General features: G+C 37.3%; 2 protein-coding genes across 3 annotated transcripts in view; one reads left to right on the top strand and one right to left on the bottom strand.

The window, feature by feature from the left end:
- Positions 1 to 5,645: 5,645 nt before the first annotated feature.
- LOC133663358 (CLIP-associating protein 1-like) lies at positions 5,646 to 52,730 on the bottom strand. Its single transcript, XM_062067774.1, has 20 exons — positions 50,539 to 52,730; positions 48,425 to 48,528; positions 48,229 to 48,252; positions 44,743 to 44,987; positions 43,299 to 43,362; positions 42,920 to 43,083; positions 42,767 to 42,845; positions 42,562 to 42,705; positions 41,299 to 41,394; positions 33,749 to 33,898; positions 33,538 to 33,644; positions 32,157 to 32,282; positions 24,882 to 25,029; positions 23,630 to 23,876; positions 20,764 to 20,805; positions 20,125 to 20,315; positions 19,811 to 19,939; positions 19,474 to 19,680; positions 16,848 to 16,964; positions 5,646 to 8,331 (listed from the first exon to the last, which is right to left on the bottom strand). Exons 2-20 carry the CDS (start codon positions 48,476 to 48,478, stop codon positions 8,245 to 8,247), a joined length of 2,421 nt encoding a protein of 806 aa, XP_061923758.1. The 5' UTR covers positions 48,479 to 48,528; positions 50,539 to 52,730; the 3' UTR covers positions 5,646 to 8,244.
- Positions 52,731 to 71,833: 19,103 nt separating this feature from the next.
- LOC133663359 (uncharacterized) overlaps positions 71,834 to 72,089 on the top strand; it is a 2,344-nt gene continuing 2,088 nt past the window's right edge. Inside the window, exon 1 of one of the 2 annotated variants that reach the window (XM_062067777.1) lies at positions 71,834 to 72,089. This exon is cut by the window's right edge and continues 343 nt beyond it. In XM_062067777.1, the coding sequence (XP_061923761.1) occupies positions 72,066 to 72,089 (24 nt within the window). In that variant the 5' untranslated portion in view covers positions 71,834 to 72,065. The other variant, XM_062067775.1, reaches the window with a different exon arrangement.

A 72,089-nucleotide genomic window follows, 5' to 3' on the forward strand; every position in this document is an offset into this window, starting at 1 on the left:
AGTGAACTTTAAGTCGTGCCAACCTGTCTAACTGAATGTGTTGACTGTCTAAAAGATTCGAGTTGTTATGGAACAGATAGGGAAAACAAAACAAGACATTGACGCACTAACAAGAGAGATAAGAAAGGGATAAAGCCAAACGAAGAGAGTGTTTTGGGCACCATCTTCTTTTTCATGGTGACGGGCGCGCCCGGGGGGGAAACTTTCTGTGTGCTAGACAACTCAACCCAACCATTGTACCATTTGATTATGAGTAAAATAAAACTCTTGTGTTAAATCTACTTTGATTCTCATTGACAACCTGGACTTTCCACTACAGAAGTCCTCCTTTTTCTCTTTTTCTTGGAGTTTTAAGTCTCTCTTTCTCAATTGAGATAATTGCCACGAAATGCAAGCTCCTGTTTCCCCAAAAAGCAAGTGGTGTTCATCAGCTCTTTTAATATCTCACGATGTTCCTTTACATTGCCTTTGTGGATGCTGGTATTTAGTCTCATTTAGGGCCAGATCAATATGTGATATTCCAAATGTTTTTAAAGAAATCTGACCTTGAATGTGGGCAGATGAGCTTTCATGTTTTTCGAGGGTGCTTGGCAGGTTTTTCCAGATCCATCCCATCCATTTTCTACCGCTTGTCCCTCCCGGGTTTGCGGGGGGTGCTGCAGCCTATGTCAGCTGCATTCGGGCAGAAGGCAGAGTACACCCTGGACAAGTCGCCCTCTCAGTATATCCCATTTGGGTCCAAACACGGTCACTCTTTGAGAATAGGCAGGGAAAGCAATAAAGAAGTTTTTTGTAGCACAGCCAGAAAGCCTTTCTTTTCCAGTATACCAATCCTTTTGAAATGAACAAGTTATTTTCTGTCCTCGGACCACACACCTTTGAATCAAATCTGGCAGCTCTGGCGTTGGTCTCCCAGTATTAATGACTTCTTGCTTTGATTGAAAGTCCAGTCTTGAAAAATTCCTTATTTTAGAAACCAAATCCTTAGGGCGAAAAAGCATCACAGTTTGCGGGAAGTCTAGTAGTTGTTGTCTGTTGTTTTGTTCTTCTACTTCTTAAGAGTTCGTGAACTTTTGAAGTGCAAGTTGACAATATATTGCCCCCTACGTTGCGGCAAAGGTACTTGCTGCCTCATGGCCTGCTTTTTCCCGGTGGCAACAATCACGTGCTCCCTCGCACGCACACGCTCAATACACTTTGCGTGTAGACGTGGAGGCACCACCTTTGTCTGCCTCACTTCTCGTTATTTTCAGCAGGAAACACGGAATTTCTGTGATTTTGACCATGAAAATTATCAAAATATACAGGCCACACCAAAATCACATAGAAAGCATAGACCAAAAGAGAAATATTAAAACTTATTTTATTACTTCGTTTTTGAACATCTCATGGTTAAATGGATGGATGGAACCCCCAATTCCAACCCTTGAAGCTGAGTGCCAAGCAGGGAGGTAATGGGTCCCATTCTAATAGTCTTTGGTATGACTCGGCCGGGGTTTGAACTCACGACCTACCAATCTCAGGGCGGACACTCTAATCTAACCAACTGAGCAGGTTAGTTTTGAATAACCAAACCAAGCTAATAATAATAATTATTATTTTTAATTATTAGAGCAAACATTTTTTGCTCGTGACCTATTAGTTTTCTTATCAGTGTGAATTTAATCATCCTAAATAATGGTTTAATCCAGACTATGTTTTTTTATTTTTTATTATGCTGCAGGTCATGTAATATTTCCCAGTCTTTAGCGGCCTCCTGTGGATGAAGGAGGAATAGCACCTTATTGATCAATGTAATGTTTTTATTTTGAACACGCTTAACAAAAATACATTAAAGTGCATTAAAAAAAATTGGCATTATAGCCCACAACGATCATCAAAAAAAAAAAAAAAAAGACAGCAAAATCCTGGAAGGGCTGATTATTGCGTTATAGGAATGTAACAATATGAAAATGTCATATCACGGTCATCATTGTTCTTTTTTTCAAAGTTATTTTTTATTGATTTTCACAAAAATATAACAAACACAAACATGAATGTCACTCAGCAATGTTCATAAAGAGCATCAAAAGAGTATCAATTCTGATTTTCCTACCAGGTTAACACAGAAACGTTTTCTGCCATCGTACTGAGAAAAAATATAAATATATAAAAACATGAAATTTATTTTTGGATTTTTTTTAGGGAACTGAGGAAGGACGTTTCGAATTTGCAAATACCTAAAGTGATGTAATCTGAGGATGTTAAATTTTTACAGTTGCAAATATATTGTTTATACAAAAAAAAAAGGTTGTTGGAACTCTTAAAAGTGAAACATCATTCTAAAGCAGGCGATGCCAGGAGACCAGAGAATGCTTCCATCTTTACTCCGGTGATCACGTGACCAGTATGCCACGCAGTTTAGGTCAGCTGTACAATTCAGAGTTAGGCTGTTTTGCTCATTCCAAAAAGTCCTCATGTAGGCCGAGTTGTTTATTCATCCAAATGTAAAATGATATTGTCAAGTATTCTTTTTTAATATGCACCAAGGATGAAGATGGGTAAGCATTACTAGGGATGTTCCGATCAGGGTTTTATGCTGTCAACTCCAATACTGGTCACCCAAGAGTGAGGTTGGCCGATACCAATACTGGTCACATGTGTTAACGGTATATTTTCAACGTATTTATTAGGGCTGTGAATCTTTGGGCACCACACGATTCAATTTGAAATCGACTCTCGATTCAAAATCAATACTTTTTTTTTAATAACATTTGATGCCAGTTCTATGATGAATTAAATTTCTTCATAAAATTACCAACTCTAATAAATGCCTATTACTTAAAAGAAAATTGGTTTTCTTTAAAAAATGCTTCCCAAACATTTCATAAAGTCAAATACAACAAGATAAGTATCCAACATGTCTCTCTTGTAAAGTACAGTAGATATAGATCATCTACATCAACAATATGATTTGCCTCAGTGGCTGTACAGAAGAAAAAAATTATGAAAAAAAAAAAAATTGATTTTTTAAATTGTTTTAAATAGATTAAAATAGTTACAAATAAGAATCGCGATTAATCTGAAAATCTTTTTTTTTTTTTTTAAACCTCTAGTATTGGTGAGTGCTAATGAAATTATTTTCTGGACCATAAGGCGCACCGGATTATAAGGCGCACTGCTGATGAATGGTCTATTTTTTATCTTTTTTCATATAAAAGGCGCACCGGATTATAGGGCGCATTAAAGGAGTCATATTGTTGTTTTTTTTCTAAATTGAAAACACTTCCTTGTGGTCTACATAACATGTAATGGTGGTTCTTTAGTCAAAATGTTGCATAGGTTATATTTTTCAGACCATCTTCAAGCCGCTTTCTGACAGTCGCGTCCGGATGCGCCGTTTTGTGGGCGGTCTTATATTCGTGGCTCACCTTCGACAGCGTCTTCTCCCCGTCATCTTTGTTGTAGCGGTGTAGCGTGCAACAGTGCTGGCCCAAGCCTCCATGGGGCCCTAAGCAAAATTTGATTATGGGGCCCTCTATTTTTGCCAATAATATTGATCGTTGATCATTCACACACCTACTATAAACTCATTGCGGCTCTGGCAGTGTTGTTTACATTATCCTATTGTCAGCCTGGCATGTCTTTACAAATGACATGTCATTTATAAAGATATGGGGGTGGCCCATTTAAGAACATAAATAATACCAATGAATGAACGAATGATGTCCAGAGTGCCACATATGGTTTCTAATCTTAAAATGTAGAAAACATTCAGCTACAAGAGTGGCCTGGGGTTGAACAGTCCAAGTGATAAAGCTTTGTATTTACAGTAAAAGTGTCATCTTGTCTCATCTGTCTTGTACATTTTAGTCTTTAATTACTAGTTTATATTTTTAGTTAATTGTTCATATTTAATGTTTACTTTGTACAAAGAGAGCGCAGTCTACTGAAGTTAAATTCCATGTGTGTTAAACATAACTGGACAATAAAGCTGATTCTGATTCACTTTATTATTTTTGGTAACAAAAACCTGAAACAGCAATGTGCAAAAATAATTCGTAGTGCAAGAAAAACAATAAAGTGCAACAATAAAATCACTTAAATATATATAAAAAGGAACAAATTCAATTGTACAAAAAACAACATAATTAAATTAAATATCAAGCAAATACTTAAATAATATTAATGAACCGAGTTACCAGAAACAAGGTAACATAACGGTTTATAAACAAATATAAAGTTACTACATATTAAAACTATGTAAATGTACGTAACGATGTGCAAAATTTTTTTGGGGAAAAAATCAAAATAAACTACCTTAAATTAAGGTCCTTAATTCACACATTTGACCATCACATCTTCACCACCCACACCACTCCACCCACTCCTTAAAACCTGTGCTTCCTGGCTTTTCTGGAGGCAAAGTCATTTATGATATCACTGTAAGAAATCTGATGGCCGACTTTGTTATTAATACTAATCACTGCCATGTACGAGTCTGACTCAGACACGTACATGCAAAAAAATAAAAAATAAGAATTTTTGTTAATTGCTTTTGGGGGCCCCCTGGTGGCCGCGGGGCCCTAAGCAAGCGCTTAGTACGCTTATGCCTTGGGGTGCAAGGACGGGAGTGGAAGAAGTGTCAAAAGATGGAGCTAACTGTTTTAATGACGTTCAGACATTACTTAAATCCATAACGGAGCAGCATCTCCTCGTACGGAAACAACAAGGCCTGTGTCTCGTGAAAAACTGTCCGACCGGAACTCTTTAATAACTAAAGTGCCTTGGGTGAATAATATAAACTCACTACACCGGTATGTTTTAGCGCTTTCATGGCGAGTTTACTGACAGATATAAGTAAGAACTTTACACTACTTTATATTAGAAATGGCAACAGCGGAGGATGAATGTCACATAACAAGAATATAGAGAAAAAGAAGAAGCTTATCTACTATGTCGTCGGTACGGACTACAAAGACAGACGAGCGCAATTTTTCAGGGTTTACGCAAATCCCAAATACAGATCAGCAGGTACCAGAAGGTAGGAAAAGTTGCTTTTGCATAATATTGCGAAACAAAACGCCAGATAATGTATTACCTTATACACACACCATAATAATACTCGTATGTTTAATGCGCCGACAATCCATCAAGCAATGCGGCTTTATAGCTTACCAAAGTCGTACTAAAACATGTTGATAGACTTTTGAGCGCCGTGTAATGTTCTATATTTTCAATGGAACATATAAAATGTTGGTGTTGTTTACTTGAGTGATATTGCCATCATACCTCTTACCACATATCTCTTATGTTTGACTGCCATCTACTGGTCATACATATCATTACACCATGTGCCAAATAAAATTGCTTCGAGGTCGGTGGGCAAAACCAGAATTATTCCGTACATTAGGCACACCGGGTTATTAGGCGCACTGTCGAGTTTTGAGGGGGAAAAAATGATTTTAAGTGCGCCTCATAGTCCGGAAGATACGGTACTGAAATTCTGAGTACAAACATATTTCCTGTGTTGGATATCTGGAATCAATTGGAAAAGTTGGATTAAAAATGGTTTGGCTTTGTTGTGATAATAATGTAAATGGATGTTTTTATTGTGCAGAAGAACAAGCATCAACATGTAAGAAACAAGCAGGGATAAACCGTCAGTCTGTTTATTACTGAAACATTTTATTTCCATTGTTGCAAGTCCAGCAGTGATGTCATCATCATGCACATATTAGCATGACTCATCAAATAAATACAAATATTGAAATGTCAGAAATACGAAAAGATATCCAAAGAGCTGGCATGTACATTAAGAAGGCGTCCATGTTGCATGTGATCCAACATGCGATGGAGGAAAGTAAGAAAACATTCATTGATTAGAAAATCAAAAACCTTTCAACTAAAAGTTCTTCTTTTGATGAAGATTGTTGCTCAAAGGCACCAAAGTAACCATTATTTTGAATAATGCTGACTTCAACGTTTTACACTTTTTCATACATTTTGACATACATCGTAAGTCAGTATGGGGAAAAACATGTCTTTTTATGAAACCAAAAAATGTTCTAACAAACAAAAAGTTTTGCTTGCCTTGTATTGTTTAGCGGCGACCCAGACAAAAATAAAAAATAAATAAAAATTAAAAAAGTTTGCAACTAAAAATAAAACAGTTTGTAACCACAAACATGATTTGTAACCAAAATTTTGGGTTTGGAAATATTTTGTTTTAATTTCAAATCTATTTTTTGTTTGCAAATATTTTTTGGGTTGTATAAAAAGACACATTCATCTCCATAAATCAGGGGTGTCCAAACTTTTTCCACCAACAGCCACATACTGAAAAGTCAAAGCATGGGGCCATTTTCAAAAAAACTAAAATGTCTGCTAAAAACAAACATTTATAGTTAAATACAAACAGGTGTGTCAGCTTTGTGTTATAAGTGACAAAGCGTAATAATACTTATTAATAATATTATTACAATTATTAATTATCAAACATTCTGCTTTTCTGCATTAAATTATGTCTTTTTTATTAAATTTATTTTCAACAATATGTGCGGGCCAACAAAACTTGAGCTGCCAGCCACACTTTGGACACTCCTGCTTTAAGTCAAACGTGTCCAAAATCTGGTACAAAAGTCGTACCAAATTTACCAGCGTGTAATCTGCAGGGGGGATGGGACAGTTTTAAGTGCCAAAATAGAAATGTGGCGTCAACAGCAGACCAGGCTAAAGTGATTTTTTTTTCATTTAAGATGGAAAAAAACAAAAAAAAAACAGTCTGCATTAGACCGTAATCAAGAACTCAATAAAAAGGAAAATATTCACACGTTATGAGAAAAAGTTGTTTGCTATGTAAAAATTCAAAAAATGGGTATGTATGTATAATCTAAATAATATATTTTCTACATTTTTTCAAACTTATTGTCTTATGTGATATTTATCAAATCTGGAAATACATTAATTTATTAAATCTTTATAATTGTGTATAATCTCAAATCAAAAAAACTATTTGATTTGAGGTTATTCAAAATTATAAATACATTTGACCAAAAAAAAAAATAATAATAATAATAATAATATATTGGCTTATTTAATATTTATGTAAGAAGGAAACATAAAAATGTATTAAAGTTTTAGATAGGGATTTTTCTTATTTATTTAGACAAAATGTATTGGGTTCTATTTTTATGTATGTACCTAGTGAAAAGACAATATTAGATTTAAGATCATCATATACAATTATAAAGGCCTTTTATATACTGTATGGATTTGGAGAATGTATTCATTCATTAAAGTTTCAGATGGGTAAAATAAATAGGAAGGCATTTTATTTTGTATGCACCTACAAAATATTTAAATAAAATATATTAGATGTGAGAAAAAAAAATACAATTAAAGGCCTTTAAATAAAAATAATAATAAAAAAAACTAAATCTCATGAGCTAGGAATTATTTAAATTTTTAAAAATAAAAATAACTTACAAAATAAATTTACCCCGCTCCCCCACACACACAAACATTGAAAATTAAATAAATACATTTTAGATGAAGGAAATAATAAATAAAAAATGTATTTAGAATGTTAAGTATATTTAACTGCTTGACTTACATTGTATTTGTTTTTTGTGTATTTTATCTAGGTTTTAGTCATTTTTATTGGCTGTAAAAAGTTTGGACAGTTTTATCTTAAATTGATGCTGGATTAAAAAAAAAACTTTTTCAAGAGTTTTTCTTTTTTTTTGTCCACAAAAATGGAAATATTTTACGCCAAATAAAGGTAGAAATGATTGACATCAGCAAGCCACACGTTGCCAAGCAGAATCCTACACGCGTATTTACAAAGTACTACTTAATTATTGGTGGTACACACAGGAGAATACTGCGTTTGCATCGTCACAATTAATTCACAGTTTTTAGTAAGCTAATACTTTGTACATGCCAGTCAACGTGTGTGAGTGTGTGTGTGTGTGTGTGTGTGTGTGTGTGTGTGCGTGTCTGTGTGTGTGTGTGTGTGTGTGTACTTGTGGTCTCGCCCAACTCTTAAGAAGAAAAAAAAGCTCCAAAATGTGTAAGCCATTGTTCCATTACAAAATAAGAATACAATAGTGTTTTGTTTCTTAATTAACTTAAAACTACTTCAAATAAACTACAAGAGTGATGCTTTTTTGTACATATATTTTCTAATGAAGTAATTGATTTGTACATTTGGTTGACGGGGTATGAACGTGTTCTATGTGACGTTGAAGATGAGCAAAGTTGTTAACTGTGGGAAGAAACATCAGAAGAACTGCTGCTGTTGCTGTTTGTCGTCTGAGCTCTCTTGATGTACAAATTTAATAATTTCATCTGCAAACAAACACAACACTTTCATATTTTTACTCCATCATTTCAATTCTTTTCTTCTTGTCTTTTCTAATGATTCATATTTTCTATCTGAACAAGGGAGATAAGTATTTGATCCCCTAATCAAACCCAAACATGGTGAACTATAAAAATACCTATACCTTTAAGAAAGTACTCCTACTATACACGCATTATGTGTTCAGTGGTTCACAAATGTTTTTTATGAAGTACTACCTCAGAAAACACTTGGCTCTCTAAGTACCAACATTAAAACACAGTAGCGTAATAGGCCTAAGTATTTATTAAAAACAAGGCAGAGGTTTTATTTAATAAGTATATTCTATATTTCTGGCCACTGTGACATTCACAGAGTTTAAACAGTAACACTGTGTTTGAATATAAATGGAGTGATAATGTGTATGTGTGTGTGTATGTGGTATGTGTACCACTAGTGGTACACATACCACAGTTTGAGAATCACTGATCCATACCATCATGGACTAGGCCAAAGATCTGACCTCAGGGATATGATTGTAGACCTGCACAAGACTGGAATGGAGTACAAGTTTGACAGTCAACACCTCAATGACTCACACAAGACCACAATGTGATGTGGTCACATGACAACAAAACACATCCTACAACAAACTACAAGTACTACTACAATACATGACTACAATTACTAATACTGCATAAAACTACTTGTAGACTACTGCAAGTACTACAACAACAACAATACTGCTAAAAGTACTGCAATAAACTACATGTTACGTCTTCGACGCATGGCTGCGATTGTTGTGTTCCCCTCCAACGCAGGAAACAAGCAGGAGTAGGTAAGATTAAAGTTTCTTTTTAATAAATTAAAGGCAGGACAAAAAATACAAAACTGAGGACGCTAGCAAGCGTGGAGCTAAACAAAACCAAAATGTCACCAAGGGTGAAAAAACGAGGAAAGCTAGACTGTACAAAATCACTACAGCGAGGAGAAAAAACAGGAGAACGTAACTGTTGCCTACAGCAAACATTGACCCAGCAACTACTGCTGGGTGACAGGAAACCATAAAGGGGAGTGATTAACCAAAACACCTGGTGGGAACACTAATTGCCAAACTAAGACAGGTGAGGAGAATCAGTACCCATGGAAACCAACAGTAAACAGGGAAAGAGGGTGCACCCAGGAAACAGACTAACACAGAAACATTACCTAAAAATACATCATGCCATGACCCGGGTAACGGATCATGACACTACAAGGACACAACTATAAGTACAACTACAAGAAACTAAAATACACTACTTAAGTACTAAAGTACCAAAATGTACAAGAACACTAGGACAAGTGCTACAAGGACCCTACTACAGACCACTACAATTCACTACTACAAGTACTACAACTACGAGTACACTACTACAAGAAAGTACAGCACTAAAGTACAAAAAACTAAAAGCACACTACTACTAACTACTACTACTACTCAGAGTACAATAACACTACTACTACTAGGAGTACACCACTACAAGAAACTACAATATACTACTACAAGTAATACAGTACAAAAAACTACAAGCACACTACTCCTACTAGGAGTACACCACTACAAGTATTACAACTGCAAGTACACCACTACAATAACTACAACTGCAAGGACACTACGACAAGTGCAACTACTACAAGCCACTACAATTCACAACTACACATACTACAACTACAAGTAAACTACTACAAGAAACAACAAGTACACTGATAGAAGTATTGAAGTACAAAAAACGAAAAACACACGACTACTACTACTACTAGGAGTATACTACTACAAGTACAGTACTACAACTACAAGAATGTACAATACACTACTACAAGTAATAAAACACAAGAAAGTTAGGGCACTATCCTCTTGTTCCCCTCTAGTGGTTTTTTACATGCTTGAAATTACGCATGTTTCTCATATTCGTATTTTCCCATCCATTCTGCGGACACGCCCACCTTCCGTACGTCAGACAAAAATGAAGGTGGGCTCATTAGTAATGAGGCGGACTTTGCCTTGATGCCTTTTTTTCAAGGTTGTGTTAAAATGATGGAACATGCAGTTTTACAAACGCTTGTGAATGCCATTGGTATCCATGGAAAAAGATACTACTTTAAATCTGAAAAGGATGTATTTATCCAGGCAGTGCTTGTCATGCGAACAAGTGCCGCCGTGGTGATGTAGTGTGTGTATGCACGCTACAACAGTTTTTTCTTCCTGGGTGTGAATAATAATCTGTAGATGAAGTTTCTTTACTTGTTATCATAACCACACTGATGCTATTTGTGATGTTAAGAGTTCTTGGAAGAGAGATGCTTAAAACGGAAAGCAGTTTGTCGCATGCGACAGGAACGGCCATAGTAGTAGTAAGAGTTCTGTTTCGTACAAATGTTTGTCAAGCTTTGACGCGTAAGAGGGGCTTAATAGGACAGCATGTGTGCGTGAGCTTCCGCAGATGAGCAAGACATTTTACTGTTAACAGTCAAAAAATCAATTGATAGACGCTACATTAAATATGTATTTCATATTAAATAGTCACATAGTTCAAAGATCACGGTACAGATGCATTAAACATCCATACAAATGCGGCCGATATATGTACGAGCCGGTTTCGCTGTGGTCACACTAACAAGACAACAATGTGGATTTTGATTTTTGATATTTAATTCAGAGTGGCATTAAGGTCCTTTTATCCTAGTCTCAATGGACCTTTCGAGGTGTCTCAATTGAAGCAATTAGAATAGATTTGATAGTTTTCTAGAAGTTTAATTTATCATTTCTTATGTGTGGTGTACACTGCATCCAAACTTCAAGTGCAATACAATATTTTCCCCTTCCAGGGGCGCTGGACTTATTACAGCCTCAGAGGCAGTAAAAACAAAAGTCCTTAAACCAATGGAAAAATACCTGAAAGGCCAAATCTGACAGGAAATTCCCAAATTTAAGTGTTGCTTAACCCAGAGTGCGCATCTTGTATTAAGGCGCGCACTGTCAGACCTAAGTCGGGTTTGAGAATGCTGCACAGCCAGAATCCACGCAGTTGAGCACCTTTGTTCACTTTAGCACATGGGAGAATAGGCCCCTGAATGCTGTCACTACTACTACTACTACTACTACTACTACTACTACTACAAGAAATGACAAAAACACTATATAAGCAATACTACTACATGAAACTGCAAGTATACTAGTAAAAGCACAACAGCTACAAGAAAATACAATACACTATTACAAGTACGACAACTGCAATACACTACAAGAAGTACTACAACTACACTACTAAATTACTGAAACAACAAGAAACTACCACTACAAGAAATTGCAAGTACATTACTAGAAGTACTACAGGTACAATACTACAAACACTATGACTACAATACACTACTACAAATACTACAACTACCAGTACACCAAAACAATAAACTACATCTACAAAGAACTATAAGTACACTACTACAAATACTACAGCTACAAGTGCACTACTACAAGTACTGCAACTACAAGAAACTACAAGTACACTACTACATGTAATACAGCTACAAGAAAATGTAAGTACAAGAAACCACAATTATACAAGTACAAGTAATACAACTACAAATACTATAACTTCAAGAAAACTATAAGAAACTATAACACTACTACACATACTGAAACTACAAGTACGCTACGAAAATCAGAATCTGATTCTGATTCTGAAAAGTAATCTAACTACAAGAAAATACATCTGCAAGGAACTTGTAAACTGCTACAAGTAGTACAACAACAAGAAACTGAAAGTACACTACTACAAGTAATACAAATACAAAAACTAAATTTACAAGGAACTACCAGTAGATTACTAGTACTACAAATACAATTACTAAAACTACAAGAAACATCTACAATGAGCTATAAGTAAACTACTACAAGTACTTCAACTACTGAAACTACAAGAAACTGCAAGTACACTACTACAAGTAATACAACTACAAAAAACTACAAGTATACTACTACAACTAAAAGTACTACAACAAGAAACTACGGTAAGTATTGCAAGTAAATTACTACAATACACTACAAGTACAGTACACAACTACAAGTACTACAAGTAATACAACTACAATAAACTTAATCTTCAAGAAACTAGAATTATACTACAACAAGTACTACGACAAGAAACAAAGTATTACAAGTACCGTATTTTTCGGATTATAAATCACAGCTTTTTTCATAGTTTGGCCGGGGTTGCGACATATACTCCGGAGCGATTTATGTGTGAAAATATTAACACATTACCGTAAAATATCAAATTATATTATTTATCTCATTCGCGTAAGAGACGAAGCAAATGTCAGCAATCGTCACACACACGTCAACCAATAAGAATTCGGCGGGGGCGGGTCATGGCAGAAGTGCATTGTGCGTCATGCCAGAAGTGCATTGTGCGTCATGGCAGAAGTGCATTGTGGGTCATGGAATGCTAACTGCTACTGCTACACAGCACACTGCTACAACATTGGCGGTAACTTATAAAAACTGAGAAGGGCTGAACAAAAATGGCACCGAAAAGGAAATCATATACTGCAGATGACAAGCCGGATGTAGTGACATATGCAGCAGAAAACGGTGATCAAGCAGCAGAAAGAAAGGGAGCGGCGCATACCAGGAGCGACAACGAGGAAGAAGATTTCATCGGATTTAGCGATCAGGAGTGACAGATTGTTTGGTAAACGTATAGCATGTTCTATATGTTATAGTTATTTGAATGACTCTTGCCATGATGTGTTGCGTTAACATACCAGGCACGTTCTCAGTTGGTTATTTGTGCATCATATGGCGTACACTTATTCAGTCTGTTGTTCACTATTCTTTATTTATTTTAAATTGCCTTTCAAATGTCTATTCTTGGTGTTGGCTTTTATCAAATACATTTCCCCCAAAAATGCGACTATACTCGAGTGCGACGTATATATGTTTTTTTCCTTTTTTATTATGCATTTTCGGCCGATGCGACGTATACTCCGGAGCGACTTATAATCTGAAAAATACGGTAAATTACTACAATACACTACAATAACAGTACACTACTACAAGTAATACAACTGCAACACACTACATCTACAAGAAACTACAAGTAAACTACTACAAGTACTACAACTACACTATTACAAGTACTGAAACTACAAGAAACTAAAAGTAAACGACTACTACTCCATTAAGTATCAAGTCACTTTTTGTATCGGGATCAAATACTTACTTTAATGAAATACTAATGAATGTAAAGTATTATCTTTCATTTTATGAATATGTGTATATTCTGTCAGTTACAGTAAATCTAGGATCAAATGTTTCATAAAATCATCAATTGGTTATTTTAAGAACAAAGTAAGACACATATGTTTTTCAGTTTGATACAAGAAGTGAAGAACATAGAAGAAAGTACAAGAAAGTGACCTGTGTAAAGTTGGCCCCCATTATCATTGCAAATATTAAAATAACACTGCAATTTGTTTGTGATGGTTAGCCGCTTAATGTTTCGTTTGTGCCGCTAAGGTTTTAAGTTATTCTAAAATAAATGTTCTGCCTAGTAATGTCATCCAGCGCCCCAAACTTGTCCCCAATTTTTTTGCTGAAAAAATATACAGTATGTCTAACTATTATAGTTTTGATGTTATTAACATCTGCGATGAGGTGGCGACTTGTCCAGGGTGTACCCCGCCTTCCGACCGATTGTAGCTGAGATAGGCTCCAGCGCCCCCCGCGACCCCGAAGGGAATAATCGGTAGAAAATGGATGGATGGATGGATTCATAGGTAGCCCCCCATCATGTCCCAATTGTTTGTGCGGAAAAAAATATCTGGCTGACTATTATAGTTTTAATGTTACAACAGTTAATTTTGTATCGTTATTCACCTCCATAGTGATGTGCGGATGGATGTTGACCTACAATATCTATCAATACCTCTAATACCAAAGCAAACTTTATGCTGGAAAATGTATTCTCAAATCAAGATATGCATACTTTGATAAATCAGTAATTTGAGGTCATGTATTTCATTTAACACAATAAATGCCTGTGAGAAAAAACTATTTTGGTCAAAATGTTTTTTCTCACAAGTGATGCTCTTTGTGGAACAGTCTACCTACCACAGTAAGGGAATCCTCCAGCTTTACTACATTCAAAAGTCAATTAAAGGCCTGGTTCAAAAGTAAACAGATAATGATGAAAGGCAATTTAATCAATGTCATAATATGAGCACTTAAACATCATTTACAGATCGGTATTTTTACATTTGACATTTTATTCACGCTGCGTGCAATTCACTATGGCACTTTATTCGGGCTGTATATGCAACACAGTATATCATGGCACTTTATTCGGACTATGTACAATGCAATCCATATACATTCCTTCTTTTTATTTTATTGTTTTGTTATTTTTAAAGTAATTACCTGTTTTTTTTTTTGGGTGGGGGGTGGGGTTGGGGCTTAACTCTCTCCTTTAAATTACCTGAATGTTACTGAGTCTGTGGTGATGATCCTGACTTTTCTCTGTTTTATGTGAATATTATTGTTGTTTGTATGTAAACACCAACCTTTCTGGGGACTACAGGCACAAATTACCCTTTGGCTAAAACCTGACATATTTACATAATTCATTAATATGTGCTGTCTCTATTTTAAATAAAGTATTCAATTTGAATAACAGGAACAAAGTGGAAAATAACAAAATCATTGAGAGCTTGTGTAAATGATATGCAGTTGGTGAAATTACTTTTTCCTCCGCCTGGGTATGCGTGTAATGCGTAAACACAAAAGACGATCTCTTAGTCAGTCTGTAGAGTAGGGATGTCATGGTATGAACATTTTTTAGCATGGTTATTGTGACCAAAATTATCACGTTATTGTTATAATCGCGGTAATTCTAAATGTGCTTAAAACTTTCAATAATTGCTGAAATCTTTTAACCAATTTTTATTTCAAAAACACAAACAACACATTCAAAATGTATATATGTACCTCAAGTAGAGAGTTGAATGTGCATATGAAAGCAACACAAGCATTACAAACGAAGTAATATGGTAGAAACAAAATAATAATAACATAGATAAATAAAAAACAATGTGAAAATTAAAAAGATGGCACCTTATTGACATAAGACATAACTGCACTTTTTGTCCAAATAGATAAAAATAGTGTTCATATATGAGGTCTAGTCTTACACATAGAACTGCACGATTATGGGCAAAATAATAATAATATATATATATATATATATATATATATATATATATATATATATATATATATATATATATATATATATATATATATATATATATATATATATATTTTTTTTTTAATCAATATTGAAATCACAATTATTAATTATGTTTGGTAAAACAGTGTTGGGGTGTGAATGCGATGCCATCATGTAATTTGTAATATCTAAAAAAAAATGCTCTAGATAAACGTTATCTATATATTTAAAGACAAATATTTGTGTTTTTGATCATTAATAGTTTTAGCGTATCAGCTTTTTTATTACATGCTGCCTTTATCTCTATTTTGACATTTTCATAGAGAGAGGCATTTTTGAAGTTATGTACACACATTTACATGTACTAATGTGTGTACATGTACATGCTATATCGGAACAGATCCATTAAGAGTTTGAGCAGAAATTTGTTGTATAAGTATCAATTATACACCATAAAACATTAACAAAATGCTATGTCACATGAATGGTTATTAAAGTAATTACTTTGTGGAATGAAAAAAACAAGTAATGTAAAAAAGATGGTGTCTACTTTGTGATATCAATATAAAACACAAAGCAGTTTGGCTAATGAAGATAAAGACAAATAAACAAGCTTTGTTTTTTTCCAACAACCATGTACATGTGCAACAGTTTGGCCAACAAAAATAAACAGGAGTGATCCAATACACAATCTTAGTGCCTCACCGACAACTCAGCCTGTGTTCAATTCGATAAAATGACAAAATATTTTAGTGAGTATTGACGTTATTGGAACACTGACAAATTTAGCAATTAAACAAACTAAAGACTTTATGAACCAGTTGTGGCAATGTTTTCGATATATCACCTGCTGTATGGTAGTCCTCAGTTACAGCAGCTGACGGAAGCAAGCTAGTTGCACGTTTAAAATTAAACCGCAAAATCAAATATTTTTCTCCTCCAACAACTTTGCGCTCTTAAACGCACACCGAGACTCCACGGAAGTAGAAGCGACTCAGAGGGAACATTTTCATTACATTAGTTTGTGATTGATACTCTTGTTGCGTTTCTCGACCTTAAACGTCCAGCAAATTTTCCTCAGAGTTGTGTTTTGCATTGTCTGCAAACAGCGGACCTCTCCCTCTCTACCCCCAATTAAACAAACGGGGCAAACATTATGGCAGTGTTATTTGAATATTTGCATTAATATGAGGGGCTATTTTCACACAGGTCCAGAGATGTGATAATGATGATGATAAAAAAACATGATTCAGTACCTTGCTGCCTGTCAGCTGTGCCAGGTGAGGTTTGAGGTCCTCACCAATTACAGAGTAGATCGCCACCAGACAAAACACACTGGCCTTGCGGACGCTGCTTTCTGTGTTGTCGTAGCCCTGCAAGTAGACAAAGTATTGATACTGTACAGTAGTATTGTCAGTATTAAGTAACAAAAACTATGCAGTATTACTTTCAGTGTTGACATAAGTATCGATACTGTGCAGGATTACTGTCACTATTGATACAAAACCTAAAACCAGTGAAGTTGGCACGTTGTGTAAATCGTAAGTAAAAACAGAATACAATGATTTGCAAAACCTTTTCAACTTATATTCAATTGGATACACTGCAATACAAGATACTTAACGTTGGAACTGGTAAACTTTTTTATTTTTTGCAAATATTAGCTTATTTAGAATTTGATGCCTCCAATATGTATCAAAAAAGCTGGCACAAGTGGCAAAAAGACTGAGAAAGTTAAGGAATGCTCATCAAACACTTATTTGTAACATCCCACAGGTGAACAGGCTAATTAGGAACAGGTGGGTGCCATGATTGGGTATAAATGCAGCTTCCATGAAATGCTCAGTCATTCAAAAACAAGGATGGGGCGAGGGTCACCACTTTGTGAACATATGCATGAGCATATTGTCGAACAGTTTAAGAACAACATATCTCAACAAGCTATTGCAAGGAATTTAGGGATTTCACCGTCTACGGTCCGTAATATCATTAAAAGTTTCAGAGAATCTGGAGAAATCACTGCACGTAAGGTCGAAAACCAACATTGAATGCCCGTAACCTTCGATCCCTCAGGCGGTACTGCATCAAAAAGCGACATCAGTGTGTAAAGGATATCACCACATGGGCTCAGGAACACTTCAGAAAACCACTGTCAGTAACTACAGTTCGTCGCTACATCTGTACGTGCAAGTTAAAACTCTACTATGCAAAGCGAAAGCCATTTATCAACAACATCTAGAAACGCTGCCGACTTTGCTGAGCCTGAGCTCATCTAAGATGGACTGATGCAAAGTACAAAACTGTTCTGTGGTCTGACGAGTCCACATTTCAAATTGTTTTTGGAAACTGTGGACGTTGTGTCCTACGGACCAAAGAGGAAAAGAACCATCCGGACTGTTATAGGTGCAAAGTTCAAAAGCCATCATCTGTGATGGTATGGGTGTATTAGTGCCCAAGGCATGGGTAACTTACACATCTGTGAAGGCACCATTAATGCTGAAAGGTACATACAGGTTTTGGAGCAACATATGTTGCCATCCAAGCAACGTCTTTTTCAAAGAGCTTTCAGCAAGACAATGCCAATCCACGTGTTACAACAGTGTTGTATTGGGTACTAAACTGGCCTGCCTGTAGTCCAGACCTGTCTCCCATTGAAAATGTGTGGCGCATTATGAAGAGTAAAATACGACAACGGAGACCCCGGACTGTTGAACAACTTAAGCTGTACATCAAGCAAGAGTGGGAAATAATTCCTCCTGAAAAGCTTCAAAAACTTGGTCTACTCAGTTCCCAAACGTTTACTGAGTGTTGTTAAAAGGAAAGGCCATGTCGCACGGTGGTAAAAATGCACGTGCCAACTTTTTTGCAATGTGTTGCCGCCAATAAATTCTAAGTTAATGATTATTTGCAAAAAAAAAACAAGTTTCTCAGTTCAGAATAGAATATGGCGACTTGTCCAGGGTGTATCCCGCCTTCTGCCCGAATACAGCTGAGATAGGCTCCAAAACCCCCCGCGACCCCAAAGGGGACAAGCGGTAGAGAATGGATGGATGGAGTTCAGAATAGAATAGATCTTTATTGTCATTGCACATTGTACAACAAAATTGCAAGTAAACTCATTTAGTGCAAATTCATAATGACACATAAAAAAACATAAGAACATGGTACTAAGATAAATAGATAAAAATAATACATAAACAACGAAAAATACCAAGCACACAGCTCACATGCACAGTCATTCTTTTTTATGCCTTGTGTTCAGCGACACTATTGCTCTCGAGTAGAAAGTGTTCTTGAAACTGTTTGTCTGGCATTTTGTTGTCCTGTATCTCCTGCCCGAGGGCAGCAGTTCAAAAAGTTTATGTCCGGGGTGAGATGGGTCCGTTATGATATTTTGGGCCTTTTTGAGCCCAAAATATTAAATATCTTGTCTTTGCAGTCTATTCAATTGAATATAAATTGAAAAGGATTTGCAAATCATTGTATTGTGTTTTTATTTACGAATTACACAACGTGCCAACTTCACTGGTTTTGTGTTTTGTACAAGTATCAATTCTGTGCAGGATTATCGTCAGTATTGTGTAAAAGTACATAGTTAAATGTAATTTATTATTCTGTAAATGTACAAAGCTGAATGTATTTTATTATGTTAAAGTACATTGTTAAATGTATTGTAGTTCTAATAATGTAAACATACATTATTATATGTATTAACAGTGTAAAAGTACATAGTTAAATGTAGTATAATAGTGTGATAGTATTAAATGTATTGTTATTATTGTGAAAAGTATTAATTGTATTATTAATTGTACAAAAGTACATATTACATGTATTATTAGTAAATGTAATAAATGTATTATTAATATAGTAAAAGTGTCAAACCTGCAGCAGACCAGGAATGATGTCAGCCAGCAGCTGCACTAGTGAGTCCTTGGTGATGCGTTCAATGACTTTAGTTTGCATCTTGATGGCAGCTAAGTTGATTGGATAATCAGCAGTTTGTACAATGGGACACAGAACTTTGATACATTGTTCAGGATGAATTGATCCTGCCAGCGTTGAAGACGCCTCCTCAGCCGCACGCACCACCTAAAGGATATACAGTATATGGAAATATCAATCATTGTACAGGAATTTTCGATTAACAAGTTGATATGATTATTGAACAAGGATACAACACAAAGTGTACCTTATTATTATTATTATTATTATTATGTACCTCTTTGTGAGAATCTTTGTGCGCCTCCAAGGTCTTCATGATTGTTAGTTCTGCATAATTCTTGAAGCGGGCCGGCTGATTCCGTAATATTTCTTTCAACACACGCAGCGCCAAGGCTCGGATTGTGTGCTGACAGAAGCATTGAGCAACATCAACAACATTGAATGTATAAATAAACGTGTGTGTGCTACTTGTGTATTTGTATGCTACGTGTACTCGCTACATGTACGTGTACGCTATATGTACATGTGTGCTACATGTTCGTGTATGCTACATGTAAATGTGCGTTACATGTACGTGCTGAGTTAGCTTACATCTTTATCTCCCAGTGTTTCAAGCAGGAGGAGGAGGACGGTTTTGAAATGTTCATCCCACACAGCCAGGCTATTGTCTTTCGTGATCTTCAGTAGCTCCACCAAGGCACCCTTACGTTCATCAGAGCGCTCATTGTGATTGGACAGCTCCTTCAGCAGGTCAGCAACCAGGTCTGAATGGTCCTGACCAACTGTCCAACAAGACATAATTACATTTAAAAACTGTCTTAAAACTTCTATCATATTCTCCTAAGTCTGGATGCATTATATATTCAAATGTGTTTCATTTCATGTACTCATCAATTATAAAAATGTGTTCCTTACCTTCATTTGAATGTTTTGTTCATAATAAATATATATAAAATGTTCTGTTTTCAAAGTAATATAACATATACTTTAGACACTCCTGGTCTATACATACATGATATAATCAAATCACTGTTTTTGTTGTGTCTATGATTGTACTAATGTGCCTGTAAAGTTAAATACACGTTACATTAGTAACACGCTATATTTTAATCTTCTGCAGGACAGGGTCAAAGGTCAAAAGAGCAAAAGAAAGAGCATGAGTGAAAAAATGCAAAAGGATGTAAGGAATTAGAATAAGATCAGGTAGTCAGAAAACGACGGAATGTTTACCAGGAAATCTCCTGGCGTTTTCAGCACTTTCCTTACGAGGGCCTAAAGAGGAGAGATCAAGATGGAGGATGGAACATGCTGACATTTGACATATACCAATATCTCCAAACCAACTGTCTTCTCATTGAGGAAATATGACCTGATGATGAAAGACAAATGGTTTGGAGCACACTTACAAACTGCTGATGTATTGATTATACGACATACTAGCCAACAATCAACATGGTTTACAATGACTGGAAGGATGATATCAAATCGTTGTCGTATTACCGACAATGTCAATGCAACGCAACACAATGAAGAAATCCGTCATGCTTTTTGATAAGAGCGTCCCGATACAACTTTTTCACTTCCAATACGATACCAGTATTGGATACTTGACTATTGTCCAATAACAATCAGTTCGATACAATATCAGCACGAGTCCTTGGGCATAATTTATTATTTTGTACTTTGGAATGTTAGAAAAGGTTTGATTAAGTAAAATAGAACACTGGTAGGCATGATAAATAGACCTATTTATTATTAACAATCTAGAATGGACTTATGATACATTTACGTCAAAGTAAAGTGGCGACACCTACTATTTATCTACTATTCATGATGTTAAACTCATGACACAGTAAATTAAATGATGGGGACGCAATTGTTATTGGATACTTTTCAATACGCTTCTGCCTTGGAGACTTTGTATGTGTAAGTAATATGCAACTTTAATTATTTTATTGACAAATGTGCTGATTTAGACTGAAATGTTGTTAAATTAAGGATACTTAATTGCTTAGATTGAGTGCAGTTGTGTAGCTGCTAGCTCCTGGTAACCTACAGCCTACCATGTTTACTTTTTGTGAATGACGACTAAAATACAAGGAAAGACCAACCTTGTGGCTTATTGGAGGGCATTTAGATGTTAACTGGTTGTCCAGCTTTGCACAAGTAAACACGCTGCACGACTGCTCATATTGGACATTTTACATGCAAACTGAAACAATCACAATGTTCTTTTCCAGATATCAGCCAAGTATCACATCATATCACCCCTACATTGTGCACCAATTTAGGATTTAATCAATTTAAAATGGCACTTTTTAACATTTAAGTAATTTCCTGCTGACATAATGTTACACAGTATATCAAAACGTCCTCAAATTACTTCTGGCACTATAGAGTCCTTCCAGAATTTTCTAGGCTTTTTTGTGATTGTTGGGGCCTAAAACGCCAGAATTTGCAGCAGTTTTTTCATAAAGTTGCGATGTTTTAAGGTTGTTGTTTTAAAAAAAAACTTTGAATCAACTTGTTAATTTATGATTTATAATTTTTGCAGCAAAAATTTTAAACAAATACTGTATTTATGTTTTACTCGTTTTATACCACACAGACTTAAAAGTAGACACTAGATGGGACGGCGTGGCGAAGTTGGTAGAGTGGCTGTGCCAGCAATCGGAGGGTTGCTGGTTACTGGGGTTTAATCCCCACCTTCTACCATCCTAGTCACGTCCGTTGTGTCCTTGGGCAAGACACTTCACCCTTGCTCCTGATGGCTGCTGGTTAGCGCCTTGCATAGCAGCTCCCGCCATCAGTGTGTGAATGTGTGAATGTGGAAATACTGTCAAAGCGCTTTAAATACCTTGAAGGTAGAAAAGCGCTATACAAGTATAACCCATTTATCATTATCATTTAAAAGCACATACTCAGAGCTCATTATAAAATGACTACCGGTATATTGTTTTAATACATTATAACTAATAACATTAATGATTATAATTATAGAAATAAATACCACCAAAGGCTTCTTTATTGCCCGCTATCTGCTCTGTTGTACACAAGTTGCAGACATTCTCTGTGTATATTTTACACTTGTTAAGTGTTTTTCCATCTTAAACACACATTTACCCCTGCACATTAAGAGCATTTGCGAACTGTTGAGAGCCATCTATAGCAGTGGTCCCCAACCGGTACCGGTCCGTGGACCGATTGGTATCGGGCCGCGGCCGCACAAGAAGTTAAAAAAAAAAAATTAAAAAAAAAAAAAAAAATTAAATTAAATCAACATTAAAAACACAATATATACTATATATATATCAATATAAATCAATACAGTCTGCAGGGATACAGTCCGTAAGCACACATGATTGTATTTCTTTATGACAAAAAAAAATAAAAAACATTTTTTTACTACCCCCCCACCCCCCCACCCCCCCGGTCCGTGGGACTAATTTTCAAGCATTGACCGGTCCGCAAGTACAAAAAGGTTGGGGACCACTGATCTATAGCTCTAATTTTTTGGGTAAATGAAACGATGACAGATTATCATCACATTTCTCTTTGCTAGGTCAGTACTGCAAATGAAAATATGTTTTTATTGGTTTTATCTTGAATAAATAAATGTTATATAAATACATGTAAAATAGTGAGTAAATATTTATGTAATACATTAACAAGAAGGCTCAGCGCCGTGACATGGAAAGTACGGTCTAACGTGCGCTGGAGGACTACAATTGTGCCGTTTGATCAGCAAAGAGTTGATACTGTATATTGTCACATGTTGTTGTTCGTGCTTCTTCTACACAAGAAATAAACTTAAGTTTTCATGAGACCGTTGATATGCGAGTTTGAGTGCTGCTCAAAGAAAAATTTGATTGATGAAAATGTTGATTGTTCAAAATGTGCGGGGAAGTTGTGGGCTTTTGATACAATTGCAAGGCTGTGCATAATTCGCAAGAGTTTGTTGAATTTGTTTTAATTGGCACGATTGACATTGTGAATTTCTGAAAGGACTGATCATGACTATAGAAATGTCATAGCACGGGCAACAGTAGTTATAGTTTTACATTATGAATGAAAAAAAATAATCTCATGCACTCACAGTCACGGAACTGTTCCACGTCATCATCAAACACTGCCTCCTTCAGGGCGCTCTTGTTGTAGGTGCAGATGGTTTCTCCGTGGCCGTAAGGAGCAAATTCCCGACTCCTGGGCCCGGAAAATGAGCGTGGTGACGGTGTGTTGAGCAACGACGTCTTGTTGTCCAAGGCAGTGCGACCCACTTCCTGTGCATCTGATCCCGGGCGAGCATCAGAAGCAGGACTAGACGATATTCCTTCTCTCCCCGCCTAGAACACAACACTTGATGCTTCATGTCTACAAACGTTGTTTCTTCAGGGCTTTTAATGGATGACAGCTTGTGGCTGTGTCACCTTGACAACGCGCCTGCTCACAATGATGCTATGTTTTTGTTTACTGATTAGACACAATAAGCATTTCCTGTCCCTTACTTGAAGTGAACCGCGAAGGGAATGGGTACGCCTCTGTATTGGTTGTTTCATGAAGTTTGGTTCTTTTACGAATTTATTATGGGTCTACTGAAATTGTGACCAAATCTGCTGGGTCAAAAGTATACATACTGCAATGTTAATATTTGGTTACATGTCCCTCAACAAGTTTCACTGCAATAAGGCGCTTTTTGTAGCCATCCACAAGCTTCTGGTTGAATTTTTGACCACTCCCCTTGACAAAATTGGTGCAGTTCTGCTAAATTTGTTGGTTTTCTGACATGGACTTGTTTCGTCAGCATTGTTCACACGTTTAAGTCAGGACTTTGGGAAGGCCATTCTAAAACCTTAATTCTAGCCTGATTTAGTCATTCCTTTACCACTTTTGACGTGTGTTTGGGCTCATTGTCCTGTTGGAACAACCAACTGCGCCCAAGACCCAACCTCCGGACTGATGATTTTAGGTTGTCCTGAAGAATTTGGAGGTAATCCTCCTTTTTCATTGTCCCATTTACTCTCTGTAAAGCACCGGTTCCATTGGCAGCAAAACCGGCCAAGAGCATAATACTACCACCACCATGCTTGACGGTAGGTTGGTGTTCCTGGGATTAAAGGCCTCACCTTTTCTCCTTTAAACCAATTGCTGGGTATTGTGGCCAAACAGCTCAATTTTTGTTTGGAGGAAAATTCTTTATATATATATATATATATATATATATATATATATATATATATATATATATATATATATACATACATACACACACTTTACATGCAGTCAGCAAGCGACCCCCGGCCAAAAAAAAAATTTGGACACCTCTGGTCTAAGTGAAAATCATAACTCACCGCATCGTCTCGCTTGCCCTCTCGTCTGATAGACTCATTCAGATCTTCTTGGCTGCGGTAGCTGAAGCTCTGGATGGCCTCTGTGACGCCACGCAGGGAACTGTAGATATCCTCCGAGTTCATGTTCTCAGTATCGTACTCCATCATGCTAACGCGCACAAATACACACAAAGATACACACAGTGTCTCTTTGATCCTAACACTAACAGTTATAGCACAGCTTTGAAACGTCGTACTTCAGTGCAGGCAGAGTGAAAAAGTACTGATTTAGTGAGTTGACCTCCTTACAAAAATATAAATATAAAATATAATATGTATATAAAAATTATACAGCAGTATTTAATTTATTGACTGGAATCAAATATTTTGTTTCAGTACAAAAGGTGATTCACAAAACATTTACAAAGCGTTTTTGGCAAACAGATCAGAACGATCAGAGATTCTTATAGTTGAGGAACTTGTAGTGTTTTGTAGTTATGGTACTTATAGTAGTGTTCTTGCAGTTATAGTACTTGTAGTTCATTGTAATTGAATTACACAAAGTACTGTACTTGTAGTGTGTTGCAGTTGTATTACTTGTAGTTGTAGTACTTGTAGTAGTGTACTGTACTTGTTGTTTCTTGTAGTAATGCACCTGTAGTACTTTTAGTTTGTTGTAGTACTTGCAGTATTTTAAGAGAAAGAAAGTAAAATATGTTTGTCACAAAGAAGTAATGTGCACGAGAGAGAGAGAAACAGTTGCATTGTAGTGAAGATGGCTGTGATTGGCTCCATTACAGAGTTTGACAGTGGCAGTGAAGACTGGCCAACTTACATCGAAAGAGTTTAATTATACTGCACTACCAATGACATAAGTGAAGAAAATAAAATTAGTGTGTTGTTCAGTGTGATGCGACCTAAAACATATGGGCTGCTACGTAGCTGATTAAACCCTGAATACACAGCCAATGAGACATTCAGGCAAATTGAGGACATTTAGCAACAACATTTGAATCCAAGGTCCCTGGTCGTTGCTGAGAGGTTCAACTTCCACAAAAGAATTTAAGGACAAATTTAAAAAATTGCTGAATACTGTGCTAAATTGCACAAATTGTCAGAGCACTGTCACAAAAACATGTTGTTGTTTTTTTATTTGGATGTTTTCAACATTTGGTCTGTTGAAATAAAATGACACTAAAATGATGTACTGTTCATATCTTTGTAAGGGGGCAAACATAAAAATTCTAATAGTTTCACCACTGTGTTTACGTGTGGTTTATTGTGTTTTTCCAGATAAAATAATTAATATATGTAACATAATAAATCATGTATATTACAACATAGGGCTGGGCGATATATCGATATAGTTGATATATCGCGGGTTTGTCTCTGTGCGATATAGAAAATGACTACATCGTGATATTCGAGTATATGTTCTCACACAGTTGCTTTTAGCTGCGGGCATTACACTACAGGTGTTTCTCCCTCTTTCTTGTCTCTTCTTCTCACAGAGACTTAAACAAGTGCACCTTCTTACACACGTCACGTGTGCAACGTCACACGCTCCCGCGAAGCAGAGAGGTAGCTACATGGGTAACATTAGCTGTGATGCTAGCGGAGTGGTGCGGGTGGTAATACGAGAGAAAGAAGGTGCAAATCTGGTAACAAATGGAGGAAGAATTAATTCCCAAGAAAAACAGAAAATCCATCGTCTGGCAGTGGTTTGACTTCAAGCGGGAATATGTCAAACAATTATGCAGCAAAAGCGTTGCTACAAAAAGTAGCAGCACTGCTAATTTGTAGCATCATTTGAAAAGTCACCCGCTAGAGAATAAGGAGTGCTTGAAACTCTGCATGTCAACATCTCCGTTCGGTGCCACACCCACAAAATGCCAAAGCAACAATTTCCAGATCAACACCGTATGAAAATGGTATTTTGATATGTCATCTTAGTGACATCATGCACAAAAGTGCACTAATAGCTTGTTTTAAAATGTCTCTGACAATCTTGCACTTTCTGTTTTGGAAATGACATGAATGTTTGTGCCACTGCTTAATAAATACAGTTTTGGTAAATTGACTTAGTTGTGATTTCCCTCTCTGCATGAAAGTTTAAAATTAGCATATATTAATGCAGTATGAACAAGAATGTTTTAATGTAGACACATAGAATCATCATACTGCTGTGATTATATGCATCAAGTGTTCATTCAAGGCTAAGGCAAAATATCGCGATATATATAGTGTATCGTGACATGGCCCAAAAATATCGAGATATTAATAAAAGGCCATATCGTCCAGCCCTATTACAACATAAACCAATGTTATAGTTCTGTCTCCTTCAGTGGTTATTACAAATATACCATCAGCAAGAAACCAAGAAGCTGAAACTTAAGACAAGGAAGGGGAAGATTGGATTAGGACTTGGTCTTAAACTGTAGTAAAACTGCATTTTGTTAGGACATGGTCCTTAAAGGCCTACTGAAATGAAATTTGTTTATTTAAACAGGGATAGCAGATCTATTCTATGTGTCATACTTGATCATTTCGCGATATTGCCATATTGTTGCTGAAAGGATTTAGTATAGAACAACGACGATAAAGATCGCAACTTTTGGTATCTGATAAAAAAAAGGCTTGCCCCTACCGGAAGTAGCGTGACGTAGTCAATTGAACATATACGCAAAGTTCCCTATTGTTTACAATGATGGCCGCATGAAGTGAGAGAGATTTGGACCGAGAAAGCGACATCTTCCCCATTAATTTGAGCGAGGATGAAAGATTTGTGGATGAGTATAGTGCAAGTGAAGGACTAGTGGGGAGTGGATGCGATTCAGACAGGGAAGATGCTGTGAGAGCCGGGGGTGACCTGATATTCAGCTGGGAATGACTACAACAGTAAATAAACACAAGACATATATATACTCTATTAGCCACAACACAACCAGGCTTATATTTAATATGCCACAAATTAATCCTGCATAAAAACACCTACGTGTTTGTTATGCTAGCTCCTAGCTCCTCTGCTAGCTCCTAGCTCCATAGAACACGCCAATACAATTCAAACACCTGATCAACACACACAATCACTCAGCCCAAAAGACCGTTCACCTAACCCAAGGTTCATAAAGCTTATATATTTAAACAAAGTTACGTACGTGACGCGCACGTACGGTCAAGCGATCAAATGTTTGGAAGCCAAAGCTGCATACTCACGGTAGCACGTCTGCGTCTTTGTCATCCAAATCAAAGTAATCCTGGTAAGAGTCTGTGTTGTCCCAGTTCTCTACAGGCGTCTGTGTATCGAAGTCAAAAGTCCTCCTGGTTAGAGTCTCTGTTATCCGAGTTCTTCGATCTTGACTGCATCTTTCGGGAATGTAAACAATGAAACACCGGCTGTGTTGTGTTGCTGCTGACTTCCTTCGCAAAATACGTCCGCTTTGCACCGAGAACTTTCTTCTTTGCTTGCTCAGCTTCTTTCTCCATAATGCAATGAATATAATTGCAACAGATTCACCAACACAGATGTCCAGAATACATCCAGAATGAGATGAAAACAGCTATTTCGTATTGGCTTCAATGTGGAAGCCATACCCGTGTTCCCCGGGCTACGTCACGCGCATACGTCATCCTCAGAGGCGTTTCGAACCGGAAGTTTAGCGGCAAATTTAAAATTGCACTTTATAAGTTAACCCGGCCGTATTGGCATGTGTTGCAATGTTAAGATTTCATCATTGATATATAAACTATCAGACTGCGTGGTCGGTAGCAGTGGCTTTCAGTAGGCCTTTAAAGGCCTACTGAAATGAGATTTTCTTATTTAAACGGGGATAGCAGGTCCAATCTATGTGTCATACTTGATCATTTCGCGATATTGCCATATTTTTGCTGAAAGGATTTAGTAGAGAACATCGACGATAAAGTTCGCAACTTTTGGTCGCTGATAAAAAAGCCTTGCCTATACCGGAAGTAGCGTGACGTCACAGGTTGTGGAGCTCCTCACATCTGCACATTGTTTACAATCATGACCACCAACAGCGAGAGCGATTCGGACCGAGAAAGCGACGATTACCCCATTAATTTGAGCGAGGATGAAAGATTTGTGGATGAGGAAAGTGAGACTGAAGGATTAGAGGGCAGTGGAAGCGATTCAGATAGGGAAGATGCTGTGAGAGGCGGGTGGGACCTGATATTCAGCTGGGAATGACTAAAACAGTACATAAACACAAGACATATATATACTCTATTAGCCACAACACAACCACGCTTATATTTAATATGCCACAAATTAATCCCGCATAACAAACACCTCCCCCCTCCCGTCCATGTAACCGCCAATACAAATCAAACACCCGCAAAACACACTCAATCCCACAGCCCAAAGTACCGTTCACCTCCGCAAAGTTTATACAGCATATATATTTCCCCAAAGTCCCCAAAGTTACGTACGTGACATGCACATAGCGGCACGCACGTACGGGCAAGCGATCAAATGTTTGGAAGCCGCAGCTGCGTACTCACGGTAGCGTGTTTCCAACTCAAAGTCCTCCTGGTAAGAGTCTCTGTTGTCCCAGTTCTCCACAGGCCAATGGTAAAGCTTGACTGTCATATTTCGGGAATGTAAACAATGAAACACCGGCTACGTGTTTGTGTTGCTGCAGCCGGCCGCTAATACACCGCTTCCCACCTACAGCTTTCTTCTTTGCTGTCTTCATTGTTCATTAAACAAATTGCAAAAGATTCACCAACACAGATGACCAGAATACTGTGGAATTTTGCGATGAAAACAGACGACTTAATAGCTGGCCACAATGGTGACCCAAAATGTCCGGTACAATACGTGACGTCACGCGCAAACGTCATCATACCGAGACGTTTTCAGCAGGATATTTCGTGGGAAATTTAAAATTGCACTTTACTAATCTAACCCGGCCGTATTGGCATGTGTTGCAATGTTAAGATTTCATCATTGATATATAAACTATCAGACTGCGTGGTCGGTAGTAGTGGGTTTCAGTAGGCCTTTAAGGGGGTATTATTCTAATATTTTTCTACATTTAAACACTTCCTTGTGGTGTACATAACATGTAATGGTAGTACTTTGGTCAAAAGTTTACACAGATTGTTTTACAGACCATCTTTACGTCGCTTTCTGACTGTCATCAACATGTGCCATTTTGTGGGCGCCCTTAATTACGTGCCTCCACTTTGACTGCATTTATCCCCGTCAGCCATGTTGTGTTAAAAGCTTCCATATGGTGTCTACTGACACATACATTTAAGAATGATATGCTACTTTGTATTAAAAAGTGGCAAAAGCGGAGGATGCATGTGCACACAACAAAAAGGTAGAGAAAATGAAGGAACCTTTTGACTACACCGTTGGACTACACTAGCGGACACGCTCAAAGCCCTTTGGGTACAACTTTACCATATATATTGAGAGATCCACTGACGTCACCAATGGGAAAAACGTCACAAATAGGAATAACGTCACAAAGCACTCAGCAACAAAGGGTTGGAGTTGGGGGTTAAATCACCAAAATGATTCCCGGGCGTAGCGCCGCTGCTGCCCACTGCTCCCCAAGGGGATGGGACAAATGCAGAGGACAAATTTCACCACATCTACTTTAATCTTTAATCTTAAATGGGACAAAAAGTATAAAGTAATTAGGAAGGCAACACTGTTTTATATATCTCTCTGCCATGGTTTTGATGGCTTTTTGGTTTGTTTTTTAATTTTTGGGACTTACACAGATTACAACTAGACAAAAACAGGTACCATTGGGTAAAAACATTAGTTTCGCATAAAAGGTCCCTTTAAATTGTAGTAAAAATGTATTTCATTAGAACTTGGTCTTAAATCAGGGGTGGGCAATTAATTTTTACCGGGGGCCGCATGAGCAACCCGAGCACTGCTGGAGGGCCACACCGACAATATTTCAATTAAATTTTGCTCAAAATATTTTTGATATACCGTAAGATAGATAATAATAATATTTTCATTTAACCTAACTTATCTTTATACAAAAGCAGATGGCTTTTGATGGTTTTATTTTTAACACTTTCTTACACAACACTTCCTGATGTATATTACAATACAAAAATTTCAATTTCTGTCACTTCATCCTGCATCCTCTTTGTTGTGAACGTAGCACGCCTGTAAGGTGATTGGCGAAGAAGGAAGAAGCGTTGCTGTTGCGGAAATGAGGAGTGAGGATTGGTTTTCCTTTTGGAAAGAACGAGATAAGTTGAGCTGTATTAGTATAGGTTGCTCAATAAAAGTTTAACAAGAGCGTCAGACTTGGTGTGCACTTCTTCTGGACGCTACAATTGATGTCACAAGTGGGATGAAATGCCTCCCAGTTCGCCTTGCCATCAAACCTGGGAGTCTTCATTGAGGGCGGAATTCCCCCCGTGGCAAGCAGCGTGGCTGCACCTGTAAACGCTGTCTCTCTCTCTCTCTCTCTCTCTTTGCGGCGAGCTCCTCACGTGGCACGTACCTCCCGATGACGTAGCACACAAACAGTGCAGTATGCGCAAAGTTTTACTTCTGACACCAATTGTAGCGTCCAGAAGAAGTGCACACGAAGTCTGACGCACTTTTTAAACTTTTATTGAGCAAGCTATACTAACACAGCTCAACATATCTCGTTCCTTCCACACGCACGTCTCCTCACTTCTCATTTACGCAACTCAAGAAGACAACATCTACTTCAGCAGGTCGTTACACTATATTCTTTAAAGACAGCAACGTGTGTACCACAAATAAGCACACTGCTTTACCTTTACTTGGCAGTCCATGTCTTTTTTAAAACACGCCATTCGTCATCAACTTTTCTCTTTTTAGCGTCTCGGGGATAACCGGGCATCACTTGTCGCTGTGCGCCTTCCCTCACAGGACATACGCACATATAACACTTTTCAAAATAAAAGCAGCACAGTTGTATTGCACGCACGACAAAGATGTTTTTTTAAAATGTATTTTGTATTTGTGATTGCCGCTGCGCGCACGAGCATACGTCCGCACGGAAGTAATACAAATAAAATAACGCTTTTCAAAACAAAAGCAGCACCGTTGTATTGCACACTCGAAATAGATACTTTTTAAAATGTATTTTGTAATTTATAATTGGCCTCACGCGGGACGGACAGGGACGTACAAAGGGCCGGATGCGGCCCACGGGCCGCAGAATGCCCAGGTCTGTCTTAAATTGTAGTAAAAATGCATTTCATTAGGACTTGGTCTTAAATTGTAGTAAAAATGCATATTTCAAGCTCATCCCACATAATTACCTGGGTGAGGGAGCTCTACGCAGGACCCTGAAAGAAGGAGCAGCAGGGTTGGAGTTAGGCGGAGGAAGAGGAGTAAGGGCGGGGGGTTGCTTTGCCAGTCCGTCGACACCCCAACCCCATAACCGACTGTTGGCACAGCGCGGCCGGGAGGGAAGGACGGACAGACAGGCGAGAGAATGAAGGATGGAACAAAAAGAGGACAGCGCAAGACAAGACAAAGAGGGAAGAAAGAGAAACCACTGAAGTGTACACATGAACACATTGTAGGTAACTTGTGTAATACTACACTAGATACTAGTGATAAGTAAATGACGCCTAAGTGAGTGTACAGCACATTCACTACCTGCATTGATATTGCTCTGATACTTTAGGACAGTGGTCCCCAACAACCGGGCCGCGGCCAGGTACCGGTCCGTGGTTCGATTGGTTAATCTAATTTTTTATTTTTATTAAATCAACATAAAAAACACAAGATACACTTACAATTAGTGCACCAACCCAAAAAACTCCCTCCCCCATTTACACTAATTTGCACAAAAGGGTTGTTTCTTTCTGTAATTAATATATTTCTGGTTCCTAAATTATACATCAATATAGATCAATACAGTCTGCAGGGATATACTCCGTAAGCACACATGATTGTATTTGTTTATGACAAAATATATATATATTAAAAAATAAATAAATACACCCCCCCACCCCCCCCGGTCCGTGGGACAAATCTTCAAGCGTTGACCAGTCCGCAGTTACAAAAAGGTTGGAGACCACTGCTTTAGGAAACAAAATGATCCCACATGTCGAAATGTTTCCTTTCTCTTAGTTCCATTCAGATCAATGAAACAGTTCGGCACTCCACAGTCAGATGACATCAGTTGTATCAGTACTGTTTTTTTTTCTTAAATTGACACAGACATCAAGGCATCCAGGGACGCAGTATCACTTTGTCAGTATCGTTAGTTAGACCCATCACTAATACATAGACTACACATCAACACAACATTGTTATAGTTAACATTATGAAACACTAATAGTATCAGTGCAGTATCGATACAGCAAATAAGCGTGCCTTACACTCACTGACGCATCATTTACCTACTAATTACCTATAACGCAAAGCTGTTTTGTTCAGTTAGCTTAGCATATCTTAACGTACATTTAAATGCTTGTAGCATCTCTAAAGTACAAAAAAGTATCAAAGTGAGCGCCATATTTTTAATCTTAGAGAATGTGATCCTGGCTGGAAACAGGTAGGACCCCGCTGCTTAAAGTGTAAGAACACTCTCAAACTGAAAACTAGGAGAAGCTTCACATATTCTTGTTACAATGAAGCTGCATCTGTGTCGCTCATTCACACATCAGATGACTGACGGCGGTTGGTTACCTTGGCGAAAGTCCTCCATGTGAGCAGTTAGTTGGAGAGGTGAGTGGGCTGCTTCTACTCGGCATATGGCGAGGTGGCGTGCGACCAATCGTGTTACTTGGAGACCCCTAAAAGACAAAAAGAACATTTCCAGTGTTCTTAAAGGGGAACTAGTGTAGTATTATATTAGTATATTAAGTTAGTATATATTTAACCCTCTACAGTAACTTACAACGCTGCTGCTGCCGTTACTCGAGTTCTTTAGGTGGTTGTGCAGTAATTTGGTGGCACCGTCCTGGAAGGTCTTGGGCAGGGCTCCCAGCAGCATGGTAAACTCTGGTGTGTTGAGCTCAAACAAGGCAATCAGCACCACCTGGGCAGCCTGAAGGCAAGGACCAGTTTTTAGAAAACACTTTCAACGAGGAATCACCTTATAAGGAGTTACTCATGAGGAGTTACCCTTGTTGCGCAGTTCCAAAGGGGCCTGATCCAAAAGGTAAAAAATACATGAAAACAAATACAAGAGCACAGAGCCCCTGCAACCAGCAGCCACTACAGCGGCGCCATTTTGAAAATAAAATCTTTATTTGCATCATAAATTAAATGTTTTTGAAGATTGACAGTAATATATCAGTCCCCCCAGAATCTCGTGGGCATTTTTGCAGAGACCTGATTTTGCAACAGTTCTTCCCAAAAATGGCAGAGGGAAGAGCAGCTTTTATTTAGGTGTTTGTTGCAATAACATTGTGTGAAAAAGGCAAATTTGCAATTTTTGCTGACAAAAAAAAATTATTTGATAAATATATAATGAACAAAAAGACTGAGAAAAGCATCTTACCAAAATGGCGCACAAAAATATGCAGAATAGGCTTTATTCGGCACAACAAAGTACACATGTATTACTGCAAGGAAAAGACTAATCATGATATCTCAGCCTTTACATGAAAAAAATGTTTTAACTGTCCCAGTTAGAAATTATTTATGCTGGAGACGAGTAAACAATACAAATAGTCTCACTCTTCCTTCGTGCTGGCTTCTATAAGCAGAAGAATATTTAGCTTCAAAAGTATAAGGTTGTGAATCCTCATTTGTCCAAAAATAGCCTTTGTTGTCTGTTACCAAGTTTGCAATGATTAGAAAACACACTCGTGTTTGATTAGGAAGTAAGAACACATTTCTGTATATGTTGCCAGAAGTCAGATGTGCGCTGCTATGCTGGAAATGATTAAAATGATCAAAATACGGTAAATATTGAACATATTAGATATTGTTATGAAGGTGTCTGTGACTACATTATATATAAACTTGCAGTGTGTATATTGTACATATTACATATTGTTATGCAGGTGTCTGTTAATACATTATATATGTACTTGCAGTGTGTATATTGTACATATTACATATTGTTTTGAAGGTGTCTGTTACTACATGAAATATATGCTTGCAGTGTGTATATAAAACACATTACATATTGTTATGAAGGTGTCTGTTACTACATTATATATATACTTGCAGTGTGTATATAATACATATTACAAACCCCGTTTCCATATGAGTTGGGAAATTGTGTTGGATGTAAATATAAACGGAATACAATGATTTGCAAATCATTTTCAACCCATATCCAGTTGAATATGCTACAAAGACAACATTTATGATGTGCAAACTGATAATCTTTTTTTTTTTGCAAATCATCATTAACTTTAGAATGTGATGCCAGCAACACGTGACAAAGAAGTTGGGAAAGGTGGCAATAAATACTGATAAAGTTGAGGAATGCTCATCAAACACTTATTTGGAACATCCCACAGGTGTGCAGGCTATTTGGGAACAGGTGGGTGCCATGATTGGGTATAAAAACAGCTTCCCAAAAAATGCTCAGTCTTTCACAAGAAAGGATGGGGCAAGGTACACCCCTTTGTCCACAACTGCGTGAGCAAATAGTCAAACAGTTTAAGAACAACGTTTCTCAAAGTGCAATTGCAAGAAATTTAGGGATTTCAACATCTACGGTCCATAATATCATCAAAAGGTTGAGAGAATCTGGAGAAATCACTCCACATAAGTGGCATGGCCGGAAACCAACATTGAATGACCGTGACCTTCGATCCCTCAGACGGCACTGTATCAAAAACCGACATCAATCTCTAAAGGATATCACCACATGGGCTCAGGAACACTTCAGAAAACCACTGTCACTAAATACAGTTTGTCGCTACATCTGTAAGTGCAAGTTAAAGCTCTACTATGCAAAGCGAAAGCCATTTATCAACAACATCCAGAAATGCCGCCGGCTTCTCTGGGCCCGAGATCATCTAAGATAGACTTATGCAAAGTGGAAAAGTGTTCTGTGGTCTGACGAGTCCACATTCAAAATTGTTTTTGGAAATATTCGACATCGTGTCATCCGGACCAAAGGGGAGCGAACCATCCAGACTGTTATCGACGCAAAGTTCAAAAGCCAGGGGGTGCATTAGTGCCCAAGGCATAGGTAACTTACACATCTGTGAAGGCGCCATTAATGCTGAAAGGTACATACAGGTTTTGGAACAACATATGCTGCCATCTAAGCGTCGTCTTTTTCATGGACGCCCATGCTTATTTCAGCAAGACAATGCCAAGCCACATTCAGCACGTGTTACAACAGCGTGGCTTTGTAAAAAATGAGTGTGGGTACTTTCCTGGCCGGCCTGCAGTCCAGACCTGTCTCCCATCGAAAATGTGTGGCGCATTATGAAGCGTAAAATACGACCGCGGAGACCCCGGACTATTGAACGACTGAAGCTCTACATAAAACAAGAATGGGAAAGAATTCCAATTTTAAAGCTTCACCAATTAGCTTCCTCAGTTCCCAATCGTTTATTGAGTGTTGTTAAAAGAAAAGGTGATGTAACACAGTGGTGAACATGCCCTTTCCCAACTACTTTGGCACGTGTTGCAGCCATGAAATTCTAAGTTAATTATTATTTGCAAAAAAAAAATAAAGTTTATGAGTTTGAACATCAAATATCTTGTCTTTGTAGTGCATTCAATTGAATATGGGTTGAAAAGGATTTGCAAATCATTGTATTCCGTTCATATTTACATCTAACACAATTTCCCAACTCATGTGGAAACGGGGTTTGTACATATTGTTATGAAGGTGTCTTTTACTACATTATAGGTATACTTGCAGTGTGTAAATTGTACATATTACATTTTGTTATGAAGGTGTCTGTTACTACATTATATATACACTTGCAGTGTGTATATTGTACATATTACAGATTGTTATGAAGGTGTCTGTTACTACATGAAATATATACTTGCCATGTGTATATAAAACACATTACATATTGTTATGAAGGTGTCTGTTACTACATTATATATATACTTGCAGTGTGTATATAATACATATTACATATTGTTATGAAGGTGTCTGTTACTACATTATAGGTATACTTGCAGTGTGTAAATTGTACATATTACATATTGTTATGAAGGTGTCTGTTACTACATTATATATATATATATATACAGGTAAAATCCAGTAAATTAGAATATTTTGAAAAACTTGATTTATTTCAGTAATTGCATTCAAAAGGTGTAACTTGTACATTATATTTATTCATTGCACACAGACTGATGCATTCAAATGTTTATTTCATTTAATTTTGATGATTTGAAGTGGCAACAAATGAAAATCCAAAATTCCGTGTGTCACAAAATTAGAATATTACTTAAGGCTAATACAAAAAAGGGATTTTTAGAAATGTTGGCCAACTGAAAAGTATGAAAATGAAAAATATGAGCATGTACAATACTCAATACTTGGTTGGAGCTCCTTTTGCCTCAATTACTGCGTTAATGCGGCGTGGCATGGAGTCGATGAGTTTCTGGCACTGCTCAGGTGTTATGAGAGCCCAGGTTGCTCTGATAGTGGCCTTCAACTCTTCTGCGTTTTTGGGTCTGGCATTCTGCATCTTCCTTTTCACAATACCCCACAGATTTTCTATGGGGCTAAGGTCAGGGGAGTTGGCGGGCCAATTTAGAACAGAAATACCATGGTCCGTAAACCAGGCACGGGTAGATTTTGCGCTGTGTGCAGGCGCCAAGTCCTGTTGGAACTTGAAATCTCCATCTCCATAGAGCAGGTCAGCAGCACTTGCTGGTAGACTGCTGCGTTGACCCTGGAAAAAAGAGCTGGACTGCTGCTGAGTGGTCCAAAGTCATGTTTTCTGACGAAAGCAAATTTTGCATTTCCTTTGGAAATCGAGGTCCCAGAGTCTGGAGGAAGACAGGAGAGGCACAGGATCCACGTTGCCTGAAGTCTAGTGTAAAGTTTCCACCATCAGTGATGGTTTGGGGTGCCATGTCATCTGCTGGTGTCGGTCCACTCTGTTTCCTGAGATCCAGGGTCAACGCAGCCGTCTACCAGCAAGTTTTAGAGCACTTCATGCTTCCTGCTGCTGACCTGCTCTATGGAGATGGAGATTTCAAGTTCCAACAGGACTTGGCGCCTGCACACAGCGCAAAATCTACCCGTGCCTGGTTTACGGACCATGGTATTTCTGTTCTAAATTGGCCCGCCAACTCCCCTGACCTTAGCCCCATAGAAAATCTGTGGGGTATTGTGAAAAGGAAGATGCAGAATGCCAGACCCAAAAACGCAGAAGAGTTGAAGGCCACTATCAGAGCAACCTGGGCTCTCATAACACCTGAGCAGTGCCAGAAACTCATCGACTCCATGCCACGCCGCATTAACGCAGTAATTGAGGCAAAAGGAGCTCCAACCAAGTATTGAGTATTGTACATGCTCATATTTTTCAGTTGGCCAACATTTCTAAAAATCCCTTTTTTGTATTAGCCTTAAGTAATATTCTAATTTTGTGACACACGGAATTTTGGATTTTCATTTGTTGCCACTTCAAATCATCAAAATTAAATGAAATAAACATTTGAATGCATCAGTCTGTGTGCAATGAATAAATATAATGTACAAGTTACACCTTTTGAATGCAATTACTGAAATAAATCAAGTTTTTCAAAATATTCTAATTTACTGGCTTTTACCTGTATATATATATATATATATATATATATATATATATATATATATATATATATATATATATATATATATATATATATATATATATATATATATATATATATATATACTTGCAGTGTGAATATAAAACATATTACATATTGTTATGAAGGTGTCTGTTACTACAAAATATATATATATAATTGCAGTGTGTATATTGTACATATTACATACTGTTATGAAAGTGTCTATTACTACATTACATATGTACTTGCAGTGGGTATATAAAACATATGACATATTGTTATGAATGTGTCTGTTACTACATTATAAATATACTTGCAGTGTGTATATAAAACATATTACATATTGTTATGAAGGTGTCTGTTACTACATTATATATATATACTTGCAGTGTGTATATAAACGTTGCTAGGGAGTTTTGAAGTTGTTTTAAAGGGCTCTGAGGGCTACAAGAGTGACTCCCATTAGCCGCATCTTTCAAGCATCTTTAAAATCGTTTAAAAAAAAATAAGACATTTGTGTTTCTGTCACTCATGATTGTTAACAATAGGCAAAATTACAAAAAGTGCAGTTTTCCTTTAAAAATACTGTAAAAATTAATATGATTACAGCAGGTGCGTGTTCAATTACAGTAAGTGTGTTTAACCGTAACCTTCCTGCCACTTAATTTTACACACTATGGTTGTTGTTGTTTTTTTTACCAAGCCTTTATTCATTTTTTCTTACAATACCGCAATAATATTGTACCGTGGCCTTAATACCATGACAAATTGTACCGGGAGATTTTGATATTGTTATATCCCTAATAGTTTGTAAAGCAAACACCACCAAAGGCTGTCTATTGTTGTTTTGTGTTTTATAGTCTGATGTCTGCTCTGTCATCCACAAGTTGTAGACATTCTCGTGCACAAAGGTAATAGGCTAAAGGTTTTAAGTGTTGTACGTTCATGCCAATGTTTTAAGTTACATTTTTGGCAAATAAAAACCTCTCTGCACACACACAGACTGTTCGTGCAAGAGAAACACAGCACGAGTGGATTTTGGGCCCTGTTTCAACAACATCAACCACTTTCACTCTTCTGTCATTACAATGAATGACGCACAGGGGCACCACTGACTCCCATCACGTAATTTAAAAAAAAAAAAGTTTATTTATTTATTAAATTTTTTAAACAGGGCACTTAATGTAACTTAAATCTATATCTGCAGCCTAACAAAAAATACATGTTTTATCCCCTAGAGGGAGGAGGGGGGGGGGGTTACCCACATATGCGGTCCTCTCCAAGGTTTCTCATAGTCATTCACATTGACGTCCCACTGGGGTGAGTTTTCCTTGCCCGTATGTGGGCTCTGTACCGAGGATGTCGTTGTGGCTTGTACAGCCCTTTGAGACACTTGTGATTTAGGGCTATATAAATAAACATTGATTGATTGATTGATTGATTTGTCAGTAATGTGAATTGATGTATTTGATGTAAATAATGAAGTAAAAGAAAAAATCAATTTCAAGGCTGCTGAACACATGATTCAGGTTTCGAAACAGATCCGTACGGTTTAAAAATAAATACTTTATTTCTGAAAAACACTTGTTTTGTTTTGCATGTAATTTTCTTATTTGACACTGTTATTGAAAGAAAGATTACAAAAAATGAAAACCAGGGTAACAGTTGACGGAAGTGACATAGGCTCCGCGCGTGCGTGGACAGATCAGGTCTTCCTGAAGAAGTCGTGGAGTGACAAGCACAAAGTACAGTATAATATCGACTTGGGTGAAAAAAACAGACCAAAATAAAATAACTTGTTTACTGTTTATACAACAATATCTAGTATTAATTGCTCAATATTTTTTCCACTGGCCTCTCTGCACACACGCACACATTTTGGCACAGTTTTGACGACATAGTACATATGAACATGGCTGAAACTACTAGAAGTTCCCCAACATGGAGAATAAAACCAAAAATCAAACAGTAAGTCAACCAGCATCATCTAACAAACTGTTGTCATCCTTTAAAATTACTGTGTATTTGTTGCAGATATGTTAATGAATAGAATTGTTAATGTGGAAGAGACAAACAGAACAATGCAGTTAGTTGGTACTAACATAACCACATCCATGCAGTGCTGTGCAAATAAACCTGACTTGGCCTCAAGCTCTGGAGGTTAATGAAGAGAGGCAAGCCTTTCTCATCGTTTCATTCCTTGTGGCATCAAAACACACGTTTGGTTAGTCAACAATGCACAGCAAGTCTCACGGCGTTTTTTTTTGTTTTGTTTTGAGTTGGTTTTTTTACATACAAGGGTGTACCTAAAATCTGGACACATGCTAAAATGCATGTATTATACAGTTATTTAAAAATACATATTTACAATATATTTGTATAAATATATATGTATATATATTTGTGTTTATGTATCCATACACACACACATATACATATACAGTATATACACATACATGTATGTATATATATATATATATAAATACATATATTATTTTTATATCCAATCTATTAATGAATAATGTATGTTACTATTATCATGTTAATTTGCTATTCATTAATGAATTACGATGATAATTATATAATTATTGTAATACAATTACAGTAATTGTATGTCCAGACTTTTGGGACGCCCTGTATAGACGTATATAAAGGTAGAGCATCATACAGTTTCACGCAGTGTTGAAGATGGTGGTTAGGCACACGGCAGGCGAGGCATTTGTCTACCTGCTTACACCTTTCATCCAGGTTGCCCTCAATGGACAGTAGAGCTGCAGTACTGACCCCGCCATCTAGTTCCTCACTCACCCACTTATTTAAGGTCTGGGGAACAGTGGCAAGGCAGAATGGGCGTTACAGAAAGACACTGTAATATTACTAATATTGTAGCAATGCTTCATGAAGGCAATGCAGCGTACATCATCTTCCCTCCATATTTAAAAACGCACACAGCCACTGTATAAAATGCAGAATATTTTATGTGTTCCCCGCGCCAACGACACCCCACTGCTCTCAGTATGTGCGGAGGAGCAATCACATTAATGAGAGTTTGTGTATTATTTTGCGAGTCATGCACTTGAACACGTGAACTCCAAATACAACTAAAGGTCCATCCATCCATCCATTTTCATCCATACCGCTTGTCCCTTTCGGGGTCACGGGAGGTGCTGGAGCCTATCTCAGCTGCATTCGGGCGGAAGGCGGGGTACACCCTAGACATGTCGCCACCTCATCGTGAGTGATCAAAATGCAATAATATAATGTGTGCGTGTGTGAATTTTCGGTGAATTGATCATCAGCCTATGCCCCCCATCCCCTCGTCCGCCCCTACCCACACGCTGTACATGTGCACACCGAATGCAAACAGAACAATTACATTACAGTTGGATACGCTGCGCGTATGCACATGACGCGTCGTCTAATTTGCATAACTGGCCATAACACATGTGCGTACAAATTAATGTATGGGAAATTCTGTATTAACATTTCAATTATCAACCCAATTTACACACACGCTATTCATGTGCACGACACCGTCGTCTAATTTGCATAGATGCTATTAGAAACCCTAAGTGAGCAAAAACAAATGCTTACAAATACTGTACATATGAACTTCCACAGACAGTCCCATTATAATGTGTTAATGAGCAACTATTTGCGGTGATTCAATTGTATCCATGGCGGGCCGCCAAAAATAAATAATCATGGGAAGCGCTGTAAAAACTTTATCACCCCAATTCGCACACACGTGCACATACACGCACACACTGTACAAGTGTGCACCCCAAATGTAAAGTAGAGATCACATTACAGTCAGCTATGTTGCGCACATGCTTATGCTCGTGTTTGTGTAGATTATAGTTAAAACCCGCCTCCAAAGCTGTAAACCAAGGGAAACATCGATTTTGCTCCAATCCTGAATATGAAATACCGACAAATGAATAGTGGTCAGTGTTGTGACACCATTATGTCCATAGAGCGCAGACTTACCTTCCTGACATCAGAGCTTTTGGGTTCGGTGGTCCAGGTGATAATGCGAGACACGGCCAGGCGAGTCTCGCTGGAGTTGACAAAGTCTGTCGGGTCCATTTGCCGCGCCAAAGACTCAATGTACTTCAAAATGGCCACCTTCACCTACAGAGACATCATTATCGGTAGCTCCACGAAGAGCATCAAATATGTCTTTTTACAATACCTTCAGGTTTGGGGTCTGTGTCTGATCCACAATGAACCTCATTAAAATATTAAACTGCTGGTCAAACGGGAAAGACTCTCTGAAAAATGAAAAGCATTGAAGTCAAATGTGCACTTCTATAAGATGAAGATGAGTATTATACTGTATTAGGACCTTGTGATGTCCAAAGCTTTTTGGACTTTGGCCTGGACTGAACCAAGCAGGTCTGCACCCATCTTTTTCAGCAGCTGGGTGAGCAGGACAAACAGCCAGTCCTGCAGGTCCTCCCGGTGCACCGTGATGAAATCCACAAGAGTCTCCAGGAACATGCTGAACACCTGAAACATGGTGTGGAGGAACGCATGGCACAATATTGATTACACGGAACAGAATATTCCTGTTTATAATAGTGCAGACACTTACTCTCTGTTAGCAAATCCACAGCACAGCAGCCCATGCAACAAGAGACATTTTATTACATTACATGAATTAATTACATGACCTTTAAAATTAGTAGCAACACACATTCGTAATGTAATTTATAATTTGTTACCTTGCTGTGTGGATCCGCAAACATTCTTGTGAAAATTTCACAAAGTCTCTTCAGCTCCACTCGACTACATGACACAAAACACAAAAAAAACATTGTCAAAAATAAGATTGTATTTTCTCCTATTTAAGGGATTGTATACGGTGGGGAAAATAAGTATTTGACGCTATATGTCATGTTAATCAAAGACTGTACATTGTCTAAAGGGCCATACCAATCCATCCTTAACTTCAAGACAGCATTAGTCCATTACAGGTAGTTAATAAATAGATCATTGTTTGACAAATTTCACTTGGCTTTTCTAACATTCCACATAACAAAACAATACATGTATACAGTGGAACCTCAATTTACCAACCCCTCTATTTACAAACTTTTCGATTCACTAACATATAGATTGAGCTAATTATACATCCGTGTGTGCACCATGTCTCTGTGTTTGAACACTTCATTCAGTCAGACAAAACGCAGGGCGAGTCATTTTATTAGACACGGGGCCTTCCACTCATTTTCTGCACAGGAGACTTCGTCATCACGTCTCAACGCTTCAGCGTGTGTGCCTTTTGTGTGATTTTTCCCTTTTTGACAAGTTTTGTCCATTTTGATAGCAATACAAGTCCCAAAAAGTCAACAGACCAGCGTGGGAAAAAGGAAGGAATACCTGTAGAGTTAAAAAAATATATATATTTGTGAGGAGTACTGTACATTAAACCCGCTCGCAAGTAGGATGAAGAATTGACAAACAGGCTCCGCATTACAGAAAATGTTAATAGGGAAGAGAACATACTTTTCTGAAAAATGATGCCATAGCAGACTTCACAGGGAGGAAAAGACAACAGGTATTGTACCTCTCTTATAGAAGCAAAAGAGCACACGCCCAGCTCCGTGTGGTTGTTTTATTTTTTTTTAATGTTAATTGTTGTAGCAATATGGTTGTTAAAGGAGTATTGTGATTTTGTGAGGGCACCATAGTGGCTTCTGTGTGTGTGCACGTGTTGCCATAGCAGCGCATAGCCGACAGTGCAGCTTGGGTTTTTAGGCTTATTAATAAATAGAAAGTTGATCCATCAGCCTCTTGTTATGTTTGATATACAGTACTGTATAGCACTTTATTTTGTGTTCAAAGTGTACAAACTTTCACAAGAATATGGACTTTTGTCGAGGCTGGAACCCATTCTTCATATTTACATTGTTTCTTACGGGGACCTCTGCTTCGCATAACAAACTTTTCGATTTACGAACCCTGTTCAAGAACCAATTAAGTTTGTAAATCAAGGTTGCACTGTATATGATTCCTGCTGATGTCATATCAGATCAATATCGGTCAATACTCAGGGCTCCAACATCGGTATCATATCGAGACACCCCAAAAAATTATGGAGTATTGATGTTTATTTACAAGAAAACTTCTGGTGTTAATCATGAAAACGGACCCTTCCAAGCCCACCTCAATATCCTTTGACCCTTGAGCAGATTCTGAAGTCCCAAAAGACCCTCCTTCCGTTCGGACCAATTGGAACTGGCACAGTGGTTAAGAACCTCCGCCACGTCCTCAGTCTGGCGAAGGTAATGTGGGATGACGCCGTTTCTTGAGCCATACGAGCGCTCTGAGCAGGCACTGGATGCGTCGCTGTTGGCGTCATCATCAGAGTATATTCCTGGTGATTCGTACCGCCGCCTCATTGGCTTCCTCTGCAGGTCAATAAAAGGAGATGTTGAATATGACTCTGTACATTGTTTCTCCCACCAACAACTTGAGTTAATGTAATTTAAGTTTTTATACAATGCCAATCACAACCAACAATTCTTTGAAGCAGTGCTTTTTCTACTATAGGTTTATTGCTACAGTGCATCTGGAAAGTATGCACAGCGGGTTATTTTTTCCACATTTTGTTATGTTACAGCCTTACTACTACTTTTTTCCTCAAGATTCTACACATAATACTCAATGATGACGATGTAAGAAGTTCTTTTTAAAACAATTTTGCAAATGTATTAACAATAACAAAAATTACATTTACATAAGTATTCACATCATTTGCTCAATACTTTGTTGATGCATCTTTGGCAGAAATTACACCCTCAAGTATTTTTGAATACGATGCCACAAGCTTGGCACACCCATCTTTGGGCAGTTTCACCCATTCCTATTTGCATCACCTCTTAAGCTCTATCAGGTCGTATGAGAAGCGATGGTTTTGATTGAGGATGTCTCTGTACATTGCTGCATTCACCTTTAACCTCTATCCTGACTAGTCTCCCAGTTCCTATCACTGAAAAACATCCCCACAGCATGATGCTCCAAACACCATGCGTCACTGTAGGGATGGTGATGGCCTGGTGATGAGCTATGCCTGGTTTCCTTCAAACATGATGCGTGGCATTCACACAAAAAAGTGTGATCCTCGTCTCACCAGACCAGATAATAACATTTATCATGGTCTGAGTCTTTCAGGTACATTTTGGCAAACTTTTTTTTACTAAGGAAAGGCTTCCGTTTGACCACTATACCATATAAGCATGATAGGTGGATTGCTGCAGAGATGGTTGTCCTTCTGGAAGGTTTATAGTGTGAGTTTATTTTGATCATGCATTCAATTAGAACATGATACATCACAATTTCAACTTTCTCTTTTCAACATGTATGAAAAGGAGTAGGGAGAAGCAGAGCTCATTTAATCATACCTCTTTTCCATTACATAGCAATTGCACCACTTTTAAAGTTAAAGTTAAAGTACCAACGATTGTCACACACACACTAGGTGTTGTGAAATGTGTCCTCTACATTTGACCCATCCCTTTGATCACGCCCTGGGAGATGAGGTGAGCAGTGGGCAGCAGTGGGCAGCAGTGGGCAGCAGCGGCGCCGCGCCCGGGAATCATTTTGGTGATTTAACCCTCAATTCCAACCCTTGATGCTGAGTGCCAAGCAGGGAGGTAAGGGGTCCCATTTGTATAGTCTTTGGTATGACTCGGCCGGGGTTTGAACTCACAACCTACCGATCTCATGGTGGACACTTTAACCACTAGGTTCACTTCCTGGTCTCAATTTGTTCCCGATATACTCCATTAAAAATTTTATAAAAATAAACAATAAATAGTGAAGTAATTTGTATTTCATATAGTGAGATGAGTAAGATTATCAATAAATTCAAAGTGTTTATCATAGATCTTGTTCTTTGTAAACATTTTGAGTTTCAACAGTTTCTTAAACTGGATCATATCAGTACACTGTTTGATTTCTTTACTTGATCTATTCCATAATTTAATTCCACATACTGATATACTAAAGGTTTTAAGTGTTGTACGTGCATACAAGTATTTTAAGTTACATTTTTCTCTGAGGTTGTATTCTCCTCTTTTGTTGAGAATAATTGTTGTATGTTCTTGGGTAACAGGTTACAGTTTGCTTTGTGCATAATTTTGGCAGTTTGCAAATTTACTATATAGTTAAATTTCAGTCATTTTGATTCAATTAATAAAGGGTTTGAATGTTCTCGATATCTGACATTATGTATTATTCAAACTGACCTCTTTTGTACAACAATTAGTAACTGAATCATACTTTTGTAGTTATTTCCCCATATTTCTGCACAATAACTCAGATGTGTTGACACGAGCAAGCAGTAGAGAATATGGAGTGATTTTTTTGTTCAATACAATTTTTTCATTATTGATGTATTTCTTGCCACCTCATGTTTTATATTTTTCATATGAGATTTCCAGTTAATTTTAACATAAATTATTACACCGAAAAATTTGATTTAACTTCCTCTTTCAATCTCTATTGAAAGAGGTTCTCCTCTCGCCACAAAGAAATGCTGTAGATCTAACACAGTGACCATCGGGTTCCTGGTCACCTACCTGACTAGACTAAGATAAATGCAGCAATGTACAAAGATATTATAAATTAAGAACTTGCGCCCGCCGCGACCCCGAACAGGACAAGCGGTAGAAAATGGATGGATGGAAGGATGGAACTTGCCATCCAATCTGATAGAGCTTAAGAGCTGCAAAGACCAATAGGCAAAACTGCCCATTTGATTTTTTTAATACATTTGCAAAATTTAAAAAAACAAAAAAACCTTTTCACATTGTCATTTTGGGTATTTTGTGTGTAGAATTTTGAAGACAAATTTGGATGAATTCCATTTTAGAATAACAAAATGTGGATAAAGTAAATGTGTGCACAGCGCAGAGGCACTGTACACACTTTTTTTTTGTCTAGATAGTGTTTGTCTGCTTTGCAAACCTTTTGTGAACAACTCAAAGTTGCAAAAAAGGTTTAGGAGCACGGGTGGATAAGCAGGATCTGACTACAAACACAATACAGCAGGGAAACATTCAAACAAACGAGCACATTTTAAGCTATAAAATAGTAAAAATAAGAAGTTAACAGCAGTAAGATGTGAATGGGACAAAATGTAGAACATTAAGGCAATGGAGCACAGACACAAACAGTACATGGAAGCAAACAAGCATTACAGAGCCTTACAAAAAAAGCGGTACGGTAGTAAATGTTTCTAAGCTTAATTGTGTAGTATGATGCAAATGTGGAATTGCAGATACAGTGGTACATTGTTTTTGTACGCCCTACTTAATTTTCCTTGAACATTCCTCCAAAAAATGATCCGCTCATCGGCGTCTTCGCCAACAAGGGTGTTTAAGTAAAGGTGAAAGACATGTTAATTTATATTTTTCATTCATCTTTTATATGTATTTCAGATTATTTTCTGCATGTAAAACTATAATTATTCTCTATAAAGTCTTCATATCTTTGAGTGTCTGGAACAGATTAATTGGATTAGCGTGACTTCTTACGGAACAAACTGCATCAGTTTCCGTAAGATTTGGGTTTTGCCTGAACTTTTGGAACGTGCAGTATTACTAACAAAAACGAAGGTACCACTGCACACTGTCATCCAACAACTACCTTATTCCTGGAGTCTCCTAACAGCTGAAAATGTCAACAATGAAGAAGAGAGAAAAAAGGTTTAAATTGGAACAGAATAACAAACCACAGTCCTGACAAAGCAGAAGAGGATGTAAGATCTGACTCTAACGTTATTATCACTGAAGTATGTTTTGTATTATGTCGGTTAGCAGTAAAATCACGTATTTGTACTCACCAGAGCATCAGCAACTGCGGCCTCCACCTCAGTTCCAGTGTTAAGGACCCTCATTGCATTTACTGATGCTGAGATTCTAGCTTGGTGGATCAACCCATAGCGATCTATGTACAAAAAACACGTAAATAAAATGACATATGTGACATGAGTACATGACGACTTACCTGATTGTAAAAAAAAACATGAATAGTCACTCATATACAGGGTGGGCCAAAAGTAGATATAGACTTAAAACATACACTTGACTTATCACAATGACATAGTTGAATCAGGTAAATGCTAGAAACCTCTCAAACCTTTGCGACACAAATTTACATCTCAATTTTAGTTAACGCTTTTGAGATGCTTTTAATTGCTCCACTGTGAGAGTTTTTTCCTCATGAATATATAAAAGAAGGGCAATGGTGTTTAGTGAGGTGAACATTCTATGCTGTCATGTGGTCTAAGCCAACGCTGGTGGTATCAATTACATCGCAACGATATTTGATGGATCAATTGGCACATATGCAATAGCTTCTTAGTTTTCACTGTCAATTTTTATAGGAACAGATACAGGTTGTCAACATTTTATGTTTATTTTCACTTCACTTGTGCTTTGTTTGATGCACTGCCATCAAAAGAGAATGGCTCACGCTTGGGAGACACCATGAAGGGCAAAAAGGAAGGGACGCACCAATCGATCAGTCACTGATTACTGTTGGCTGATTTTCATAATAAAAGTATCTGTTTGGCTAGGGCGGATTAATGCCTCTTAATGCTGCTTACAATTTTAAATCACATCTGGCTGATACCTTATTTATTTTTTGTACCTCGGCTAGCAAGAGGCAGCTGGCCGCTAATTGTGTATGTTCAATACATGTGGGGCTGCTCCCCATTGCTAATAATTGTAACCTCCATTGCAAAAAATTTAGGTTAATACATTTGATTGGCATCGGTCGATCTCATTCACAGATGAATGGTATGGAAATTGTCAGCATAAAACCCTGAACATTTCTAAAAATTGTAAAAGTGATGTCGTCTTCCCTCAGTGCAGGTATGCATGATTACGTAATAATTCGCTGTCCGCGTATAACGACTTCTCTTTTGTTACAAGAGCTAATGTAATTTTAGGACAATATTTTCTAACCTTGGGGCAGCATGACCTGTACATGAGATTTCACCTCATATGCAGTATATTATGTTCAAGGACATAACAATAAATGTGCCTTGTGTTTTCTACCTTTGCAAATACACACACACATTATATCTCATTTTAATTCCAGAAGACGACCAACCAGGAATGAGACGAAAGGAGAAAGTTACTTTTCGGTTTTGATCTCGGCCACGGCGGAGCTGCAAGTTGGACAAAAGCATATGTAGAGAGCGACCATTTTAGAGATTACTACAGATTTAAGATGGCTCGGTCCTCTCTCCTGCTCTCCGTCATCTGTATTGCTATTGTTTGTACTTATTCTTTTGTTATCGTATAAATTGTTATTTTTTAATTTTTGTCACCTCTCATTATTTTAGACAGCCTTAAAATTAAATAATCTACGTGGACTCTTCCATCCTAAAGGGAGGGTCTTAATAGTAACCGTGAAATGTCGTAACATGAGGACCACCTGTATTTCTTTTTCTAGCAGAACTGTGCTCCTAAACTAAAAAACAAAACAAAAAACAAGTCCCACAATTTTATCCACCTTGTCTGCTTGTTTAAATACTTACTGTACTTTTGACCTGCCCTGTGTAATAGATGTGAATTACAATTCCCCAAACCCCTTTTTTTTTTTAAATGACACATTTAACAAAGGTGTCGTGCAAAATGATAAGGAAAAGCAAGCATCTACACTGATTTACCAAGGGAGCGCCAACAAAGCACCGAAGAGGAAAACAAGATCAATATGCTTTAAATGGAAAGAACTGATCGGCGTGTGAAGACCAACAAAAATGGAGAATGTTGCATATTTACCAGAATATTCAAACAATAACATATTGTGAATAAACTATGTAAGCAAGTCAAAAGACTAATAAAGAACACACAAGATGCATTTCTAATGATCAGAACAATTGTGGAAGCATGCAGGTACAACAGACACAAGATGAATGCGAGGCAGGTATGACATCATGCAGGTCACCTGACTGGCCATTGGGGTTGGCTGTGAGAGCACTGGTTGAACGGGAGTGACGTCGAGAGGCTGCAAGACGTCCAACATCCACGCCCCATTATTATCACACACACTTTTTTTAATGTCTTACACATTTACTTTATGCTTTCCATATTTCTTTTCATTTTAGCAAATTATCTTAACCCATAAGAATCTATGTCAAGTCAAATAATGGTGGATATAACACATAGAATACATAAGTGATGTTATTTATAAAAGTAATTGATGTGAAACATGTGATATTACAAATATGTTACATTATTTATGATTAATGCATTCATATTTGAAAACAAGTCAATGTGTAAATCTTTTGATATAGTGGCGTAATCAACACATTTGCATAATTGGACACGGGACATTTGCAAAAAGTGAGTAAATAACATGAAAAGCAAGACAAATATGTTTAGGAATACACATTAACCCGATACTAACGATAACTTCTTTTTTTTTTTACTTATGATACAATACCGATATTGGAGACTTGCGTATTGGCCGATACCGTTATTGATCTGATACGATATCAGCAAGATCCATACATCATTTTATTACTTAGTAGTGTGGAATGTTAGTAAAGTTTGGAAAAGGGAAATTTGTCAAAAACAGAACAATGGTAGGTATGAAAAACACCAACCTATTTATTATTAACCGTCTGTAACTGACTTACGCTGTTCAAACCCCGGCCGAGTCATACCAAAGACTATAAAAATGGGACTCATTACCTCCCTGCTTGGCACTCAGCATCAAGGGTTGGAATTGGGGGTTAAGTCACCTAAAATGATTCCCGGGCGCGGCCACCGCTGCTGCTCACTGCTCCCCTCACCTCCCAGGGGGTGATCAAGGGTGATGGATCAAATGCAGAGAACAATTCCGCCACACCTAGTGTGTGTGTGACAATCATTGGTACTTTAACTTAACTTTTAGGATGAAGTGGATTGGTAATTGTTTTTGGCGTTATCTAGTGGCCACAATAATTAATAAAGTTAAGCTCATGAGTCATGACGCAGAAAGTTGAATTACGAGGACACTTTTGTTACTGGATACTTATCTAATATGGTTCTGCCTTGGAGATTTTGTATGTGTAAGTAATATGCAACCTTATCTATTTGATACTAGTTTATATTAACAAAAATGCTGTTTTAGACTCCCAATTAAGGACATTTATCATATACACGTATGTTTAGCTTCCCATGTTTACCTTTTTGTAAATGACCTGACTAAAATACAAGAAAATACCAACCATGTGTACTTATTGGAGGACATTTAGATGTTAATCCGCTGCCAAGTTAGTGATCATGTCGGACTGAAACTGGTACTTTCTTTTTGCCGTTTAGAGTTATTTAATGAAATGGACCAATACAAAGAACAATGGCAAAGCCCAAACAAAAAGGGGGATTGTAGATTTTTAGGGACTGTAGAAAACATTTCTCAACAAATGCAGACGCTAAGATCATCAGTTCAAAAAAAGTGTATGCAAGTATAAATTATTTAGATGTGTCCATAATATATATTACAGGGGTGGGGGAGAATGATCGATTCTTAGATGCACCATGATTGGGACGTGGACGATAATGAATTGATGGACAAATGTCCAAATATCTATTATTTAAATATGTTAAATAAAGTAACGCAGATCCAGCGCGGATACACACAAAGGGAGGAAAAGCCATGCTAACTGCAAGGCTAGCATACATGTGAAGTAGTGAAACGAGTAAAGAATAAATGCCTTCTATAATACATTCTACAAAACAGCAGAGAGTAACCAGCTAAGAAGATTCAATTAGCTAGTAGATTAATAAGTCAGAAGAGAAAATAATATCCACACAGTGCGACAGCTTTGTAGATATGAATGAGCAATAGATATAATAGACATTAATGACCAGCCCGCTTACTGGGATCTATGGTTTTAGAACAAAAGGCACAAAAATTAAAACAAGGTTACTTGCTCGCCAAATAAGATGCAGATTTAATCAAACATCTGGTGTGTAATATTTACAGTATAACCACTTTGTTGAAGTCAACAAAAGGAAAAACTGGCACACTCAACCTAATGGCAATTACTACTTCCTGACTACGGCAATACACTGTAGTCTGTACACTACTGCCATCTTATGTCTTGAAATAGCAACTGTATGCAAAGTATACTATATAACACTTGCAAATGATACTCAGAAGTGTAATAAAAGCAAGACATATCAACTGGATGGCACATTTATTATCAGCTCACTCTTGAATGTAACATTTTTTTAAATTGATTTTATTCTGAAACAATTAGCATTTATTAACACATGAACACACACAATAGTTCGGAAATTTGACTGCATTCAGTACCGGTATCGATTCTCAGGTATTTGGTATCAATTCCAATTTGAAAGGTACCCATCCCTAGTTCAAAGTCATATCTACTATTATGGACACTTAGACTTTATTGTTATGTAAGTCTCTAGATTTCTGTGTTGTGTATTGTTTTTTGTCTTATGATGCCATATACTTCATAGTTTTGTATTTTTTTCTAATAAACTGGGTTTTCATGATGAGTGTACATGAACTTGTCTTGAATAGTATTTGACGTCAATGTGAGGACTTTTTGGGACGAGGTGGGCTGAAGCAGCATGTCCTCATGTCATATCATGTCATGTCATGTCAGGATGACACACTCAGGTACTCACCCAGAGGAGTGAAGCCCCGGGCAGGGCTGGTGTCGCGGCTGCTCTCGCGACTAGTATCGCGACTGCAACCTTGACTCATGCTGGGACGGGGAATGCGGCTCCGGGCTAGCGTGCAGTAGGGAAGAGCAGCAGGCAGAATAGCGTTTTTAGCACACAGCCTGGCTGCGAGGACAACACAGTTAGATGGACTTGTCAGTGAGCATCCATGTTAGAGGGGCGGAGACCGGAGACAAGAGTAAGAGAAGAGCATTTTAGACAAAATGTAAAACAAACAGGTTTCTGTGGTGGTCTGATTAGTCCTCCTGCTGGCACTGCTAACATGAGGCAGTTCAGTTTTCAGTTAAAGCGTTATCCTGTGATACATTTTGTACATGTAAGATGATAAATAATGTATCATCTATTTATGTAATTGTTTTTTTTTTCAATTAATGATGTGAAGTGAATTATATTTATATAGCGCTTTTCTCTAGTGACTCAAAGCGCTTTTACATAGTGAAACCCAATATCTAAGTTACATTTAAACCAGTGTGGGTGGCACTGGGAGAAGGTGGGTAAAGTGTCTTGCCCAAGGACACAACGGCAGTGGCTTGGATGGCAGAAGCAGGGATCTAACCTGGAACCCTCAAGTTGCTGGCACGGCCACTCTACCAACCGAGCTATACCGCCCATATAGCTGGATGATGGAATCCATCAATGTAATATTCTTTTTTTTATATATATATACTGGTTTAAACACCTTTCCCCTTACATCACCAATAACTAAGGCTGTCAAAGGATTTTTATTTTTTTAATCGAATTATTCACATTTTGGAATTTGGATAAATCATGATTACTCACTCGCATAATTACAATTTGCTTAGGAAAAGAGCCCAATATTTGTACACAAATGCAAATGTTTTGGTCAGAGTGCCATAGTGGCCCAAATCGGACTATTTCCAACTGACTGTTAACACTGCAAGTAAAATATGATCTTTATCAGACTCCAGTGTAAACGCACAAAGGCCCTAATGTGGCCTTGACGTCACTTGCATGAACAGTTCGTTAAATGAAAAAAAGTAAGTTGACCGGATTCCGTAAATTAACAAGGAAGTTGCTACTATTACTACATAATTAAAAAAAAATAAAGTTTCATGATTAATCTAAGTGTAAAAACTATAAATGCGATATTTTTTGGTGACTAATAACGAGTTAACTTTTTAATTTCGACAGCCCTACTAATAACCTATTTATTGTTTCACACTCTTTATTCTGTTAAACAGGGGACATTTAAACACAGAGAAGTGAACAAACAATCAATAATTGCTATACCATGTAAAATGGTTAGGATTAAATAACATCTGCTTTTACCTACTCCTTTTTAGGTATGTTGACAAATGCAAACATCTGATGTACTAAATGCAACTTGCTAACAAATAAATCATTGCTTATACAGTACGGGAAGGGATTCATATGACCCTATTCCTGGGTGGCTTTCGCGTGAGAGGAAGGTGGGGGGTTAGTCATTTTGCAATGCAGTCTGCTAAAAATGATGGAAAGCACCACTCTACATAGCAACTGACGCTGTAGTCAAAGTTTAAATAGCCACAATACATATTTTAAGATATTCAACACTCTACTGCCACCTGGGGGCTAAACTGCACCCCTCCAATTTGTCACGTTTAATGTGCCAGGTAAATCACAATGAATGGGGCCATATGAATCTCCTTATAACTGTACCTATAGTCAAAGAAAATGTCATTAGTTGTATACCACCAGTTGTATTCGTTGTACATTTACACCAGTAGGGGGCAACACTACAGTCAGTATTAATGTGGAGTCATGATCAGACCTCAACCTTAAAACCCTCATATCAGTTTCTGATAATCTGAAGTACACCCATCCTTCCATTTTCTACTGCTTGTTACTCTCGGGGTCACGGGGGTGCTGGAGCCTATCTCAGCTGCACTCGGGCGGAAGGAGCGGTACACCCTGGACAAGTGTCCACCTCATCGCAGGGCCAACACAGATAGACAAATAACATTCACACTCACATTCACACACTGGGGCCAAATTAGTGTTGCCAATCAACCTATTACCAGGTGCATGTCTTTGGAGGTGGGAGGAAGCCGGAGTACCCAGAGGGAACCCACGCAGTCATGGGGAGAACAAGTCAAATAATGAAAGTCTCATGGTTAGTGGCAAGGAGCAGTCTTCGCCATCATGCTCCACCCACAACCTGTGCTGACTTGTCATCAGTCTGTTCAACGTATTCTGTATAATGTAACAAATAATATTTAATAAATTAGTGGGCTCGATTGGCAAAAATAAAGTGTGACTTTTGAAGAGCTAAAACCAAACTTAAATGCTGTAGAAATTCAAGAATTGAAAAAAGTTGAAGAATGTGGGGATTCTGGTCATGGAAAATGTGGAATTATGTAGTGGGCATGTTTGGAATGTAAAAAATAAGCATGGAAGTCGTTAAGGTGTCCAATGTAAAGTGAAAGTATACAGTAATGGCCACTATGCTAAGTTAGCATGTTATAACCTAGAAAAGAGTGCTACGCACTGCAAGTACTACAGCATTTATATTGTGAGTTTACATTATGTCATGTAAGTTTAAACTATTTAAAAAAATACGGAGAATGGCTCAAATGCTCACAGCCTAGCAAAAGAGAGCAAGTACTGAAAGTGCTACAGCAGTTATATCGTCATTTTACATCATGTCATGTATCCTCAGGGCATTCAATTCATTGCAACTGGACTGTTCAATTTGTCTTAGAAGACGTTTCACCTTTCATTCAAGCAGGCTTCTTCACTTAATGCTCATAGACTTGAATTTGTCAGATCCAGTCTATTCTAAGTGTGATTGATTAAATGCCCTCAGAATACAATGACCTGGATTAATGACAACAACCATAGACATCATGTCATGTAGGCTGATACTATTTCAAAATGATGTGGAAAAATTAAATGCAAACAGTTAAAATGCTACCGCCTAGCAAAAGAGCGCACCGGAGAGCAAGTGCTTCAGCAGTTACCGGTATATCGTGATTTTACATCATGTCATGTAGGCTTATATTATTTCAAAATGGGAATGGCTAGCATATAGATTAACAAGAGATTGCTGTGCAGAGTGATAGAGTAGTTACATCCATCCATCCATCCATCCAAGTTCTACCGCTTGTCCCTTTTGGGGTCGAGGGGGTTGCTGGAGCCTATCTCAGTTGCATTCGGGTGGAAGGCGGGGTACACCCTGGACAAGTCGCCACCTCATCGCAGGTCCAACACAGATAGACAGACAACATTCACACTCACATTCACACACTAGGGCCAATTTAGTTACATTTTATTTATTTATTTATTAGCCTTTATTTAACCAGGTAAAATCCCATTGAGATCAAAGATCTCTTTTCCAAGGGAGACCTGGCCAAGAGGGCAGCAGCAAGGTTACATTAAAAACAGTAAACAAATACATAAAACATCACATTTACAACATTAAAACTTGCTCACATAACACATGTGCATACAGACAAGGTAGACTGCAGTCCTTTCACAGAAGCTTTAAACTCATTCAACGTAACAAGGGTTTGAAGTTTAATATTCGATTGTAGGTTATTCCAAGCCTTCGCTGCTGAAAACCTAAATGCTTTCTTGCCCAGTTCAGTTCTTACTTTGGGGACGACAAATTGCAGAACATTCATTGAACGAAGATTGTGACTTCCTTGTTTCTTTGTTAAAAGACAAGACAGATAAGATGGAGTGATACCCAGAATGGTTTTGTAGATGAAAACATACCAATGATTGAGGCGTCGAGCACATAAAGATGTCCAGTTAACCATTGAGTATAATACGCAATGGTGAGTAAGGGGAGCGCAGTTGGTGATAAATCTCAGTGCACCGTGGTACACACTATCCAGCTTGTGGAGACAACCAGCAGTAGCATTCATGTACAACACATCTCCATAGTCAATAACAGGTAAGAAGGTTGTTTCCACCAATTTCTGTTTCACAGTAAAAGAAAAGCAAGACTTGTTTGTTGACATTGAGATTTTAAATCATGCAAAATAGGTTTATACTATTTCACAATGAGAAGAATGGCTAGAATGCTAACAGTTAGCATGTTATCACCTAGCAAGAGAGTGCTATGTACTGAATGTACTACAGTAGTCATATTGTTATTTTATACCCTGTCCTGTAGATGAAGAAAATAGCTAAAATGCTAAATATTAGCATGTGATCACCAAGCAAAAAAGCGCTAGTAGTGAAAGTGCTACAGCAGTTACAATATATCATGATTAGGTCATGTCATGTCGGTTTATACTACGGTATTTCAAAATGAGAAAAATGGCTAAAATGCTAACAGTTATCAAGCTATTACCTACCAAGAGAGTGCTACATACTGAATGTACTACAGTAGTAATATTGTGATTTTATATCCTGTAAGTTTATAATATTTCAAAATGTGGAGAATGGCTAAAATGCTAACAGTTAGCATGCAATTGCCAAGCAAAAGAGTGCTAGTACTTAAAGTGCTACAGCAGTTATATTGTGATTTTACGTCATGTCATTTAGCTTTATACTATTTCAAAATGAGAAGAATGGCTAAAATGATAACAGTTACAATGCGATCGCTTAGCAAAAAAGTGCTAGTACTAAATGTGCTGCAGCAGTTATATCATCATTTTACGTCATGCAATGTAGGTTTGTACTATTTCAAAATGAGAATAGCTAAAATGCAAACAGTTAGCGTTCTAACACCTGGCAAAATGGCACTAAGTACCGAGAGTGCTCTATGTCCTGAATGGTTTGAATATGTTAAGAATTGTGGACGGAGTAAGACTATTTTAGACCAACGAGAAATCCAGTTATGGAAAAATAATGGGAAAATTTTATTTTATGACAAATTAAACATTTGGGGATGTGGAAAATTGTTATGGTTGATTGACCTGTTTGAATCGGTTGATAAATGATACATTGTGTGACTTTCAGGTATACTTTGTCAAAGACGCAAATAAAGGTCCTGCTTCATAACAGTTGTGTGTGTCCTGATCATACCTATGCCAAGGCGACTCGGGCTAGTCTCTCGGCTGCATCCTTGGCTGCGAGGGATCCTGCTGCGCTTGTCAGCTGGCGTGTTGGACACGGACACTGTGGTGCGAGGGACGCGACCATGGCTGCCGTGTCCAAGCAGCTTTCCTGGGGAGCTGGAGCGACTGCCAGCTGTGTACAAGAAAAGACATGCTAAGAAAATCGTAGCATGGACAATATTCTCACATTCCAATAAAAAGTAGTAATTTAGTACTTTTTTTTACCAAGCTCTGAACACCTTCTACAAAGGTGCGGCTAATCAATGGATTTTTCTTCTCTAATGGCCATAATGTTTTGTATACAACCGACACAGTAGTAACACCAACAGAGAGACTGAAAAGGTGTGTTATTGTTTGTACTATGGCACCATCTTTCACTTTAAGCAAGGTTTGTAAGTTTTACAATATAAATAAAACAAGTCATACTTACTAAACCGTCACATGTTTGATAGTCTTGTTTTCATGTATTTTTACGTGCTTTTAAAATGTAATCAAGTTAACATCGTTAGCAGTAGCTAATACATTTACAAGTGTCTGTGTTAGTATTATTAACTTACAATGGCATTCTTTTTGTTTTGTTTCAGTTTCACAAATTCCTCAATAAATTCACCAAAACGGCACCGTGGAATTATTGAGTCTGTTTAGCTGATTGGAGAGTTAGCTTCTGCTGCTTGTGGGTCCATGACAATTACTTTTCTGTTTTGTTTGTTTTCCATGTTACAGGCCCCGTTAGAAACATTTTTGTAAATCTTTATTTACATACCTTAATTGTTTCCTGTGTAAATATCTAATTTCACAACTTGTATATATGTGTGTGTGTATGTGCGGCTTATAGTCCGGTGCAGTTAATATATGGGGGGGAAAAATTATAATTTCGTGGGTACGGCTTATATACCGGTGCGCTCTATAGTCCGGAAAATACGGTAGTAGGAAATTCCCATATGTTTACATTTTCTATTAATCAACAAGAATTTTCATAATTATGTCATTACAGGTAAAAGTTGTTAAGCTCTAATGAGCAAATACCTTCGCACAATGTTGAGTTTCAATGCAAAAGATGTGAATACTTTTGGACATCATTTTGTACTTTATTTTATTTTTATTAATTCTGAAAAACTTTTCAAAAAGGCGATGTTATGGGAGGTTGTGTGTAAAATTTGAACGACAAAAATGAATATATAACATTTTGGAATATAGCTCTCATGGAAGTACACCAATCTGTTTACAGATAATGTTGGAAAGCGATCTGTTGCAGGGGTATGTTTTTCAATTATTCATCAATTACTGTCATCAAGCTTTGACATTTAAGGATGGCAAACATAATTTAAAAAAAAATCTTGCTCTGTTTCACAATGGAAATAAATATTTTTTCCCTGTTATAGGAAAGTTTAGGGACCAAGTAGCAGCATAGGTATAAGTGGTACCTCGGTTTACGAGCTGTCTTTTAGCTAATTAAATGCTTTATGCTGGTGGACACCAGCAGTAAGGGATGACGTCAAGCTGAAGAAGGAGTCCTATCAGGTCCTTTTGGCTCGTGGGACTCCAGAGGCAGTGGACAGATACCAAAATGCCAAGCGGTGCGCGGCTTTGGCAGTCGCGCAGGCAAAAACTCAGACATGGGAGGAATTTGGGGAAGCAGTGCACTGTCAACACCGTGTATAGTGTGGATGGTGTGCTACTGACCTCGAGTCGGGATGTTAGGGATCGGTGGAGGGAATACTTCGAAGACCTCCTCAATCCCACTGTCAAGTTTTCCTGTGAGGAAGCAGTGCTTCGGGAATCTGTGGTGGATTCTCCTATTTCTGGAGCTGAAGTTGCCGAGGTAGTTAGAAAGCTCCTAGGTGGCAGGGCCCGAGGAGATCCGCCCAGAGTTCCTTAAGGCTCTGGATGCTGTGGGGCTGTCTTGGATAACAACTGGAGAGGAGGCTACGCTGGATAGTCGAACCTTGGATTGAGGAGGAGCAGTGTGGTTTCCGTCCTGGTCGTGGAACTGTGGACCAGCTCTATACTCTCAGCAGGATCCTCGAGGGAGAATGGGAGTTTACCCAACCAGTCTATGTGGACTTGGAGAAAGCATTCAACCGTGTCCCTCAGGAGGTCCTGCTGGGAGTGCACAGAGTATGGGGTATCTGACTGCCTGATTGTGGCGGTCCGTTCCCTGTATGATGGGTGTCAGAGCTTGGTCCGCATTGCCGGCAGTAAGTCAGGCTCGTTTTCAGTGAGGGTTGGACTCCGCCAGGGCTGCACCAATTCTGTTCATAACTTTTATGGACAGAATTTCTAGGTGCAGTCAGGATGTTGAGGGGATCCAGTTTGGTGGCTGCAGAGATAGGTCTCTGCTTTTTGCAGATCATGTGGTCCTGATGGCTTTATCTGGCCAGGATATTCAGCTCTCACTGGATCGGTTTACAGCAGAGTGTGAAGCGACTGAGATGAAAATCAGCACCTCCAAGTCCGAGTCCATAGTTCTGGCCCTGAAAAGGGTGGAGTGCCATCTCAGGGTTGGGAAGGAGATCTTGGCCCAAGTGGGGGAGTTCAAGTACCTCAGAGTCTTGTTCACGGGTGAGTGAAGAGTGGATCGTGAGATCAACAGTCAGATCAGTGCGACATCTGCAGTGATGTGGACCCTGTATCGGTCCGTCGTGGTGAAGCCCCAATTAAATTGATTTTAATTCCGTTCAAATTTTCAATGGAGTTTTTTGAGGTACGAGCTGTGTTACAGAACCAGAAACTCGTATCCCAAGGTACCACCATGCTAAAATCAAGTACATAACATTAGTACGCAGGGTTCCGCTACTATTAAATTGATTGTGGTGCATCACTACAAAAAAAAAAAACACCACACATTAAAAATGAGGGTCTTTTATGTGAAACCATGTAAAGTAATGACTTGTATGAATGAATATATATAGCCTATTATTTATGCACCATTGACTAATGATGCACTGAAAATTCGGCCACTGAAAGACATTACAGAAACAGCACTGCCGTAACAGGATGTTGTGATTACGTAAGCAAGACGTACTTTAATATATCCACAATATACCCGAAACGCTTGGACTTTGCAACCTCTTTTCTTGACTATGACGATGGTCTTCGGTTTACTTCATGTAAATATAACAAAAGGATTAATGTGACTTCAACAACAAATGAGTGTAAAACAGGGAATCAATGGAGATGAGTCAGTGTTGACGTACAGTACACACAGGGTATATATTATATTATTTTAGCCGTAGGTAGTGTTTAAAGGGACATGACTGTTAGCAAACAATAGTTACAGAAAAAAATCAAGGGAATTGCTAAGAAGAAACATTTTCAGGTTACTTAACACAAAAACAAAAACAGCATGCAGTGAAGTGAAAGTAAAGTGCAAAAATGGAGGAGACAACATGCAATGTGGTTTGTCTAAGGGACAGTGCTTTAGCCATCCAGCTGGTGATTGGATGACCCTTACCACTGATGGGATTGGCTGATCTGGATCCTGAGTGATGGAAGCAATCGGCAACAATTGGACATCAAAATGAGAGAAAGGGTTTAATATGCAGCATGCACTCTTTGGGCCCTATGAAATCTAGCAGATTTTTATGACAGATCAATATTATTCTGTCTTTAATTTCAAAACATCACAACCTAAAAATGGAATTTAGAAAGTCAGCAACATATTTCTGAGGTGTTTTTTTAATTTTTATAGAAATGTATGAACTTTTATCGACCAGTTTTTAACAACATTTGGCTAAGATTGAAGAAAAAAATCATGTACAGTGGCACCAAGTTTTCGAAAAGCCTCATTCTTCATATGATCCGTGTTTTAGACAAACATTCCACATTTCTGTCCTGGTTTTTAAATATCGTCTCGGTTATCGTACGCTCACACATTGTGTGTAACAAGTCCCTTATTTATCGCAGAAGTGGGATTATTATCAATAAATCCAATATTTTCATAGAGCATAAAAAAACTGTTTAGGACCTTCTAAATACATTTTTAACATCTAAATATGAAATAACACCCATATAGTCACATTTACACTCATTTCACCAAATATTATAGCTTTGGGTGAGTTTCTGTTGTAGATAACAGGATTTACCGGTAGCCCAGAGGATCCTCCAACAGTCATTGCTATGGCCGTCGCACGGCCACTACAATACGACCACTTTGCGGAAATACTTCATCACACCCAGGGTAATTCCTCTGAGTTAGAACTTCCATTTGTGAAACCACCGGCGTGTGTGTCCTGCAAAAACTTGGGTCACCTTGACCCTTGCGGCTACGATAGTTAGCTTTGACGTTAGCATTATGTGCCTGCATGGTGCTTCCACAATGATCGCGTCCAAGCTGTGTTATTGATTTCTATACAAGTACAACCCATTTATTTCAAAGATGAAGTGCATCTAAAGAGTTCATCTTTACTTTGACTAGAAATTTGTTGATAGCTGATAGTTAGTAAATGGTTATACTTGTATAGCGCTTTTCTACATTTTTAAGGAACTCAAAACGCTTTGACACTATTTCTACATTCACCCATACATTCACACACTGATGGCGGGAGCTGCCATGCAAGGCGCTAACCACCACCCATCAGGAGCAAGGGTGAAGTGTCTTGCTCAAGGACACAACGGACGTGACTAGGATGTTGGAAGGTGGGGATTGAACCAGCAACCCTCAGATTGCACTCTCCCAACTTCGCCACGCCGTCCCCATTAGTGTGATGAGCCATGCCGAGTGTTGATATCGCTCGCGTGAAAGTCTCATCAGAGATGAATGTTATTGATGAGGCAGGGGCTGTAGATAAAGTAGATCAAAAGTTATTCTGCCGAAAATTGGTCAGATTGAAATTGTTACACTGAAAATAGAGTAGCGCCAGGATTATGTGTTGTTTACATAGCAGTGTTCACCTTTAACCAGAAAATGGAACTTCGGACGGAAGTTATTCATCAAAAATAAGTAGAGCTGTAACGATATAAAAATCTCACGGTATGATATTATTACGGTATTAAGGCCACGGTACGGTATTTTTGTGGAATTGTCCAAAAAAACAAAACCATTTGGTGAAAATGCCACAGTGTGTAAAATGAAGTGGCAGGGATTATTATGATAAACACACTTAGTGTAATCGAAGACAAACAAAATCCTCAAATGTTGTAATCATAATTATTACTAAAAATATGTATTTTTAAGTGCAAAGAATTTAGCGGACACATCCACTGTTTCAATTTGACCATTTGGCCTCAAAAATATTTTCCAGGTAATATATAAGTAGCTTCTCATATTTCCCGCAAACGCTTTCCCTCCACGGCGGTGCACCGTGACCCGGTCTGTGTCGCCTTCGAAATGCTTGAGACGAAGGTAGAGCTTTAGTAGACAGACCTCCTCTGTTTTCGCCAGAGGATGTTTGTCTGTTTGTTACCAACATAACTCAAAATGTTATGGATGGATTTTGATGAAATCTTCAGGAAATGTCCTACTCCGATCTCACTTCTCCCGCATGCTTCCTCCGTATCTCCCCTTTACTGCATTTCACGACCCCACCTTACAGTCCCGCCCTCTAGTCCCGCGCTGCGCAGAGGATTTTGGGAGATGTAGTTATTTTTTAAACTGGCCAATGCAAAAGCGGCAGAAAAAAAACTACAGTCACTAAGTCTTAATTTCATACCAGAAGTCATGGCATTATTGTGATGATTTTGAAACTGCAATACTGCGGTATCTACAATACCGTTACCCCAAAAATAAGACAAATATTGCCCTGTAAAACAAACAATACCCAAATAAAATGTAACACTTAATTTAGATTAAAAATGTTGCAAATTGTTTTTTGTTTTTTTAAATCCGCAATGTAGTGAAGCTGCAACATTTAAAGCGCCACGTAGCAAGGAACGATCGTATCCTGTTTGTCCGCGTATCATTCTGCGGAATGGTGTGCCGAAACAAAAAAGTCAGTCCCTGTACTTTTTTTTTTTATTGAGTAAAACTGCAAAATAGAATGTTTGCAAAACAAATAATTTTGAGTGTCAGCACTTTGATAAAGAAGTTGAGAACCACAATTGAATTTAGGAAAGAACTAGTAACACAAGTATTTAACATTAGGTAAATGTGATGTAAAATATTTATTTATTCAATGTATCATTTATGTGTTTTACATTGTTTTCTGCATGTAAAACTATAACTATGCTTTATAAAATGTGTTTTGTTTTCCAATTTTTAGGTTTCTGGAGTGAAATAAGTGGATTCACATTATTTCTTATGAAAAAAAAATGAGTCCGTTTTCGTATGATTTAGTATTTGTCTAAACTTTATGAAAACAGCCACAATAATCAGTCTTTGGACATACACTATTTTTTTATGTATGTTAATGATGTAACTATGATATTTTCTGAAATGATTGAGTATATTTTATTTGGAACCTCCATTTCAATATTTGGACAACATAGTAAAAATTTCATAGAGGCGGTTAAGAATGAATTTATTAAAATCAAAAGATGGTTTGATGTTTAGTACGTTATCCTTAAATACTAATACAACTCAGTTTATGTTGAAGGAGCTGTGATTTAAAGAACAAAAGATTATGATTATAATTGAGGCAAAATGTGTCACGGAAATCATAAATACATTCTACAAAGGTAAAAAAATATCGAAAACTTTTGCTATTTTACATAAGGTAAAGGAAACGCTAATTTTGTATTAATTTACTGATTGTTCCTTAGCTGTCATTTTGCATTGAAGTGTGGGGAAGTGCCTAAAAAACACAAATCGAATTTTGCATTTTCTTTTCGGTTAGCGCATACGTTACTCGAAATGTAGCTTATTACCACCATATGTGAATGAGGAGTGAATGAATGATGGCTTCTTAGTTCTCACTGTAAATCGTTTAAGTGTTTAGACAAGCGCTTTATAAATCTAAGAGTCATTCAGCAAACCTAACATTTAAACACTTATCAAAATATAATGAACTGATCAATCAATCAATCAATCAATGTTTATTTATATAGCCCTAAATCACAAGTGTCTCAAAGGGCTGTACAAGCCACAACGACATCCTCGGTACAGAGCCCACATACGGGCAAGGAAAACTCACCCCAGTGGGACGTCAATCTGATGAAAAAATATACATGTTTAAAGCACACAGAACAATACTATCAAAACGGACTTGACAGTGAACAAAACAATGTAAATCTTTTTCCGGAATAAAATGTTTTTAATCATTATGATGAAAATATAAAACTTGTAAGTTATGAAATAAAAACAGTGGCTTTATTTTTTTTTTTTAGTTGAAAAGCTATTTTTTATAAATTGGTGGCAGATACAAGTTGAGACTTCTATATGCTTTTTTTCATTCAAAATTATTTTAATGTATTTTTTTTTATATTGATTGAATTAAATAAAAAATGGAAAATGAAAACTGAGGTACCACTGTAGAATTTTTTACTTTGTAAATACTTTGTCTATTTCTAATTATCCACAGTACCTGCATTACAGAAATCATAGGGCCCACACTTTAAATGGTTGTGAGTCATGTTTAAACACGCACGCACACACATACGTACACGCACGCACGCACACCATAGAAAGTGTTTCCTCTATTTTTGTATCAGGGGGTACATCACCGCGGACTAAGGTCAAGTACTGTATATCCCGGGCTATAGAGCGCACCAGTATTTAAGCCACACCCACCAAATTTTAGAAAAAACTTTTTTTTTTACATATATTATCTGATTGTAAAAAATCTTCGACATATATACATATACATGCATATCTATACATATACATACACATGCATATATACATATATATGCATATATTCATACAAATGCATATGTACATATATTCATATACATGCATATATACATATATGCATATATATACACATGTATATATATACATATATGCATATATATACACACATGTATATATGCATATACAGTACATACATGTATATTTGCATATATACATATACATACATGTATATATGCATATATACATATATACATGTATATATGCATGTATACATACATGTATATATACATATACATACATGTATATATGCATATATATACAAATACATGTATATATGCATATATACATACATGTATATATTGATATATACATACATGTATATATTCATATATACATATACAACATGTATATATTCATATACACATATACAACATGTATATATTCATATAAAACATGTAAATATGCATATATATGCATATATATACACAGTATATGCATATACATACATGTATATATGCATATATTTATATATATACATGTATATATACATATAATATGCATATATACATACAAAAGCATATATACATACATAAGCATATATACATACATATACAAACTTACATATATCCATCCATCCATTTTCTACCGCTTGTCCCTTATAGGGTTGCGGGGGGCCTGGAGCCTATCTCAGCTGCATTCGGGCGGAAGGCGGGGTAAATATACATAATTCCATATACATACATACACATACACATTCACATATACATACCTATACATTTATATATGCATATACATATGTATATATACATATACACATACATATATACAGTATATGCATATACATACATGTATTTATGCATATATTTATATACATACATGTATATATACATATAATATGCATATATACATACAAAAGCATTTATACATACATAAGCATATATACATACATATATACATATACAAACTTACATATATTCATCCATCAATTTTCTACCGCTTGTCCCTTACATGGTTGCGGGGGGCCTGGAGCCTATTTCAGCTGCATTCGGGCGGAAGACGGGGTAAATATACATAATTCCATATACATATATACACATACACATTCACATATACATACTTATATATACATATACATTTATATATGCATATACATATGTATATATACATATACACATACATACACATACATATATACTGTACATATGTATATACATACACACTTGTAAACGTGTTAGCATTAGGGCTGCAACTAACGATTAATTTGATAATCGATTAATCTGTCGATTATTACTTCGATTAATCGATTGATACTCGGATAAAAGAGACAAACTACATTTCTATCCTTTCCAGTATTTTATTGAAAAAAAACAGCATACTGGCACCATACTTATTTTGATTATTGTTTCTCAGCTGTTTGTACATGTTACAGTTTATAAATAAAGGTTTATAAAAATATATATATTTTTTTTAAATAAATACAAAAATTTTAAAAAAAAATTGCCTTCGCGCATGCGTATAGCATAGATCTAACGAATCAATGACTAAATTAATCGCCAACTATTTTTATAATCGATTTTAATCGATTAGTTGTTGCAGCCCTAGTTAGCATATATGCGAATGCTAACAATGCTAGCTTGATTGCACTACGAGAGTGCGTACAATAATGTATGAAAACAATCTGACAGACATCACACAATGGACGGCTTAGTAAGTATGAATTGTTTTAGTTATATTGTAAAACTTACAAACGTTGATTTAAGTGATACATTAATAATTATTTTGAGCAGGAACGCTATGGATAGTTATACTTCCGGTTCAAGGCACAAAACAGGAAGTACATTTTTCAACCCGCAGCACCTGCAGTGAGCAAACTCGTCCAAAAGATGGTGCCATATCATGCATAGTAACACCATTTCAGTGTCTCTGTCAGTGTAATATGAAAACTGTTTGTTGAATACAAAACATTATGGACGTAAGGGAAGAAAAAAAAACTTAATTTAGCCGCAGTTTATAAGCCGCAGAATTCAAAGTGTTGGAAAAACGTATAAGCGTATAGTCTGAAAGACGGTAAATGCAATCGCATTTCTATTGTGAAGGTTTGTGAGATATAACTGTAGAGGACTGATTGCAATAGTGTCTGCATGTTTTTGAGCCCCGCCTACAAAGCTGTAAAGCTAGAGGAAACACTATTCTACAAACAAAGGCATATTCAAACTTCAAACAAACACACACTATGTACACACACACTTGTTAATGAAGAATGTGTTTCGACAGAAACAAAGTCATGCCTACACAAAAGGTCAATAAATAGGCTGACGCCCTAAGAAGAGTGAAATGTATCAGAAAACAATGTGAGTCAAAGTGTTTTTGTAAGAAAAGTAGTTTACATACGCTGGGACTGGGACACCACTTTGGCTCGACTGCGCCCTCTACGGTCCACCACTGTAGTACTGGACCCGCTTGCACTCCCAGAACTTTGCCTTCTGGTACGAACCCGACCTGGATCAGTGAGGAGTGTATGATGGGAGTGAAGGGAGAACAAGAAGACAAGTGAGCTTCAATTCTATGCCAACGAGTATTTATTTAACCCTTCCTCCAAACCAGGACTGTCCAAACATGCACGTACAACAATTTAACTTCTACAACTAACTCGACCTAAAGCAGGTCTAAATATGAAAACAAGTTAATGCAGTGGAACCCCTTCAAGTTGATGTAACTGCATTGTCTGAGTCGCAACAAAACCTGAAATAAGACATTGCTGCTGACACATTGACATAAGCAGAAGGGTTGGATAATAAAGGTTTTTTGAATTGGTTTTCTTCCATTTGTGCAATTATCTTTATTAACTTGTGTGTTCATATGATATTTAACGGACCATTCCTCCGAATCAGTGCTATTTGCGTCTCAAGGAAATACAAAAAAAAAAAAAAAAAAATATATATATATATATATATATATATATATATATATATATATATATATATATATATATATATATATATATATATATATTTTTTTTTTTTTTAAGCAGAGTGTCCTGCATATTGATGTGATTGCATGATTTAATAAATACAATTTAAAAACTGTCTTTAAACAAACAGGAGACATTGCTATTGCCTTTCCCTGCTTCCTAAAATTGGACTTCATCATTAATTAATGATTAAAAGGGGAACTGCACTTTTTTAAATGTTGCTTATAACTCCCAATCCTTATGAGAGACAAGAACGCAGATGTCTTTTTTATGCATTGTAACACGTAAATAAAAGTCTGCTTACAATAGAGCCAAATGGGAGCCGTGACGTTATTGTGCCTGTTGCCTTTATTCCGACCATAAAACCCAATGAATATATTTTCAAAAAGTGCCAAAAATATTCCATTTCAATTGTGTGACCTTAATATTAACCAAGTAATTGCAATACTTTTATTATGAGCGTTAACGTTATGGACCTACATTTAGCGGCAATTTACTTAATGCTGCTGTATTGACATCATTGGCTGGTGAGCTGCTTTTTCACCTCGGAGTTTGTGAAAAGTAATTCTAGATTATAAATCATGCTTCTCACATTGATAGTACAATGAAGTGGGCATAAAGTGAGAAGTTGGTCAACTTCGACAGCCAATTTAGACCCTGGGAGGGCGAGAAAGACCCACGAAAGACATTGGTTTGTACCCACCCGTTTTACCCTTCGCAAGGTTTATAAGTAATTCTTCATCTGTACGGGAATATATCAACATCCTAACAGTCAGCATCCCAGTAGGACATTGAAAAGTAAGTGATGTTTTATTATGTTTGTTGGCTCTCTGATGATGTCTGCATGAGTTGTAGTTGAAGGAAAACGTTGGGATGAGTCCAAGAAATAAATGCCCCCGCAATATGCTTAAAATGAGCAAAATATGTCAATATTACATGTATTATGAATTTTCCTGTTACTACATTACATATATACTTACAGTGTGTCTATAAAACTTTGATGGAATTGTTTGGAAATGTTTGAAGCGCTTTATAGGCAGAATAAAGCGACTCCCAAAGGCTCCATTATAAGCAGACTTTTTCTCAAATGTATTTACTCGTTATAATACATAAAAAAAAAAAAAAAACGTGGGTGCTTGTCTTACAAAAAGATTGTGAATAATTGGCAAAATGTCAAAAAACTGCATTTCCCCTTTAAACCCTTCTGACATGTGTATATATCTTTAAATATTATATTATTTTCTGAAAAAACAAGAAGTGAAGGGAAGTGAATTATTTTTATATAGCGCTTTTCTCTGTAGAGAGAAAGCGCTTTAGATCATGAAACCCATTATCTACATCTTTAAGCTACATTCAAACCAATGTGGGTGGCACTGAGAGCAGGTGGGTAAAGTGCCCAAGGACATAATGGCAGTGATTAGGATAGCGGAAGCGGGGCTCGAACCTGGAACCCTCAAGTTAATGGCATAGCCGCTCTACCAACCGAGCCACGCCAGCCATTCACAATTTCACAGTTTGGTTGTGTTCCTAGGTTTTCACTCACTTCTGTTACCCTAACACATACCCACTCTGAAAAATTTGGAATATGCCGCAAGTCACATGGTCCACAAGAAGTTGCATCATTCACATCCTTTGCAGGTGTAGAACAAAAGTACGTTTCCACGACATAAACTGACTTATTCTTAATAAAAATGACACATTTGGTTCTCACATTTGTTGTCGACATTAGTGGATTCCACAGAATCTTTCAAGTAAATCAGCCTACATCTGATTCTTGTTACAGTTGGTGAAGCAAATAGTGCGTATTGATTAATGTGATATCTTGCAACCTTCAACATTTTTTTTGGAGCACTCTGTCTTTTAAATATTATTTAAATATGCCATGGCAAACGAAAAATAAGCCGTGGGCTGAAAACAGCCCCGGAAAAGCACTTTGGACAGCCCTGATGTAAAGAACGGGAAAGAGCCTCTGGGACCACAATGAAGAAGACCTAGATGAGGGTTCAGAAAAACACAACCTGGAGAACAAACAAAGGTTCATTAGAAAAAGTTATGGACATTGAAACATAAAACAGAAAATCACATTTTGTTTACCAACCAAACAGGGAAGTCTGTAATCTACTTAAGAAATAATTAAGAGAAATAAACACTGGAGGCAACTTGACAAGTCCCAAAGGCCTTTTTAGTTTTAAATTTTAGGTGTAAGTTTAGAGAATGGTTGGTGAAAGAACCTTCTCAATAGGTTTTTTGGCTGCTAGGTGGCATAACAACTTGTTCGCACCCACTTTTAAAAAAAAAATTACCGTACATAATTTTCGAAAGAAGTAAAAATGACAATAAAAAGCTTTCTCAAAGTCTAAAGTATGACACCAGAATTCATCGAGACATAATGGAGTTTCGATTTTTGTGTGAGAAGTGGAATAATAATGTTAATATTTTTAAAACAGTTGTCTGGCTTGGTGGAAAGTGCAAGTCCATGCAGACAATTCATGCACTTCAACATTGCCTTCAGTCATTTGGACTGAAAGGGACAAATGCAATACCATTAGATATAAAGACACGTACAAAGAGGACAAGGTAGGATGTAAACACAGCTGACAGGAAGACTGACAAAATAGTTAGTACAGTTTGCATACACACATACAGTAAGTCTTACCATCACTTTTACCAGGGGTGCCATCTTTAGGGCATTAAAGAAAGGAGATGCAGCAATGAGTGAGAGAAGAAGTAAAATTAGTGATGCTTTATGCAGGAAGTCAGCCTCAATGTGGTTAGCATGTACTAATATTGACTAATGTATAATAGTGCCTGTGGTCAAGGCTCATATCGTTCAGTTTCGCTCCCACACCAACGGCACAACATCATTTTTACTTCATAAAATAGATTTACTGGTAGTAAGTAAGATACCAAAAGTTCGGAAATTGACACCTAGCCCATTTTGTGTAATCGGTGTTGAAAGCCGGTACTATTTTTCAGTGAGGCGCAGTGATATCTAGTGGGGAGTGGCGCGGTTTTGGTCACATGGACCAATCAGGTAGCAGCTTTATTCTAACAACATACCTGCTATGGCGACGACAACATCCGAGAGT

The sequence above is a fragment of the Entelurus aequoreus genome, linkage group LG13 (genome assembly GCF_033978785.1).
Source record: "Entelurus aequoreus isolate RoL-2023_Sb linkage group LG13, RoL_Eaeq_v1.1, whole genome shotgun sequence".
Taxonomy (NCBI): domain Eukaryota; kingdom Metazoa; phylum Chordata; class Actinopteri; order Syngnathiformes; family Syngnathidae; genus Entelurus; species Entelurus aequoreus.

Bases quoted from the DNA above. Each gene is read 5' to 3' on its own strand.
- LOC133663358 (XM_062067774.1), bottom strand. From the start codon at position 48,478: ATGAGGGTCCTTAACACTGGAACTGAGGTGGAGGCCGCAGTTGCTGAT. The intron at 33,645-33,748 runs GTAAGTTACTGT...TTTGTCTTTTAG, and splicing joins GTAACGGCAGCAGCAGCGTT to GGGTCTCCAAGTAACACGAT. The intron at 23,877-24,881 runs GTGAGTTATGAT...GTTGTGTTCTAG, and splicing joins AGGGCAAGCGAGACGATGCG to GCGGGGAGAGAAGGAATATC.